The 64,941-nt window shown below is 29.0% G+C and overlaps 2 long non-coding RNA genes across 3 annotated transcripts; both read left to right on the forward strand.

Annotated features, from left to right (window-relative positions):
• The first annotated feature begins 23,877 nt into the window (after nt 1-23,877).
• LOC129969358 (uncharacterized) lies at nt 23,878-28,842 on the forward strand. The gene is made up of 2 exons (XR_008784498.1): nt 23,878-24,006; nt 28,261-28,842. It is a non-coding gene; the product is annotated as an uncharacterized LOC129969358 (long non-coding RNA).
• Nucleotides 28,843-38,941: 10,099 nt separating this feature from the next.
• Nucleotides 38,942-47,803, forward strand: LOC129969134 (uncharacterized). Of its 2 annotated transcripts, none has more exons than XR_008784467.1 (2): nt 38,942-39,148; nt 47,474-47,803. It is a non-coding gene; the product is annotated as an uncharacterized LOC129969134 (long non-coding RNA). The 2 variants fall into 2 exon arrangements; XR_008784466.1 differs by lacking the exon at nt 47,474-47,803 and adding an exon at nt 45,677-46,017.
• Nucleotides 47,804-64,941: the final 17,138 nt, after the last annotated feature.

Raw genomic sequence — 64,941 nt, forward strand, 5'->3', positions numbered from 1 at the left:
GCATTTAAATTTAAACATTGTTAATGAATCGATCTGCTCATAATGAATCTAAGAAAATTTTGTTGACCAACTCTTGAGATATTACATAAATTAAAAAAGATATTCTTTAGTGCCCATAAAGTTTAAACGCTGAGTGACTCTATTTTCAGTAATCAGATTATAAAAAAATGCTTTGTTTCAGTAAAAAATATTATTATATTAATTGAAGATTAATTCTTTCCACTTTAATTTAAAGCATAAATTCTACGGGTGCTAACAGAAAATGAGAGAGATACATATTACGTTATGACTGAAGGCCTTTATAATATTATGAATGAATTATATGATAATCAAAATTTGAAGTTTTAAAATATTTTGATGAAGAAGCTATTAAAGTTGGAATTGCATAAAATATTTAATTATTAACGAACATTAAGATTGGTGAACCGGCTGGTCGCCAAAGGCGGCTAGTATATATATATATATATATATATATATATATATATATATATATATATATATATATATATATATATATATATATATATATATATATATATATATATATATATATATATATATATATATATATATATATATATATATATATATATGTGCGTGTGTGTGTGTGTGTGTAATGATATTTTAAACTCTTAATTTAAACCAAATTAGTTTCCAAAGCTTTATCTTAATTTAGCCCAAAGTAAGAAATTCTCTTATTTCGTGATCTAATTCCACTTTCGGTTTAATTAATCCCTTTGTAAATTGATGCGCAATCAATACGTATCAAATGAAACTGATACTTTTGCCCTTGTCAAACGTCATTCCATCGGCGCGTGCCCGGAAATCCTATATTATATAAAACTAGTGATCATTTGTTTCGTCCCTTTTTGCTTTCTTTCTTACTTCTGCTTTTGTGCCGCGCTGCGCCTTCTTGTAAATAATCATGCCTGCCGAGAGAGAATAAAACGAAATTAAAGATACAAAGTCTCTTCACTACTTGTAACTTGCTGCTTCAAACAAAATCTGTTACATATTATTTAGCCGACAGGATTCGAATAATTTTACACACACACACACACACACACACACACACACACACACACACACACACACACACACACACACACACACACACACACACACACACACACACACACACACACACACACACACACACACACACACACACACATATATATATATGTGTGAATCGCTGAACTTGAAATATAAATAGGAAAAATGCAGTAGAATCTGTACAGCTGTAGATTTTTAGGTTTGGCAGAGAAATCTCAATTCCCAAATTTGCAAGACTAATAATTAATATTTAAGATTAGAAAGAGTTGGAAAAAGTATTCTCTTTGGAATAAAATAAATCAGAGTATCCCTATTTGGGATGCATAAATTATTGGAATCTAAAATGCATAAAAATAGTCTCTTAGACAACAATGATGAATGAAAACATCTGCAAACCGGTACATAGATGAATAGTTGCATTTTACATAAAGAGGAAAACCTCGAAATTTTTTTCATAGTACTTGATCACTATTCACCATCCAAAAATTCATTCATTATAATCTCTCTCTTAGTCCACGTGTTTAGTGAATCAAATTTTTGACGAAATCTTGGCTGTAAGCTCATTCACGACTGTAAACCTTTTCATGTGTTTATGTATAAATTAATTCAAAAGCGCAAGGGTTTGATGAATGAAAGTTGCTGTTGCTTTTATCATTAGACTTGCAAACCTATGTTAGATTGTAAATCAAATCCGTTAAGAGGACTGACGCCAATAAATGTCTGAATTCGTATATATCTGCATAAATCAAAAACACAAAGCACTTGAAGAGTGAATTTTAGTATACAATGTTTGCATTAAAATTACTGATCTGTGTCAAATTTTTAATGAAATTCAACAGAGCGTTTATTGGTAGATTTGTTTTCAGTTATGTGAACGCAATTATTCAAAATTGCAGCAAATTATGAAAATGATTTTTGGCAAATTATCTTAAAGCCTCAATTGTCCAATAAATGCCATAATTGACTATGAAAATTTAGGAACAATCAATTTGCAGGAAGAAGTTTTAAATTCATATTTGATATTCTTCACTATATTACAATGGAGAAACAAGATTCACTGAAATTTTACAGAACTTAATGGCCACGCGGCTTCCGCTCAGAAAGAACATTTTTGATAGCAGAATTATACTAACTTTTTCTTGTAAATATAGCATAAATAAATCCTTCCGTTTTTTCCCACGCGTTTTACAATATGTGTAGAGCGAGATGGAAGTATAAATACGTTTGATACTCAACAACTACAATGGTTAACATAAATGAGCCATAATGTGTAAATATATAGAAAAATTAAGACAAAAAACTCCATCTGGCAATTCATTATGTATTGTTATATTGGATTGGTAATAAGTGACTTGCGGTGAATAACTATGACATGCTTGATATAATCGTTGAAATAATCTGATTATTCTTCTGAACTAAATAAACTCCGTTCTTCAAAATGGCATCTATGCATGAGTTTAAACAATATGCCATCCATCTATTTCCTGTCATATTAAACTATAGAAAATTATATTTTGCCCTTTTTTTTTTGTCAACACAGTCAGAACAATTGTATTCGGAACATGGACCAATAATATTCAGTTGGGCGTTTTAAAAATATCGGAATTGATCATTGTACAACGGTCAGCTCGAATGTCAAATTAATAGCAATGAACTTTCCACATATTCCAGTTTCAATATAAATAATTCAAAAGAGAAAAGAATGTTTCTAATGAGGTTATCCATTTCCTCTCTTTTCAAATATTGATGTTTATGATTCCATTCAATGTAAAGAGTTCATTATATGAGTCACGAACTAATAAACAATTGATGGTGAAACGACGACGGAAGCTATTTTAAACGATGAGCGAATCATAACAAATAATAGGCGGAGGTGCACACAAAAAAAGATTTTATTGAACAAAGAAAGGATTTTATTTGAAGAATTTAAAAATCAGAAAATAATTTAATCCCTTAAGTGCTTTGTTTTCTCTGCTCCTTGTTGAAACTACCAATATTAGGAATATTTTGCTGAAATTTTTTCCTCCTAAAAGATTGTAAAACATTTAAAAGTCAAAAACAAATTTATTAAACAAATTAAATGAAAACAAAAAATTTTGCCCACTTTTACAACTGAGGTTAAACTAGTTATAAAAATTTAACTATCATTAGTTAGTAATATTTCAATGGCAGCCTTGAGAAAGAGCTGCTATTTAATGTACAGCATTCCCTAGAGGAAATCATATAATTAGGACATTTTAAATTCACATTCCCAACCAGTTTCCGTTACTTACAATCAAACATTAATTAATTGATTAACTTATAATTAAGTTGCGAAAACACTGAAATAATGTATTTCATCGGAAAAAGGCATCTAGAGCATTAAATTCTGGTACTTCAATAAATACATCAGGAAGCAAACAAAAAAAATCTATAACAAAATTCTATCTTAACAAACATGATGCTAATAACATGCCATTGAACAAGACAAATTTAATTAATAATGTGTGAGAATGGAACAGAAATTAATAGCCAATATCCACTTCAAAACTTATGAAAAATAATGGTCAACAAAATTTTGTATTTCGTGACGATCGGATGTATTTTTTATCGTGGTAGTGTCAATATTTCAAAAAAGGGTTATTGTTTTCATGATTAATCACATGGCGGGTGAAGTATATGTTAGAGAAGTAGGTAATTAACCCTTTGTCTTATTCTGTCCAGAATTTAACGAAAATTTCCCATTTTGCGACAGTGCTAAATTTTATTCTTTTTGCTTATTGCATTTTCGCGTTATCATGTTAGCAAGTAGAGTGACATAATTCGAGAAATTATTTTTATCTGTTTCTGGAAAGACTGAAATGTGGGTAATTTATCAAAATATTGAGGTCGAGTTTTTTTGATAATTAAATGCTTTCCCTTTAAATAATTCTCATATTAAAAAGAAAAAAAATATTAAAAGGAAATTCGAACCTCTATTTCATGACATCGTAGCATGATAATGTTTAGGTTTTTTTTTATTTGTCTGACTTTAAATATTTTTTAAAAAATTACTTTTTAATTACTATTATATTATTCTTTTGATAATATAATAGCAACGAAGTGTGCACATGCAAAACTCTTTTGATATCGTCAAGAAGGACGTGTAAATAAATGCAATACTAAAAAAATTTAAAATATTGATGATAAATTCTACAAAAAATTTGAAAGATTCATGGTAAAATAATTTGATAAATAAAGGAAATGCAACAATTTGGTGGCATGATATCTGTTAATATTTCAAAATATAAAGTATAATAAATCACGATTGTTTTAAATAGAATAAAGGAATATATATTGGTAAAATTCATGAGTTTATTTCCTAATACGTATAAAAATTTAATCAAAAAGTTGCTGATTAAGGAAACTATTTAAAAAATATCGAAACAAATTTTTAAAAACGCGGGCTTAAATATTAATGGTCGTAGTAATAAACATTGTGAAATATCGTTTTAAACATATAAGGAATCAAAATTAAAAAAACATGCAAATTTCAAACATTAATTGTTCTAGAAATATGCATAAAAGTTGTTGAACAAAGAATTTGAATTTTTTAAATACAAGGAACCAAAATAAAAAATAAATAATTTTAAATATTAATTGTCGTAGCAACATGACAGCAAATATGGTTTTATGTGACAGTATGCGCCAAAGATACCATGAAACGGCGTTAAAATTTAGATTAATCATTAAAAAATTAAAAATCTAATTAAAATTCAGAAAATTTCCCTATGGGCGCTTACTATCGAACAAGCAACAATGTGCCAATTTCATTGGTCTGGGTCCATTCGTCTTCCTAAGTCACCTAATGCAGTTGTTCAACCTATAAACATTATCACTTTAAAATATCTACACTCTAATTATTGAAAAGATAAACAGTTCTCAGACAGTAGCGATAAAATAAAAACAAACCAATGTTATCTTAGCTAGCGATGAGTCACATAAACTGTAACTTTCTTTATACTGCAAATGTCTTCAAAGTTAAATGACAAGGAAGTGCCAATACCTGGTTTGAATAGCAATAAGAATTAAGAAACATTTTCTTCCGCTGATAATTATATAAATACATCGAAAGGAAATAAAAAATGTGTCATATTTCAAATTAGCATTTTTTATGTCCTCGTTTAAACATGTGACTGAAAATTGACTACACTTGTCTTCCTTAAAGATTTAGAAATAAACAAGAACGAAACCGTTTGAAGAAAGAAACAAGACTTCATAGATGAGTATCAATTTTGTAAAAATTGTTTTGAGATTTGTTTGAGATAAAAGAATTTAATTCCTTCAAATGAGCCCCTATAATTTTAAATGAAATAATTCCGGATATCTCCTACCAGATCTTATCTGCCAATTCAAGATCTTCCATTCCTGCAGCCATATTATAAAAGTGTGGTTTTTATTGAACGTGTCAGGTGAGAGCATCTTTTGAAAATAATTTCATTAATTTATCTTTCTTATTTTACATGAGTGATTCAAATATATCAAATTTTGACATTTGTAATCTTGGTATAACTCATGACCATGTATAACCATGGTTATTTTGACCATGGTATAACTATGGTTATTTTGACATAGCCTAGATTTGTCTGTTTTAATTAATCTTGAATAATTAAATTTTTATACATAATAAAATTAATAATTTGATTTTTAATTTGACGTAAATGAATTTTTTAATATAATATTTTATTCGAATAAACAAGAATTTTTATTTAATTGTAATTCAAAAAATGAAATTTTTAAAGATGTTTCTGAACTATATTTGTTGCAATTCTTATTCCCTTTCATTAAGATTTGCTGGACTTTGTTGAACAATAAATCATTAAGTAAAAAGTTAAAATAAATTCATATGCAGGAAAATAATTTTCTTATTTATTTAAAGTTAAAATTTTTGCAGAACAATATTTCTTTTAAATTAAACTTTCTTTATTATCAATAATTCTTCATTTTATTAATATAGGGTGTCCTAAAATTCAAGCCAGATTCAAATTTTGGGCCATTTCTGGGAAAAAGTGTTGCCAACGAACAGCATGATAATTGGCAGTTTAGAGTTATAAAAAATGAAGTGTTACATGAAAGAACGATGCGTTTTTATTGTTGAAAAATATTGAAAAATAAGTTTGTCAGGTTTGGCAGCTACATTTCAGAAATTTCGTACAAAATGGCTGGTCCACATGCCATATAGCCTAAGAAACATTTCAATTATTCTACGAATCCATTCCTAGTAGTGTAATTTCTCATTTTGATTATCAGAATTGGCCACCCAGATCATGCCATTTAACAATATTTGACTTTCTTTTCTTTGGGGATTTATGTCAATAAAACTATTACCTCGAACGAGAAATAGAGCACTGTGTCAACGAAATTCATATTTTACAAATCCAACATTATTCCAAATTCAGCATTTATACAAAATTGCCAATTCGGAGGAGTAAAGAAAAGAAATCCAACAATGACAATTCACATTATCTGGGTGGTCAATTTTGATCACTAAAACAGGAATTTATATGACCAAGAAATGACTGATGCAACAATAGATTTGTTTCTCAGACTATAAGGCATTTGGAATCAGCCATATTTTGTACGAAAATTCCGAAATTTCACTACCAAATTTTCATTATTTTTAAAAAAATTACTCAGTAATGAAATCGCATCGTTCTTACGTGTGACATTCCAGTTTTAGTAACCCTGACCTGTAAACTATCATTCTTTTTTTTTTCGTTGATAACACTTTACAGCACAAATGGAACAAAATTCAATTCTTGCATCAATATTGGAACATCCTCTATTTTCAAATGTTGAGCTCTTCCACAGTGGAAAAAAATAACCTCTTTGAACATCTCAGAAATTTAATTTTTTCATTATTTATTTCTTTTCAAATCTTTTGATTTAAACAAATGTGCTTATTCTCTACGCATACGCAGCATGAACAATTTGGCACTATGCTAAAAAGTAAATACATCGATTTGTTTCCCTCTACGATGATGGACATGCAGCTTTCCTTTCAGTGTTCTCTCAAGATTGAAAGTTCTAAAAATCAAATTGCATTAAATCGTTATGGATTTAAATATCATGTGTAAATTAAATTGATGGTTATATTCATGTATTGAAAGAATTTAGGGGTTTCATTTTACGATATTACAAAATTTTGAATCATCGGATATTTTTCTCATTGCTTTTATTTCAGCAAGTTTTGTCATGCAAATTTCTCTCGAGTCAATTACTGTTGCTTCTTTATGTAATTACTTAATGCTGTAATGCCAGCAAGTATATTTTTTAAATTGTTGCCATGGTAGAGTGTCTTTTCATGTAAGCTACTGTCATGCCAATAAGTCTTTTTATTCAAGTTGCTGTCATATTTGAAAGTCTTTTCATGCAAGTTACTATAATGTTAATGAATGCAGCTACTTCAATCTGGTTTTTGTTTTTGTTGTTATTGTTGCTGCTGTCTCGTCTGCAGGCGTTGCTGTTATGCCAAAAAAAAAAAAAAAAATCATGCAGCAAGCAAGCACAAAATCTCATATTTCATCTGTTTGGATTGATGAGAGGGGGTATTAAAATTTTCCAGACTAGCTGTGTAACATTTTAACAAATAGTAACATTCATGCATTCAAAGGAGTCATCGACGTTCGTTAATCAGTGTGTCAAGAAAAAGTATGTATATCGGCTTGCTGGGCAGCTCGTGCATTTGTAGCCGAGTGTATTACCATTTTGTTATCCCAAAACACAAAGAGCGAAAGTAAAATTTCGAGTGAAATTTTGCAATCTGTTACAGAGACAATGTAACTGATGTTGATATTTTACGTCAATGCTGTCGTGCAAGATGTCTCGAATGGAACGTGCGGTTCAAGAGCAAAGAACTTCATTGGAAGGGAGAGATCTAATACAAATTACTAAAGTACTTCGAAAAGTGAACATTCAGGATAAATTTCATGGCAAGAACACTGAGAATGCTGCTATATGATAAGAGAGATTTCTTTGAAAATAATAGTGTATCCACTTATAAATAGATAATTTCTTGATAAAAGAGCTAGGTTCGAAATTTTTTGATACATCCTTGTGTTTTAACATTTTTAAGCAAATTAGAGAAAAGTGGAACCCCACTTCTTCGATTCTTTTTTTGGGGGGTAAAGCGTGGTGACGTTAGCAAATGAGATATTGATATTTCGCAAGCTGTTCTTAGGAAGTTTTACGGAGCAAAACTTAAGTGCGCTTATGTTCCTTTCTTAAAGTCAATTCTGATAAAGGGATGGGAAAATAAAAACATATCCTAGGCATCATTTACTTTCTAAGTCAATGAAGATCGAAAAAAATCTTACTGGGCCTCTGGTGCCACTTACTGTCGCAACATCGCTGCATCAAACCTTCCAGTGTTCCTTCTTTTGAAACAAGGTATTTTCTTAAGTCATTTTTACCACAAAGGCTGAAAAAACGATGTGAAAGTTGAATACTTTCAGAGTATTGCAATCCTTAAGTTTGCTAACTAACTATAATTGAAATGACAAATTGTGTATAAGAGATTTAATTGAAAATAGACACAGACAATATTCTCCTAGAATCAGATGGTCACCAAAAATGGTTAGTTTCAACATATCTCTACCAAAATTATTTTTTTTAATGTAGTGCACGTCTAATAGCATTTATTCTAAATTTCAAAATATGTCTTTAAATAATTTTCGTTAAATCTTTTAAGGGCTCAAAGCGAAAGTTCCTTTACTACATCAATAAGCTAAAAAAAGGTGATGGAGATATATCTTCAATTGTGGTAAAAATTCATAATCTCAATCTTAAACAATAAACATAAATGTGTGTGTGTTTGGATATTCGTACTCTATAATGTTAGAAGTTTTGACCTAGAGCCACCAAATCTGATACATATATAATACTTCGAGAGGTAGGAATGGATTATGGACGCAAAGTTTTTAAAATTTTCGTTAGAATTTTAATTAATTAAAAATTAAGTGAAATTTTAAAGTTTTTTCCCCGTAGATTCTAAAAACATTGAAGCATAATTTTTTTTATGTCATCTAAAAATTGAGAAAATTATCTTTTCGATGACACCAGTTTTTTGGTAAAATTTTTTTCAATTTTAGTTAATTTTAAAAATATTTCTAGCGTATTTAACAACAATATATTTTACTGCTGAAGTGAAAGTCAAATCGTTTGCATTGTTGCTGTTTATACTTCATCTTGTATTTTTTTTCTCTTATTGAAATACAATATACTCTAAATTCTTACTTACAAAGTAAGAATTTAGCTTATTTTTTCCCTGCTGCGTAGACTTCCGTAGAAGATATGTTTTTAACAAAATCTTTAGATTTTAAGATTTGACATCAGAATCAAGCAATGATGAATTTTTTTTATGTGAATCATTTTTAAATATTTCTGTTCTTTTCTTCAATATATTTGGATGTATAAAGATATAAACAGAAAACTAAGAAACTTCATAGCACATATAGTCATGTAGGTCTTCTAAAATAGCATGAGTTATATGTTAATCAAAATTTGAAATGAAAGAATTTTTTGTTGAGGAAGATATTAAAAAAAAAACTCTGTCCAAAATGATTAATTGAAATTTTTAGCAGCCATTAATCTCAGGGAACCAACTAGTCGTCGAAGACGGATAATGTGCAATAAAAGTAAAGAATCAGCATTAGTTTGATTTTTAAATGAATTATTTTTCCAATCCTACTTCACATTTCAAGCGCCATTTATTTGAAAGCTGGACTGTTTCTGTATCAAAAGACCAAGTTTCTCCATCAGCGTTTCAAAAGAATAGCCTCAAAAAATCCTTTCTTGTGATATTTGATCAAGTTGTTTTTTGGAACAAATTCAAAATTTTTGGCACAACTGAAGAAGAAACGCGGTGAAAGCCTAAATGATCTCTCAAAGTTACTCCAAAGGAACCAAATGATAAATTGATCATAATGTCTCTAATCATTAAAGGGTGATCACTACGAATTTATCCTCGGAAAGATTGGTATATTGACGATTGATCAAAGTGGCCAGTCTGCCAAAACGTTATTTATTGGATTGCATTTTATAACATAAAAACACTTCTGTTTTTGAAAAACAATCAGCTTTAAAGACTTTTTGCTTTCAACAAAAACTGCATAGTGAACATGAAATATAATACATATTTTTACTTCCGCCATTTCGGACTGGGGAAAGAAAAATAATTCACAGGAGAATAATCAACAAAGAGATATAAATAATTAATATTATTCATATTTCTTAACCCTTCCCTCTAACTCTAACCTCTTCTCGGTTCTCTTCTGTATAAGATCGATTTTTTTTTCTTTAAAAGTCATTGCAAACTTCGACAGCTTCGCTTTCGATCAACATTTTAATCTATCAAAAAATTATTCGCCTCGGGTTCGTCTGTAAATTTTGAGGAACCATTTTGATTTGATTTAAGCTCTCTTTTATTCGAAGATGTTTATTTCCCAGGGAATTAAATGTGTTTATTTACAGCTATCTTAAAAGCAGCTACGATTTGTATTTAATGAGCAGAGATACATAAATACATCGTTATATATACATCGTTAAAAAAATTGAAACTCAATACTTTAATGAATCCCGAACAATATTTTTTAATAGCAGCAACACATTTTAACTCATGATTCAATTACTTGGGGAAAAAAATGACACCAATTTAATTCCACTGAAGTAAACTCACATTCTTGCTAATTACTAAATATATCATCCATAGATATTTTCCTGTTTTAGAATGCTGAAAAGAGCGATTAACAGTCTCAAACCCAAAACTATTAATAGTCTCCAAAGTTGCTGAAAAAGAGTGGGACAGATGGCATGTATTAATTTTGAAAACAGTGTTATTATAAAGGAAATTAAAATATGGAACACTACTTTTTTAAAGTAATCAAATAGAGCATTTTAAGCAACAGAATTTTATTCAAAGATCTGATTTACATAAAATAAAGGTCGTTCAAATTTCAGGGAAAATACTCAGTAAATTTGTTTAAATGGCGTTCCTTTGAAACTTTTGCAAAATGTGGATAGAATATTAAGGAACAAAGCTTTTTTTTATTACGTCATTACATAAATTATCAGAGATTGTTACTCCACTTTTTTACATAGGAACCAATTATATATGGGTTAATATGCAGGTAAAAGTAATAGAAAAAATCTAAAAAGAACTGTGATACTAGCGCTTGAAGCAATGAATTGCTCTTTGCTCTGGTCATTGGCACGGAACCTATAAATTACTGGACACACACACACAAGCTTTCGTAATGCATTGGATAATTCAAATATAACTGGACAATAAAAAAAACATGACATTTATTACCATTTATGACCGATACTGAGATTCTGCGTTAGAAAGTTCTTAATCGTTTGTGGTCTACAGATCCACCCCTCACACAATACGTGACACAATTTTCGGAGGGAGACTCTAAGCCATAGAAATCGATAAAAAAAAATGTCACAAACTTCCGGATGTTTCCCGGTAAATATATGCTAAGAGAGAGCAATGTATTGATGCCACCGGAAGTCGAATAGTATTTCGCTTTGACAGCATTAAATGTTTTGTGTACATTTTTGTTTACAAACTCTTAATCTCGTTTGTTAGCGTGCATGCTCCATATATGCTTAGGGGCGGGATTTTTTATACATATAAAAGGTGGATCGGGAATATCGCTTGGAGTTAGTTGTTATCTGAAACTAGATCTGCTGCGGATTCTGTACTTTTGGTAAGTAGTTATTCAGATCCATTTATTACTCTTTTTTTTATTTAGACTTTCTTAGCCAATTAGATTAACTGTTTTATTTAGACTTTCTTAGCCAATTAGATTAATTGTTTGTTTTATTTAGACTTTCTTAGCCAATTAGATTAATTGACTCAAAAGTTTTTTTATTGCAGGAAAATTGAAAAAAAAAGTAGTTACTCATTTTATCAAAGTGCAGGCATTCTTTTTCAGTTTTTGATTGTGAAATAAGGATATATTATTATTATTCTGATTATTGACGATGACTTATCTAAGATATCTCCTTAAAATTTTCCTTCTATGAGAACGCCAACAAATTGTTGTATTTCCTATATTTATCAAATTATTTTACCATGAATATTTCAAATTTTTTGCAGAATTTACCATAAAGTTTTCAAAAAATACTTTTTTTTTCAGCTTTGGTGCGAAGCCCAGGAAAGAGGGGAAAACTTGTTGAAATTAATTATAATAACTTAATTAATATAATAAAAAATTAAAATTTAAAATTTTTGCCTATTATTTTCTATCGGAGCTACGCCCTGCATATTTTTTTGAATACCATCAGATCCTATTACGAAGATATTAGCATGATTTAAGCGATATTAAGTACTATCAGCATACAAAAGGTTAAAGTTATTTTTTCCGGAATAATATTCTATTGGAAATGAAAACTTATTTTTCACTCTGCTTTGATTTATGGCACATCGAAAATAACTTTCGATGTGCCATAATAACAGGTGTGCCATAATAAAGAATAACAGGTTATTCTTTTAAGCCATACTTAAACTTCATAAAGCAGATTTTTATTTTCTTGGAGGTAAACATTCAAAAGAGATTGCAAAATAAAATTTTGACATACTGTCAATTAATTATCGCCATGGAAATATTTACAAAATTTTTTCCTTTAAAATTTCCTTTTACGGTGAATGATAAAAGTTTCATGACTGAAGGTAAAGTTATGAATATGTCAGCATGATTTTTAATCTTTGCTTCACTTACTACAGAAATATGCTTAATGCCCATCTTTGAGTCAAAAGGAATGTATAATAAATGCCTTTTGTTTACAAAACGCGACCATTGTTTCCATTCTGAATTTTTAGAAGATATTGCAAAGTTTCATACAAAAATTTTCCACTAATTAATTCTAAAGTCTTTTAGGACAGATAGTAAATTTTTGACTGTAAAGTACATAGCATTACGAAAACAGATGCCAATGACTGATGTTTAATTCTAACTTACAACTGATTGTCGTAAAATGAAAGTTCTTAAAAATATATGTAAGTTAATTATTTAGTTACGAAAGATGGATTATTTATAAAACAAATTAATAGCATCGTGAATAAAGTGAAGTATACAGAAAAATATATGATTGAAGAATTACGTGAACTTTTCAGACATTGAAGGATAAGGATTAATCCGGAAGACATTCGAAATTGAAGCGCTTGCATAAAAAAAAACAAAAAAAAAAGCATTCGTAATAGTTAAGATAATACACGAATGCGTGCACCTCAAAATGCAGCTGACATAAGAACTGAGTATAACATTAACGTGACATTTCAAACGAAAAGAAAGACCATAAAAATGTAATTAAAATCCGATTTTGTGCGGCTATTAATAAGTTTTTTTATAGATATCTTTAAAAAGAAATTAGTGCGTGAAGTTTACAAAAACATATACAAATATGTCTTTTTTCAAATCGGTTCTATTTAAGAGATGAATAAAAATTTAATATCCATTGGTAAAATGTAGAGTTATGGCTCAGAAAAAAATAAGTCAACAGATGTTAATAAAAATTTGTTTGCAATTGTCAAATACGCATATGTAAGTGTCACGGTGGGACAGTGTATAAATTCAGCTAGTGTCGGCAATTTATGCTTCACAGAAAGAAATATGGACAAGTACATGTATCTTGACTAGGGCAGACAAATTATTTCTTGGAACTACATTTATTTTTATTTAGCATAGCAATTGTAAGCACATACCTGATTTATCAAGTATGGTGGTTTTATCATATCAAATAATAGCTTTACAGTTCAATTTGAAATTTTACCCAATTTGAAATTAATCAAACATTTGTGTGAAAACAATCAGGCGTAACAATATATACATATATATATTAAAAAAATGGTTGAACTAAAGAGTACCATTAAGGGCATAAGGAGGAGGAGTTATTAAATAATGTGTGAGAGAACTAATAAAAACCTAAGGAAGACCTACGGACCGTTAAATATAACTTAATTAAATATAACATGAAACAAATTTTTCATAAATTAAGTAAATACCGTACGGAAATATTTTCTGTTCCTCATTAGAGGCATTTTGTCTCAATTCTTTAAATTTTTTATTTCATTACCTCGATATTTTTTCTTTATGGTATTTATAAATAATACATGCAGATATATTGAACCAATTCGTCGATTTTCATTTTCTTTACAAAAGACTCTGAGTCACAAATTAAACCTTTATTTATTGCCATAACTCCATATGGACATCTTTGCCCTTTGTAAATTACTATGTCTTTTTTTAAGTTGATGAAAACTAGTATTTCGCATTGAAATGTTTCTACTATGAAAAGCAAGATCATTTTTTATCAAATAATGAAGTTCTTAATGGCACATCTCAAACAATTCTCACGTTTTCATCGAATGTTTTACTTGAAACAATTATAAAAATTCATAGGAGTTTTAATGATTGAGAGAACTAACAGTGGAAATTTGTGAGAAAGTTCAGTTATTTACTCATAAATGAATACAATAGAGAATCAACCATTAATTTAAGGTAATTATCCATATAAAATTATGATATTTTACGTGGTGTTGTAGTTATTTAAACATCCAATGCACAACAGTTTTTTCTATAAAACAGTAACTAGTTCAGAACAAAGTAGCGTTTGAATTTCTTTTCTATAAAGTTTTGCAAAAATAATATATCAAAGTAAATAAATAAAGGAGATTCCAATCTCTAATCCAAAGTACAGTAGCATGATAATGTTTTAGGCTTGATTCGTCAATCTTTATCCTATTTTTAAATTTGCTCTTAATGAGATAGTATCTATAGCAAGTACACAAAAATTTACTTAATACCATCGGAACGCTCAAGAGTATAAATCCTGCAGTAAAACAGTAAAAAGTATAAATAAATTTGAATATATTTTAAAAAATCTCTTGAGAAAAATGCTGCGGAAATAATCGAAGTTATTCCGTAGTAAACTAATATTTAAAAAAAACAAACTATTTTTTTTAAATTTAAAGTGAAGTAAAAAGGAATTGTGTGAAAAAACATTTTAGAATAACATTTTTATTCGCTAATATGAAACACAGCTTAGAGAAGATCATTACCATTGATCTTATTTCGCACTCAATTTAGAGATAATTGCAAGCTTATAAACATTATTATGTTGTAAAATGCACTAATGTTCGCCATTGTATAGTGTAAGGCAAAAGACTAAGACATTTATCATATAAATGTCCATATTCACATTATAATGTTCTAGTAAAAGCATACACTTGAAAACTCAAAGGGGAGATTCTAAGTAAGCATCCTATTGTGTTCCTTTACTTTTGTTTTGAAAACGCAATTGTCCGCATATTTATGAACTAATTTTTAAGAAATAAAATAATCCAATAAATGATTCATACAAAACTAGACAAATGCATTAGGATTTTAGAAATTAAGTTGGCAGTGGAAGGGTTATTTTCAAGATGCCAATCATTTTTAAAAGTTTTCATTTAAATAGAAAATGATTTTAAATAAAATAGTCCTCACTGTGACAGGTAAGTGTGTATGGAAAAAATAGTGATTTTTTAATGCAATTTAATAGAAAAAAACTGTCGGGCCTTTTCACGAGGCGGTAATGAACAATATAATCATGATCTTTTTCTGAGAAAATTCATTAGAAGCAAATAGAGTAGTAGAATATCCAACTAGGAATTTTCATAAAGAGAAAAAAATTCAAGAATATTATTTTGCATTTTTATTATATCTATTTTATAAAAAAATAAGTTTTATTTATCTCTTTTTAATCGTATTAAAATTGTATTCTTCACCCCTTTCGAATCATGTTTAAGTTTCGATAGTGATCGGAAATTATGAGTTAAATGTTTCAAGTTCATTAAGTTATTGACGTCTACAGAGATCCATTTTAAAATGAACTAACATCGCTTTATACCTTCGAACCTAATTTTTTTCGTGTCCTCCTCAAGTATTCAAGGTACAATCCCTAAATACCTCCAGGTATTCAACGATCACTCTAGGATGATAGTCCATGGTCAATTTATTTAGGTAAACATTACTTTTACAATTCAAAGTTTCTTTGTTCGAGTCTAATTTTTTGGTGATAAAATATTTATATGCACCCTGTATTTATCATCTTCAATTCTGCATCATGTAATTTTAATATGCACAAGGTGAAATATCGTCGAAACATTTTCCTATGCCCAGTCTTTATATTTACTTCGTGTCAGTTTTTCACCCCGAAATATTCTGCTTCATCAGAAAGGATGTGTTTCCCTAGACTTTTCTTTTTGTTCTGAATGACGTGTTTCACGCTTCGTAATATAGAAAACGAAATCGAGTATGCTTTTTGGTAATTTTCCTTTTCACCAGTTGATCCAAAATTTGAAACAGATTGACAATTTTGGTGACAAGGAAGAATACTAAGTTTAATATATCTAAGTCGTTGTGTTCTTCGATCTATTTGCGATAGCCAGATTTGTGACTTCTGATTACAATAATTTCTTTGGGAGGCGGGGAGAGGTGCACTAATACATGGATGAGAAGTTGCCAGATAATATAAGAAAATTCTTACTTTTCTTGAGTGTATAACACTGGTAGAGCAGTCATGTTTGTCGAATCCCGATGATATATATCTTCACAAAAGGACGGTTTACTATTCGCGGCAGCCATCTTTCAAATCCACCAGATGGCCTAGAGCATAAGTTCTTAATAGAGAAAGTACCACTCAACTTTGGTAATGGAGCCTACCACAGATAATAGAGGGTCCAAATTTTAATTTGATGGAATAATATTTAATTTTGTGGAATAATAATTTCGAAATTTAACGCCCATAGCTCCAAATTTAGTTCAAATTTTAATTAATTAAATTCTCGAAAAATCATCCCGATGTGCACAGAGGATTATCTCAGATTTCAGTTCTATATTAAACAATCGGTCATGTCTATGACTTTCTGAGATAAATTTAGTAAATTTAATAATTTCAAAAGACTTAGTTGGAAATGCAGTTCTAATTTTGCAGTAAAAAAAAAAGAAAAATTAAGTCACATGTTTTTGCAATTTAATGAATGACTTATTTTTTTTCTTCCAGTTCCTGTGGAAAGCAGCTGTGATAATGAAGTTCTACGTGCTTTATTTCGCTGTGCTGTCCGTATTGTGTCTAGTTGCCACAACAGTGGATGCCCAAAGGCCTCAAAGACAACCACCAAGAACTTTGGATCAGATTATTTGTCAGACAGGATGCCGCATTCTTTCTCAGTCCCATAGAGATGGTTGTTGTAGCAGGTATCATTATAACAGGTGTTGTTGAAAAAAACGTGGACATTCATTGAACATAAGCATCCTTATATGTTGGATATCTGTGAAAGCATTTGATTGCGAATTTCTTCTGTAGGAGTAGCAAACATGATGTAAATAAATTGTGATATTTATTTAAAGTGTATTAGGACTTATTTAGCTTCATTTAACAGTTTGTTTGTTAATGATTAAAGTTACCACACACCTCTGATCAATCGACACAGTTGATAATTTTTGTGTGTTCCTCCTGTACGGAAAGAACCTTCCAACTTTACTCTGAATTTCTTTTAGATATTCCTGGTGATTCGAAATTTGTGTTTTTCTTATTTTACAACTTCGTGCGGTACAAACGGTAAACAGTTTGTGTAAAAAGGGAATGATCCATTAACTTTAAATCTGAAAACTTTGATAAATATCAGTTCTGGGAACCATATTTCTGATCCTTTAAAAAAAATCCGTGGCATGCTCTTCACCACAGTCTTTAAAGGTATAGCCAATGATGTCATTCACTGTGAAGACAACAGTGATTCCAGGAACAATAGACATCAAAATTTGTCTCTCGAGGACGTTCTTTTCTTATTTTCATATATATACAAGTTTTAAAAGCTACATTTATTATCAATGTTCAATACTATACACCCACATTATACCCAAATTTTATTCATAGTAAGTAGGCAAACGTTGCAAAATAAATACAGTCACTTAATTAATAATCTTCCAAACATTTTAATTATTCCTGCCTTTAAGAACAACTGAATGTACATTCTGAAAGATGGTGATCTCTTTTTTTTTTCTCCTATTCTCAAGCTTAACAATTTCATCTGGCTGATGGGAGCCAGATGATTTAACTTGGACCAATAAGAATGTCTGATAGATTTTTGATTGGTGAAAAAGTCACATGAGTACAATTCAGAATCGGCTCCCTGTCACATAGATCTATCACAATTTTGGGGATAATTTGGCATTATGATTTGGGATTATGAATGTCCAGGCGATAGTAAGAAGAAATTGGGTTCTGGAATACAATATGTTGCCATACTTTGACGATTTTATCACTATGCCAATGAAGATTGCAATGTGTATCAGTTGTCAAATTCAATACAAATTACAAATGGTCTGTCATTGGATGCATTCTGCCTTGCCATGGTAATAAACAATGTCTGTCATATTGCTAAGAATACTAATTACAAGACCAGTTTTCACTTTCCCTGGTGGAAATGTTTTAATGTCTACAAGCAAATACAAAAATATACTGACCGCAAAAGTATGTAACGGAAATTTTTGTTTTAATCAGCATTCACAAAATAACAATTATATGTCTGCTTTTATCAGTAGTAAAAGAAAATTAGAATTAAATATCTCGCCTTTACCAAAATGGCTCATATTGTTGTAAATTCGTTATTGATTTGCCAATTATTGAATCAACTAAAGCATTCATCATCTTTAAACGGAATAAAAAGTAAAAACTCCACCATATACTTCATATTTTTATGATTTCAAGAGATATTCATGCCAAATCCGAAGCCATTTTGTTGTGATTGTATAATAAATTTACAAGAAAAAAAGAAGAAATGACGAACGATCAAATTGAAACAGAAACTCGCTCAGCTTAAAAAGTTAAATTTAATCACACAATAATAAATAATGATATAAATGTGAAGTGACTGGACTTTCAGGTCTTCGCCCCAGTTATAGATTCTCTGTCCTGTTTTGGAAACTTGTTCCAATTTTAGTAAGATTTTCGAATCTCTGAATTTTTTTACTTATCAAAAATATATATAAAAAGTAAAAAAAACTTGATTTAAATTATTAAAAAATTAGTTTTTTAAAAATTACTTTACCCAAATGTTATTATACATAGAAAAGGGTAATCTTAATTTATTCAATGAATCTTAACGGAAAACTAATAAAATATATTATCCATGTTCCTTTATCTCTCTTATTTTTGTTAAATAGTGATTTTGCCATTGCATCTTTTTTTACTTGTTTGTTTGCATATATCTTTGAATTTTATTCAATGCTAGCCGCCTTTGGCGACCAGCTTATTTACCCAGATTATTGACTTTTTAGGCTATTAAATGATTAATGGAATGCAGTTTTTAAAATTTCACCTTGTTATTTGACAAGGAATTAAAGTCAATTTGAAAATATGACTTTAAATTAATCTGTCTATAACAAATCACTGTGGATGAAAATTAGAGTGCACCTACTTGGAAATAAAAACGGAAGTGAAAGTTTTATTTCGGCTTAGATCCAAAGAAATCTACTTTTAATCTTAATTTTAATATTGGCAAAAGTATAAAAATTAAATGTTTTGATGCATGAGTTTGTATTTAAAAATTAGAAGCATTACTACTGACTGTGTATTAAATTTTAAAAAATTATTAGAAATAAAGAAACAAATTTTACTGAAATGAAATTAATATCGTTAAAAAGATAATTTTTTGAGTTTTAAGATAATGCGAAAACTACTTTTATGAGATAAAAAGTTTCGTTTTGGGGATGGACAGGTAGACAAACAGATTTCCTTGGACTGTTTCGCCCAAAAATATCTCGAGCCGAAAAATTCTACAAATAAATGAAATCTACAAATTTGTGTCAAATTTCAACTCTTTAGCCCAAAGCATTTCTGATTTATTGTATTCATAGACAGATAAAATTTTTCAAATTCAAGGAGGTTTAAACCGTGGTGATTGCAAAAAAGTTATGATTTTGTTCTAGTCATCTCGTGCGACCAATTGGTTTGACGGCAATATTGATTATGTTTGATTTGGGATAAGTTTTTTACAAGTAACTTCATGTCCATAATTCCGCCGTATTGTTTGTCAGTACGGTCACATTATTTAAAATGTCTTATTGAAGTTCTGCTTATTGCTCGTGGACATTTCCATTGGGAACAGTTCCATAATATCATACCGCTATTAAAAATATAAATATCAAATTCATTTATCTTCTAAATTTAAAACTACACAGATATTAAAAAAAACCAACTTTCTCCTTTGACTTTCAACAATTATAGAAATTTAGCTATTAAATATTTGATGAAGTAATGAAAAGTCTTTGAATTTCAAGGCAGCAATGGAAAATATTCTCAAAATTAAGTAAAAAAAATTTCTTTTAATTGCCAACATTTAGCAAAATTTTGCAATTTTATTAAAATTGATGTCGTCAAAAAGACAATTTTTTAGATTTTAAGATGATGTGAAATTCATTTTTTGCTGCTACATCTTTGAAAGATATCGCTGAAAAATGCCACAATTCCACTCAATTTTTAATTAATTAATATTTGAAAAAAAAATCGTTACCAGGTATACATTTTCATATATATATATATATATTATTAGAAACTAGCCGCCTTAGACGACCAGTCGGTTCGCCAATCTTAATGTTCGTTTAAATTTTAATAATTGAATAGCTTGAACCGGAGTTTAACCCCCTTCTTCGCCAAGTTGCGATAACGCGCCAAAGCTGGCTATCTTTATTATGCACTTAAATTGAACATCTGCTCCTTTGCTTTTGAACATTTCACAAGGCCGTTGTTGACGATTTTTAAAAATTGCTCCAAGCAAGGGGTTAAACTCCGGTCGTACCATTAAATATTTTACGCAATTCCAACTTTAATAGATTCTTCAGCAAAATATTTTAAAACTTCAAATTTTTATAGTCATATAATTCACTCATAATATTACAAAGGCCTTCAGTCATAACGTGATATGTATCTCTGTAATTTTCTGTTACCCCTCGTAGAATTTATGCTTTAAATGAAAGTGTAAATGATTAATATGCAATTAATATAATAATATTTTTTACTGAAACAAAGCATTTTTTTTTAATAATATGATTACTGATAATAGAGTCACTGAGAGTTTAAACTTTATGGGCACTAAAGAATACCTTTCTTAATTTATGTAATATCTCAAGAATTTGTCAACAAAATTTTCTCAGATTCATCGTGAACAGATCTATTAATTAACAATGTTTAATTTTAAATGCATCAAACACTAAGAAAATAAAATGAATCGTTTGAAATAATCGGTCGAAAACAGATTTAAAAAAACTACTTAAAAAACGATGTACTTAAAACTATAAGCATATACAAAAAAATATATAACTAACATAAATACAATTTAATTACAAAAGCATGCAACTAACCTAAAAATAATTTAAATCATCCGTTGAAAATGGTTGTCATGGCAACAATCAGAACACAATGCGCAGACGTGAATTTTCTTCGCCACTTACGGTAACGCAAATGCGTGAATTTTTCTACGCCAGTTGGGGTAACGGTATGCAGATTAGACATTTTTAATTTCCTTTATTCTGTGTTATTTTAATTCAAAAGTACTTCAGAATGAATCTGAAACATGGATTAATTAACAATGTTCCATTTTAAATGCATAAAACATTAAGAAAATAAACAGAATCGTTTGAAATAATCCTCCGAAAAATGTTAACCCTAGCCTCATTACTGTTGGGAGAAAAAAAAACTAAAGCCTTACTCATTTGGCGGTGGGGAAAATGGAAGATTTTTTTTTTTTGGCGAAAAAGTTGGCGGTGGGGAAAATGGAAGATTTTTTTGGCGGGAAAGTTATTTTTTAATTAATAATTAAAATTCTAATTAAAATTTCAAAAAAAGGGACCCCAGGTGCACATTCCCGACCTCTAAGGTATACATGTACCAAATTTGATAGCTGTATGTCAAATGACCTGGCCTGTAGAGCGCCAACACACACACACACACGCACACACACACACACACACACACACGTTGAGCTTTATTATAAGTATAGATTGAGATAGAAATATATGAAAATAACATGTGCAATGTGATCATAGCTTTTGAAAAAGATTGACCACATGGTATGAACTTGTTTAACAAATCTCATAAACTGATTTTTCAATAAATTTTGAAACTGCAGAGAAAATTTGTGAACACTCTGTATATATCATAAAGAATGTTTGACTTTAAAATCCAATTATCCGAAGTTCAGCAATAACGATCCCTGATTATCCGAATTGATTTTGAAAGAAAAAAAAATGAAACGCTTCTCTGTACAAATCTAAAGACGATGAAAAAGTTATTTCTGTTTACATTAAGTACAAGCGTAGAAACACAAGGAATATTCAACAGAATCAGACCTCGAACAAGTGTACTTCGAAGCCGAAGTTCCGAAACTAAAGCACTACCTCTACGATGAAATAAGAGACACATAATTCAAACTTATATTATGTTGTTTCAATCTAATGGTAGAGCTATTAATTAGCTACTTCTAAGCGGTGGCAATAGGTAAAAAAATTGATATCAAATTATTCGTTAAGTATGAATAATCTTACTATTTTTAACAGTTAAGAAATTGTAAGGAAATAGAAACTTCAGTCCTTCACCATTTCCATTTGTTTCCGTTGAGTTGGATGGCCTACTATGAGACTTTTTTCTTTCCTTGTCGGCTCTAATCCAAATTTCCCATCGTATCGTGATGGCAGTAGTAACAAATAGTCTTTTAAATGAAATCAATCGAATAGGGAAAAAGTCAAATTGCGGAAATAGTAAGGGGTTCCAATCATTGACATTGCTGGGCCTTTTCTAACCAAATAAAATATTTAGATCGTATTTTATATGCACAATATTAATAATTATGTATGTAAGCCCTTATATTTAAGTTAATTTGTGATTTCCTTTTTCTATCTAAATATTACAATATTTACAGTTTTCTATGATTTACTTCTACTACATTTAATTTCATGCATAGAAATTATTATTTTCTTTTTACGCCTGATGTCTTTTATTACTTAATTCCTCAGATCTTAGTAATTCATTTAAATTTCCGTAAATCAAAATCAGCAGAGTCATATTTAATTCGGTTAAATGGATTTCTATTGATATTGTAAATAAGGTTAGATTTCGATAAAAGTTTTGAAAAAAAATGACATTATTAGTCTATCAACTCCGGTTTGCATTTGACTGGCGCAGTGAAAATTTCCACACTGTTCTAGGAATTCATCAATGATCGACCCTAGGTCACTCGAGCCATTGACATAAAGTTTTTTTTTTCTTCATCTAAATAGGTGAATGACTACGGACATCAATAAAGACACACGCTTCACAAAACAAAGAAGGCTTATTTATTAAAACATTTGCTTTCTCTACAAGGCTGAAATCAGTGGCTAAACCGCAAGCCACTCATTTAAATAAAAAAAGAATGGACAATTTAGATCTCGTTGGCTTTAAACTATAAACAATGCATTTTTTTGTCACTTTTTGTGTGCAACATTTATAAGCAATTGTTAATCGCCTGTAGTGGGTAAATCCAACCTTCTTATATCGTGTGACACAGTTTTAGAAAATAAGCCCCAAGCTACGAAAAAAATAAGCCGATAAATCTAACTTCCGTATATTTATCGGTAAATTAATACACAGAGAAGGCAACTTGTTGTATGCATGGCAAGTAGTTATTTCAATTTAGACACGCGTGAAAGTTCTTTGTTTTTGTTTTGAGGTTTGCTCTTCTTTTGTTTTCGTCTTTTTTTTAATTGTGCAGCCCTTATTCTGATTCGTTTAAAGGTGATTTAGGTTGGGGTGGGAACTTGATATATTTATAAAAGTCGAAGCGGGAATACAGTCTTCAGCTCGTTTGTTTTCTGGGATTCAATATCTCTATTGGATTTGTCGAACCAGGTAAGAATACCTTTTATTAGTTTTATTCACTTAAGATTTAAAAGCGATTATCCAAATCTAGTATATTTTAGGATTCTCTAATATCTTTAGGATACAAATATCTTTTAGGATTGATTCATTATCTTCATGTCAAATCCTTTTTTCCAATTATATAGCAGTATATAAAATTTAATTATATCATAAAACAATATGTTTCATATTGTTCCAGTGATCGTATATGCTTAAAGATACTTCTAAAAATGTATTAAAATTTTTAAAAAACGTAAGAATTAAAATTTATAGTATTTAAAATCTAAAAATTAAAGGTGTAAAAATGGTTTTAGGCAATATTATATACCGGAATTAATGATAAATTTTAAAATTTCGATTAATTTTTAGTTCAGAATCTAAAAACCTAGATTTATCTAAAAAGTAACAGCTTGGTGAATTTGATAGTTAAAAATGAAACGATCTTTTCTGTGGAGAGTTTTTGCATGATTTTTTTAATCGTGTATGTTGAAATTATCAAATAATATGTCAGTATATAAAAATTGTTATTTTATGAATGATTTTCTCTGATTTTATAAATAAGGAAAATACTATGTTATTTCCATGAAAGTAAATAAATATCAGATGTGATTAATCTTACCTCTATAATTCAATTATTTTATCTTCAGAAAAGAATAATATCAGCATTAAAATGCACATATTTCAGCACACTTTAAATTAGGATAAAACGACTTACCTGTCTGCGAGATTAACAGTTTTCAATTTAATTTCAACAAATAACAAAAACAAGATGCATTATACTAATAAATTTTCATGCCACATTTGATTTTCCCTATGGTTTTTTGGAAAGAAAAACCTTTAACGCTATTATTAACTTTTAATAATAATTAACTTTAATAACTTTTTGTAATAATATTTAATGCAATGAAATAATAACATATCTCAAACGCTTCCAGTGCAAGTTTCAAATACTCGTATTAGAGCTGCTTATCACAAATAACAAAAACGATTAAATCCGTTCAAAATTTTAAGTTTTTTAAATGAATTTAATCTAAAATGGTTTTGGATTAAATTATAATAACTATACACCGATATTTTATATATTAAGATCACCAATGAATTTACTTCATGTTCTCACACATATTCTTAGAGAACAAAAAGGAATATTTTGCAGAGAAAAATGAAAATTTTAGAAAATGCAGATCTTTTACAATGAAAAATATTTCAATCAGGCTGATGGCCATTTATGATTTTGTTCTGGCCATAAGTTAGGTTTGGTTCGGTTTGTTATATTAACGTCCCATTTCAAGCAACAGTAGGGCTATTTTGGGACAGACCTCGTAATTTTGAACTACGGTCAGATGACGAGGACGACGCCTGGGCTGGCACCCCCCTCTCCACACCACACCAGCGGGAGGACGTTTGGTCATTACGGATTTAACGTGCAACAGACCCCCTTACACGACGGTTCTTCGGCGGAATTGGGTCACAAACCTGAAACCCTCCGGTTCCGAAGCCGAGACCGTAGCACAAGGCACCATGGCCCTCTGGCCATAAGTTACATTTCCTGCTAGTTGATGTACCTAGCATTGGTAGGAAAAAAAATAATTTTCAGTATATTTTTTTAATCAAATAAGCAATATTTAAATGCAAAAATTTCTTTTATAAAAATAATAACAAAATCCTCTTATCTTTTTCAATTTCATTTTAATTAAAATAATAATATGAGTTACGTTCAAAGTTTTTTAAAAATAGTAAGTCCTTAAAGTTAAATGACCGTGCTGCCAGATTAATGAAGTGCAACGTTAAAGTTCATTAAAAAAAATAACGGTTTTTAATAACAAAATCTATACTTACCGCATAAAATATTACACAATTACTGAAATTTACAAAAAAAATATACTAATTATTAATAAATTTAACAAAGAAGATAAAAGTCCTGGTTTTTGAACCCAGTCAAGATAGTTGAAATCCCTTACAAAGTCTTCTTTCCTTTATAAAGTTTTCCTAACAATTCTTAAAAAGATGTTATGCCCGAAAGTAATCGGCGTTGCACTTTTTTATTTGATTTTATAGAATAATGAGGCAAATCGAGTACGCTCTGTAGAAATATTCATCATTTCCTAGACCTTTTTATAACTGGCAGAGGCCTTTTAAAATAATTTACCTACGAAGATTACTAAGACCACCAACTAAATTTCGCCCATCCTTTTTCCATCATTTTTAATTCGCAGTGTTTTTAGACTGACAGACAGATAGATAAACCTAATTTCAACAATAGTTTCCTGATCGACTAACACTGATTCAAAATTGAAAGTTCCATCTCTAAAAGCGCCCACATTTTATTAGAATTCGGCTTTTTACTTCAAGTTAATTCAAGTAAACTAAGCTCAATATACAGGAGGATTTATAAGAATTCTAACCAATATTTAAAACGTGTTTCACGGAGAAATTTATACGAAGGAAAGTCTTAGGATTATGTCGGAAAGAGTTTATTTCTCCTAAATTAACTGGACCGCAAGAATCTTTTATTATTTATTTCAGAAGGAAAACGAAATTAGAATGGAACTGTATAATAATACAGGGATGGAAAATCTGCATTTAGTGTGAGAGGCAACTGATGAAAAGCTCCGAGCATCGATGAATTTGTATAACGAAAAGAATGGATGCTTATTCATTATAAATTGTCTGCAATAAAGATTAGATGAAACTGATTTATTCACAATTAACGCTATCTGTGGTCGAGCATTTATGAGTTGAGAGTATCATCCATTATTTTATGCATACATTATTTATTAATCTATTAACATAATTAAGTCTTAGACTGGTATAATGTCTGAAAATTTCGATATGTATATTGAAAAAAGACTACGGTCAAAAAACTATACAGAGTAAATTTTGGGACCCAGAACTAATAAATATGGCATGAAAATTCTTTGGCTCTCATTTTCTCACTAAAATCGGTTTTTCAAAACTTTAGTTCGATTTTTAACTAAAAATTCAGCGAGATTTTAATGTTTTTCCTCATTGATTTTCGAGCATATTATTGTACAAATATCATTTTTATTTCAATTTGAAACTAAGAAAAGAAATCTTTTCTATAATACCGATTTTATTTCTGTGAAATCTTTAATTATAATTTTTATAAATTTAAAAAATATTTATATCAATATTTTACAAAACTTTATTATTATTATTTTAATTACGGGGTTTTTGCCCATTCGTTTTGTTATATTAAATCGATTTGTGGGATGTACATTATCGCAGCTTTGTAATTAGAGTAACTTCTTAAAAATCAAATAAACAAATTAGTTCAAAAAATATCATAATTCGATATTTCAGATTACAAGTTCGAATATGTTTTATTAAATTATTTATTTTTTGCTTAGAATATTTGTATTCGCTAATTTATTTGCTACGAGTATCATACATGGACATTTAAACCTATTTGTGTCAATTTAAAACAGATTTTATATGCTTGATTTGCTTTTAATCATAGTTAAAAATCCATTCAAAATGAGCAATAGAGGAAGAATCAAAATGCTTTTCAATAAATATTAAAACAGTATGATGTTTCTTATAAAGTCTGCGGAAGTAATATCTCATCGATTTCCTCATATTTTGATACAATATAGTAGGGTTTGCGCTTTTGCAGTAAAGAAAAGCGAATATGTCTTTTAACATCTTCCTTAAGTCTTGTTTAAACAACGTTTGATACAGATTTATAATTTTGATGCCGAGAGCACAAATCAATTTTCGTGTGTTTATGTAGCTGCATTTTTGAGTATCTCTCTCACTTACTTGAAGGAAACAGACTGACAGATGGTCAATTCATTGAAGGATTTGATACAAAATTTTATGTATATCTACATTTCTGTTGAAAAAACAATATGCTACATTTAACTCTTCTAGCTCTTTGCGAACATATTCACATGTGCATGGATGGACAGACTTTATGTTAATGGATATCTTCCGAAATTTGAAAGAGACATATAATTTGGAGATGATAATCATACTCTAAATTTCATCCATATATCTCATTAAGTTTTTAAATCATTTCATAGACAGAATAATATGATAATAAAAATTTTCTTCTTCTCCAGGAAGAGAAAAAGAAAATTGAAGAGAAAAAAAAATTCATAAAAATCTCAAAATCTATTTTTTTTTTTTTTAACAATTTCAAAACTTTTTCTTTGTATACTTCTTACACGATAAAGTAAAGCTGTGTTGTAATTTAACCAATATATATTTTTTCCTTATCTCTAGAGTAACCAAAGAAGAACAGAAACAATGAGATTCCACTTCATGTTTCTGGCTGTATTGTGTATAATGGCTATCTGCTGGTCACCTGTAGACAGTCAGCGTCCACTGTTGAATCGGTTATCCCAAGCAGCCAACACGGTTGATCGTGCTATTTGTCAAGGATGTCCTTTGCTGTCTCGGTCTCATCGGGAGGGCTGCTGCAACGCGCACAAAATCGCAAGATGCTGCTCAACAACATAGAGCTCCATGTACAGCTTATTCATTCTTCGGAACTCAAGGTGGATGAAATATCAAAATGACTTCATTTATGATTTGATATGATAAGGAATGACTCCATTCACGACAAGAATGATGTGAAACATCTTTGTCAATAAGGATAGTTTACCATTGCCTGCAACGTGACCATTTCGTTTTCCGATGTTTGGATGCATTGTATTTATTCATTATACTATAACCAAAAATTTTATTCCATATCTTACAGTGATGTAAAAAGTTTTTTTTTGTTTTTGTTTATCCTTTTGTTGTGGTTTTACGCTAAGGTTTTGGTGAAAAAGGAGATGTGCAAATAAAATATATATTTTTTTATTTGTTGTCTGTCTTAAAATTCCATTTATTAATGTGATACTGTATATCCATATTAAAGACGTGGTTGTCGAGGTTGTTGTGGTGGTCAAGAACCAGTTGTCGTACAAATCAATATATTTTTTGTGATCATTATGCAAAAAAAAAATGACTTATCAAAATGTACTTACTGTTGTTAACGATATTAATTAAGATAATGTTCATGCTTCTTTCATGATATCAAAAGCTAATGTCAAAATTGCATAATAACACAACAAAGTTTTGTGATTTTAAGTAAAGGAGATTGAAAGATAATTTTATCTTAGAGTTCTCAGGATGAAGAAATAAGCACGCACGAACGAACTCCTTATGTAAAACCGTTATATCTCCATTCCACTATCATCTATAAACCGGGTATTAAAATTGCAATGAACTAAGAATAAAAATGGAATAGTGCTATAAATATAGATGGATGGAATATAATATAGGAAATTTTAAATCCCAATTACCTTAAAATTCAAAGAAAGAACTGTTTAATCATGCAATTTAGAAATTAATTTGATAATGAAGACTTTTAATAATAAATTTCCACTTACTACATGAAAGAAAACCATTTAAAATTTAGATTATTTAGAAATAAAGTCTTAAGAAATCTAATTAAAAATGAAGATTCTGAAAGCTGCTAGTCTTTTAAAGTAGTTAAATTTATTACATTAACATTAAACATCGACATAACAAAAACATATAATGAACTAGATAAATATTTAGATAGCTAATTAATTTATATAACTTTCTTATACGACTCCCAAAACACACGTTATTTAGTTAACAGATTTGGCAATATTTACAGGCTAACTTTGGTTTAATCATTATTTCAACTGATTATTATTGTTATTTAAACACGAATTTCAGTTTTTATGAAAAATATTATCAAACAATGACAGAAGACAAATTCAACGGGCAAATGAATCAATTGAACAAAGTTTCGAAAAACGTTCAAGAGAAAGATTAGATTAATTCAAGATGCTCAACATATTTGGATATATATGGACAGACACAGTGTTGAAGAGAATTGTCTTGGGAAAATAACAGGGTAAGATTCAAGATTAATGTCCGGTTTCTTGCCAAGCTTAAAACCATACTAAATTTTCAAAAATTCGCCAAAAGTCTTGTAGCAATGATGGATTAATGCAAGACTCCTGTGTGCATATCACATATGTGATAATTATGGTGTAATTCTAATTTTTTTATTTTAAATATTTCTAATCTTGATGCAAATTTCACTAAACAAAACAAATTACAAATTCATGGAATTCCAATTTTACTCAAATTCATAGAATTCTATATTACCACGCATTGTATGGACAAGGGAAATATAAATAACACTATTCCATATAAAAGAAATATAGAATGAATGAATGAAAAAAAAATGTATACATATTTTTGACCGAGAAGAAGGATCTTGAAAAATAAGTAAAATTCCGAACTGCAATTGCTCCGATTTAGCACGTTCCAAATATAATGGATGCGAAGTCCAATGTCTGGAAAAGAATCGATAATATGAATGAAAAATAAATATTGGGTTAAAATATGTAAAACAGAATAATTTACAGACCAAACACAGTTGAGAATTGACATTTTTTTTTCTTTGTCATTTCAAAAAACAGCTCCGATTTCATTCCACGACGAAGAAAGAACAATAAGAAGATTTGGATTGTGAATTACAATCACACCTCCAATCGTAAGTGGTCTGGGAGAGATAAAAATACCCATATCCGTCAAGTGAATGTTTTCCACCTCACGACACAATTGGAGGAGGAAAAGCTGCATGGACAGCGCATGATCAAAAATTTCAGAACTAAAGTTAAACCGTAGGTTGATTGGCGGATGAGATTTTATGGAGAAGAAGTCAAGTTTGTGCAAATTCTACCTATTGTTCATTGAATGTAAAATTTAATGGCTTTGGGTCTTCAATTAATTTTCCCGCACAATATTCATTGCAACCAGCTGAAGTGTTTTCCTTTTGACTCTCCAGTATAATTTCACACTATGACAGGTTTCGTGTTTTGTTTCTTTCTATGAAGTGAAATGTATCACTTTGTGTCTCTTCCCTTCGACATATTGATTTAAATTTTAATATGAAAACGTTTGGTGTAAAGGTCACAAATCAAATTTCATTTTTCTAATGTTTGCGTCACCAATATTTTGTCTAAAATTCTATAAATATCTACATCTCTAATTATAAAAGCAAATTTGATTCATTTAATTTGCTGCGAGTGTGTGCGCATATGTGCGCGTATGTGTGTGTGTATTTTGAATTATCATTTTTAAATGCATTCGGATGAACAGACAAACAAAACTTTCTATTTGGTATCCTATTGAAAATTCGACAGAAAATTACAATATCCTTGAAAATACTACGTGTCAAATTTCATTCTTCTAGCTCATTTCGTTATAGTGCTCTCTTATTCCAATTTAAGATACATGTAATTCCAAGCATATACTTTCTGAATTCGAAAAAACATTGAGGTTAGTAAAAATCTCGAAATTTAATATCTTGGCTTGTTTTTGCGGACATAATGAGATAAAAAATTGAATACAGAGAAGCTTCTTTTTTTATCCTTACTGCACACCAATATAAATTAAATTTCCAAAAATACGATTTAACTGATCTAAAAATAAATAAAGTAAGACAAAGCTACAAATTTTAATCTAAAAATGACTGAAAATTTTATTTTTACAATGATAGTTTTAATATTTTAATAAATAAACAGTAAATAACTTAATAAAGAAAATTTTGATAGTTATAATTAATTTTTATTAATTTTAAATAATAATTGCAATAGATATGTAATAAATAAATATAAAGCTTGAAATTTAGTAGCACAATTATTATTTAATATATTTTAAAGCTTTAAAAGAGGCAATAAATTTTCATATTGATTCTTTCGATGAACTGCAATAAAGATATCGACTGAATTAAAATAACCAAGAAATTATTCCCAAACCATTACTGAAATTACGAAGTGTAAACTATTGAACAAGAATAATTTAAAAAAAATTTTTTTAGCTGCAACTTCCGATAAATTTACAATATAGACGATATTTTGACATTATTTTTACAAAAATTAAAGTTGCAAGAGAAAAGATTGAATTACTGCAGAATTCGAATTAAAACACACGAATTAGACACGTTGCATTGCACTATGTCTTTCTAAGGAGCACACTTGTCAAACGTGCACTTTTTATAAGTCGAGTATTTTCAAATTCTTAAATTCTCATTCCTTTAGAAATTTTTCATTCGTTTAATTGCAAAAGATTAAAATCAAAAGACAAAAGTAATTATTGCTAATATTGTAAAAGGAAAGAAATTTTATACCAAATATATTATTTCCTCAAATGTTTTCAATCTGCATCCTACATTTTCTAATATAAACTTCCTTTAAATCAGTATCCTTCTCTTTCTTATCTGACCTTTTTTGAGGAAGGAGATATCATATAAATGCAAGAAATATCCATTTACATTTAAAGAAACACGTGAAGCAATTCTGTTCAGATTCACCCAAATGTGCATAAGAACGCACACATTTCAGTTTTCCGTAGTTTGTAAATAGCATAAACATATATATAACGTAGGCAATCAACAAAACTTTTTTGCTTTTTTTATTTTCTCATATATTAAATACTCAATGGTAAAGCTTTATAATTTATCAAAAATACCGCTTTGTGAGTTTTATGTATCTCCCCATTTTAGATCTGTTTGACTTCGAAAAAGCCTTTTTAAATGGATGAATTTTAATATTCGAAATAATCTATGGAAATATACAGCTTAGATAGAGAAATCCACACATTTTTTTTTCTGGAATCATAATTATATGAAAAATTGTAGTTATATATCTTGGATCAAATGCATAAAAGGATTGATTGCCTTCCTCTTTATCTATATATCGTATATGAATAAATAACTCAGACGCATTTCAAGTTACACGGGCTGAATTTTAGTTTATACTATTTGTACTATTTATCTATTTCTTGTACGTATGTCCTAAAACGCAACATACCCGACAAATAAAGCTATTATACAGTCTTGACATTAAAATTGTTGATCTGTATCAAATTTTGAGGCCAATGAGAGAACAATAAGATGCCCAAAATACAAATTCAGTTGCAATCATTATACTATGAAGTCTTACTCAATATCCTTATTAAGAAAATAGGAATACAAAAGAAGAAAGCACTCCCACATTTTGGAATTTTGCTCTCTAACATTCTTTTTCTAAATTAGAATTTCTTAAATCTTACATCCCTAGAATAGGACTTCCAAAAGCAGTTGATACCACTGTCAGCGAAATTTTCGATTTCAATCAAAAAATATTATTTTTCAACTAAAGAAACTAAAGGAAATATTGTCAAGAGTCAATGACATCAATGCAGAAAAGTAGGAAAAGTCAAATAGTGTTTTAAACGCTATACAAAAATAGTTAATTTATGAATAAACTTTTGGACTTGGCTACTGGAAACAAAAATAAATAAATAAATAAAATAAAATAAAATTGAAAGGTTTTGCTTCATAGACATTGAATTTTTAACATTCTCACGTTTGCTCGTTTGTTTAAAGTTATTTTATTTTATTTTTCTTAACCTAAAAAATATGTGTATATACATTTTGTTAAACGCAGAATTAAAAAAAGAGACAAATTCATCAAATTATTCTCAAGACATTCAGATAAAAGACATCAGATCGAATTAATATTAAAAAATCCGTAAATAAAATACATCATCATCTCTTTCACTGATAACTAAAATTCAATCTTATACATTAATATTTATCGTCTTTTAAAGTTTTAGATATAATTTTACAAATCATTACTTTTTATATTTTTTTATAATATAAATATAGGCAGCATCTCACTAACCCCTCTGTTTGACTTTTTTTTCTCTCAACAGATCAAAATGTTATAAAGTGAGAACTAAAAATTATTTTCTTAAAACTCAAACACGATATTCTCCATTCAGATCAATAAAAATCAGGCTTTTCTGTTGATGATTTGTCTATTCAGTTATTGTTTGGTAAATGAAGCTAAGGATACAAACTAGCATTGCCAAGGCAGGGTCGGTCCAGAGTATTCGTAGCTCTGTGATAAATTATTATGGCTCCCTTTCCTTGCATGTATTGCATACTGATACATATGCTTAAACCTCAACAGGTTCAAAATAATCAAATATTTTTTTCGATGTAATGTATTCCATTTTCGTGACACTGTCCTTTCTATTGTATTCCGGCCGGCAATCATATAATGGGCTCAAATTTTCAAATTTATGATTAGAAATTGGTACCCTTACACGATCAGCATCGTGTGCCGCGGCACAAGCTATACACTCATGAAGCCGGCCCAAGCTATACCCTCATGAAGCCGGCCAAAACACGCTATCTTAGTGCTATTCAATAGCACAATTTTAAAACAAACAAGAAATTTCCTTTCCATGAGTTGAGCGTGGCACTTGTAACAATGAGTGTGTATGCTATTCTATTTATTATTATTATTATCTTATTTTAAAAATGAATATCAATATTAAAATCTGCTATTTTTCATCAAAAAATTTTTCAATGCCAATTTTATAAATAGTATAACAAAACTCTTGTATCCTTTTTTTTTTGGAGTAATTAAATATAACAATATTTTTGCATTGATTACTGAAAATGATAATACAGAATTTAAGATAACATTCTGACTCCAAATATTATGTACAAGGAAGTATTGTTATTACATTAATATACAACCTGTTTACACTTCGTATTGAATTGCGATAATTCAATAGAAGATTAAATTTGGATCAACGCAAAGAGATTTGGGAAAGTAAGGAGCGATTGTATGCATGAACATTTCATTCAGGAATAACTAGTGTTTAAGAAATGTGCAACTTCACAAGTGAAGAATTAGTACAAATTCAATACAGGCTCATAATTTTCATATAAGGACCATGCGCCAAAGTTCATCTATAAAACTAGTTACATTTTTGAGTTATTTTGTTATCATATACCAGCATCTATATATCTTTATTTTTATATTTCAAATTCACCATTTTGGAATCAACATATTTTGCCCGATTGCAATAATTTCTTTTTGTACATTCAAGTATTAGAAAGTTCAAAGGTTAGGTCAGTAGTAGCATATACAAGTTTTTTTAAGACAGTGCGTATAAATTTCAGAGAGAAATAACTTTCTCAAAGGAGAAGTGGAATCGTACAGCAACGCAGGATCTGAAATGATATCGTAAAGTACTCACACGAAATGAATATGCATGAAAGACATCATGCATATTATTTATAAACTAGTTTACAATATCTTCCTGAGGTCATTAATGATACTGAATGAAAAAAAAATTATGAAAAATTCCCTATGTCATCTTAGGCAGCCACGGAAATAATGGTAAGTCAGGATAAGCCTAAAGATCTTTTCAACCTATCATAACTCGCTTGCTTTAAATTTTACTAACATTATCAGATCAATCTTGTCCAAACACCACGTGCTGAAATTCTTGACTAAATGACAATTAACTACCCAAAAATCCACTCAAGAATTCTTGGAATATTTAGTATAACCATCTGTCAATTATAATTCTCAAATAATGGGTTTACTGGGAAAAAACTATTTCAGAATTTTTCCAGCACCATAGTCATTTTCATATGACTACAATTCATCTCAGAGGAGTCTGTCTCTTCTAAAAGATAGTCTGTGCTTGAAAATATATGTTAGCGTATGCATGAAACACTGCATATATTTGTATATTTTGTCTCTGCGTTTCATAAATAACCTGAAGATCAGCAAAATTAAATTTACATGCTTAGATCCAAAAAAAAAAAAAAAAAATCGAAGACTACATGAGGAGATCAATGATAAACAAAAATTAGAGTCTCCGTATTCTGTATATTTTTTAGCATTTATCTTTTTATTTTATATCTCTATTTTTAGATTCAATACTTGCAGGAAAAATCTTGTAATAAAATATTTTAAAATTTCAAAATTTGGAAAAAATATAACAAAAAACTTTTACACTGTTATTTAATGCATTGTGCTGAATAAGGAATAAAGCATTGTCACTAATTTTAAGTCACTGCTCCCAAAATTTGAACTATAATTTAGAAGGGATCTGCGATTACTTTAGAAGTTAAATTTTATTTGTCAATAAAACTAAATTTTAAAAATTCTTAAAAATATGCTTTTAACAGAAATCTACCTGACGATTTGAATTTCATGTCAATAATAAAATATATCACAAAATAAAATTTAAATTATTTTTTAAAAATTTATAAAAATAGACTAAAAAACTGTATAACAAAATTAGTTCATTGAAAAGATTTTTTTTTTTAATTTAAGTCGAATAAAAAATTATTTCTATGTTTATTATTTTCGGACTTTATGGTGACAGGACCAAAATTTCGCTTGAATTTTAATTAGGAAAATTCTAATTAGTATTTGGAAAAATCTCTCCACGGTGCACATTCACACCTTATGCGAAATTTTGTTAGTTTTAGGTTTAACGGTCAGCGCCTATACACACATGCATCTTTAATAGAGATAGTGATATAAGAATTTTCATTCTTCCATATATACCTTTTCTCATATACTTCCACAACAGGTTCATTTTCCTTTTAACGCCGTAGTACATAAAATAAAATGCATATGGAAAACTACGGATGTATAAGCTACAAGATTGCATTTAGAACGTCTTCTTGTACAAATTTTATAAAGGGCATAAAGATTAATACAATATTTCTTACATTTAATACATTTTGACCTTGACTTATCATGTTCACATACACATACATGGACATACAATCACACAAAAAGTTTATTTTTTGATAGATTTAAACAAAAATCAAGTACAAATCTACAATTTGTGGGTAAAGATCGTATACTAAAGTTTTTCCATCCAGCCATCCGTTTTTGTATTGCTTTCACATATGAAAAGTAAATAGATTTATTGACATTTCTTTGACGAATTTGGTCTGAAATCTGATATAAAGCTACAATTCAAATGATCGTTAATATGCCGAATTTTTTATATCGACATTGCGTCTCTAAAGTGTTCACTTGGGTTCAACTTGTTAGATGAATAGCCAAGTTTCTAGTTTAAATCACTGAAATCAGTCTAGAAATCTGTTATTAGCGTTCAGACTTTTATACTAAATTTTATTCTGCACTTTTATCTTAAGTTATCTTCTACTATTGTTATTATGTTCATAGAAAAACGTAAATCCAGAAGTGGAATTTTCAAACTCAGAAAAATCTCCTCTTCTATTACTTTCCACATTATATTAATTGTATTAAGATTTTGATTGTTCATTATTAATTTCAATAACCCAAACTCAGAGAATTCAATTTAGGATAGTCTTGGTGACTTAACAAACTACATTTATTGTTAGTTAGTATTAGATTAATACTCGTTTCTTGTTTCATTTACCCCATTAATTATTATTTTATAATAGATGTAAATGTCGCTTGTTTCTTGATTGAATTCTGCTGCATGAGGGTTATATGGGTAAAAAGATTATTTCGATTTTTAAATTTTATTTTCAGAAAAATTGAATTTTACATTTTTTCTCACCAATACTTATTTTTAATCTTCCACTATGGGCTAACTAAAAATCTTTTAAGCAATCCTTTTAGGACGGGATTTTTTTAAAAGATTCTTTGAGCCAAAATTTAAAATTCTCTTCGTATTTTTTATAAAAACAAGAATTTTTTTTCGAGGTGCTCACTTAAATTTATCCCAATTTCATCGAATAATGTAGTATCTTTTCAAATTTCAGCAGATAATTATTCGAATTCATCATCGTACTCTACAGTCAGACATAATTCTAAGAAAATGACGATCAGAAAATCATTTTTTTTTTCTTTAAATGAGTATTATTATTTTATTTATAATTGAAAGTAAGATACTTAATAATTTTTTAATAGATAAGCTTTTCAATAGCTTAATAAGGTAAAGAACATACCTTAGAAGAATTCCCTGAAATCCATTTCCTTTTTAGACACGTTTTCAGAATTCCTTTTTTTTTTTTTTTTCCTGGAGATTTCAAATTTTTACGTTTTTTCTTTGATTTTAACAATCACTCTTGTTATGCTTGTATATATAAAGATTACAGGTCTTTATAATATTCTTTAATAATAGAAAATAAATATTTTTAACCGCAAAAAGCATACACATAGCCTTCGATTCATTGTTCATTTACAAATGATAGGTCAGACGATAATTTAAAGTTTGAATTAATGAAAATGTTTTAAATCAAACGATTGCTTTTATATTCCATTAAAGCTTGAATTAATGAAAATGTTTTAAACCAAACGATTGCTTTTATATTCCATTAAAGTTTGAATTAATGAAAATGTTTTAAACCAAACGATTGCTTTTATATTCCATTAAAGTTGATAAAAAATCTATACAAACATTCTTAACAAATCCTAGGCGACTTATTTATATCTTGATCATATTTATATTGAATGGTTGCAATAAATAATACATTTAATTTTTATGTAAATTTAGAAGCTATAAATGTCAGTACAAGAAATTATTATCATCAAGTGCTACTTGAGAGTTTTTGTGTAGAATAAATATAAGAAATTTATGCTTTTATGGGATAAGAAAAAGTGAAAAACGGTTCGTTTTAATAGTAAACTTCTGGATAAAAAACGATGTAAGATATCTAAAGAAACCAAATCATTTCTACACCAATCGGAACAAACCAATCGAAACCAGAATAAAATATTTCATATCAATTGGCAACAACAAAGGAAGTTTGAATGACTGGAAATTAATGAGGTTTTGGGTTCGGTTATTGACATTGCTATGCTTGCTTCTATTTTGATAAAAAAAAAAGCAGCATAAAATTAACAAAAATTAATTAAGTTTAAATTCAATTTGAGTTCCAAAGAACAAGAAAAGAGGAACTTCCCACAAGAGAAGTCACAGATCATGCGCACTCGTGCAATTTTTCCTATCTTGCTGTGAGCACTATCATATTATTTCCTGCAAGCAAACAGCCCACTTAAGAAAAGTAGGTTCCACCAAAAAAGATGCTCTGTTTTCAGAAAAAGACACATAATACAAATAAAAAAACATGGACAGGGATTGCTTTCTTCCTTTATGAGTTGTGGGTCACTCAACTCGAATATTATTGCAACACAGCGGGCCACACAGGTAGGGCTACTGGACACTTGTTTTTGTTTGTGATTTCGCCTCCTATATATATGCATATAAAAGCAGGCGACGCGGATATAGGAAAAGTTTTGATTCCTAAGAGCCAACTCGAACAGATCTGAGAAAGGTAAGAACAATTCTTACGTTCTGCTCGAATTCAAAACTTGTTGTTTAGATAAAAAAATTTCTCAGTTGAGAGTGGTTAAAACAATACTAATTGGATAGTAAAATAAATTTAATGATTGTAACATTCTCCGATTTATTAGATAGTTGACAGAAATCAGGTATTAATATTATAAGAATAGAATAACTATTTTTGTAAACCTTAAAGTTGAGATAAGTAACTAAAAATTCATTTTATTTTTAATCAATCTTTGAAAAGTTTATCCATAATTAAATCAATGAATAAGAACAACATTCGAGTTAAAAGCTTTTAATTATTTGATAAATATCTCTTTCCAGTAATGCTTTTTTCAAAAAATCAGGAAAATATTAAAGACTTTATTAAATGATACTTATATTTAACGAATAACGCATTTTTGAAATAACAGAAAGTAATATTTTTAACTTTTTGAAATGCTCTGAATATTATAAAAGCTCTTAACCAATAATTTTCAAACAATAATGTATTAATTTATTTGATGAGTTTAACAGTGAAGAAATTATCAAGAACTAAAAACTGGTTGAAACCATTGCGCTTTTCTTTTTATTATCGAAAGAATCGAATTCTGCTCACGTTTTTCATGAAATATGTGAAGATTATTTTTTTTTTCAAAAGAAAACTGGTACTTCATTTCTATTGCTGTAAGCTTATTCTATTATATATTGCATCTCGTTATTATTCTTTTTCAGTTTTTGTTTTGTTTTATCCCCTTGAAATATGGTTTGTTGCTATACATTTTTGATATTATATATTCATTAAAAATAATCGAATATTATAATTCTGAATTGTAATATAAAGAATATTTATCGAGAAATAAAAATAACTCATTTTCTCCAAGATAAATCAATGAATGTTTCTCTCTTTAATTACACATAGTAAAAAGTGTGCTGTTAAATATGTTATTGTAAACAATTTTATTAGATGCTTTAGCTTTTCATTCATACTAACAAAGTGATGCTGCACGATTTGCTTATTAATTAATGGCTTTCATTACATTAATAATTTTTCAGTTCGAAATGTCTTAAAGCAATCGTTAATTTACTGATTATTTTACGTTAAGATATTTTCTGATGTAATAAATGACAATCTAGTTTCTATCATGCAATAAGAATGATGATAGGAAATGAAGATATAAATCTAATTACATTACCCCCTAAAAAATAATAAATAGAACATAATCTATCAGGTGGTACTCCGATGATCAAATATGTATTTATAATGATAAACGATGGTTAGGACAGTGAAGCTTTGAAAAAATTTCATTGCAATTAGTTCACAAAGTTTCATAACTAAATTTATTGCTGTTTTGTAAGTTTTTATAATTCTTCATAAGTAAAAATTTTGCCTTATGTCTGTTATAACTAATTATTAAACTCTTATATTATAGTTAAATATTGAATACTTATGAATAATTTGTATTGCCTCATACGGATATAAGAGGCTCAGTCAATTAATTTGTGTAGAATAAACTTGACTGTTGAAATATTTAATACAAAATACAATCGGGCACTGTACAAATTTTCTGCATTTTTTGTAGATATACCATTTTAAGATTATTTATCAAGAATTGATTACACAATACAAGGTAAACCTTTTAAAACACTTCAATGCATAAACGTCTTTAAAAAGTTTACGACATTTATCCATGCTCTCCAACTTATTCTTTCCAGAAGAGAATGCTGTTACGAAATATTTGCGATTGTTTTTAAATACCTACGTTGATTTTGAAAAGCTCTTATTTTTGCTTAAAGTTGTTAGTTTTTTTTATTTATTTATTTTTTAAAAACGTTTACAGACTTGAGCGGTCTGTACAATGGGTAATTAAATATTGATGCATACCAGAAACAATTCTGAAGTTCGATATTCTACATTAACTAAGACCATATTATCGTTAAAAAATGTGGTTTAGTTATTAAAAAAATCATTTTTCTTTTAGCAAATGTAATTCATTATTAAACCCTTTTCAATTTGATGCTTCTTTTAAGATCCTTTCTAAAAGGTGAATTTTTCTGCCATTGCATTTTTTTTTTTTTTTTTTTTTTTTTGCTGACATTATTCAGAGATTTATTTTTGAAAACTTTTTAATGCTTGAATATCAATTAAATGTATTAATTAATTAATGTAATTAAATATATTCATTTAATAAAGTTAATTAAATGTATTAATTAATGTTTTAAATATTATTAATTAAACATATAATCCTAATTTTATATCAAAAAAAATTTTTTTTTAATTTTTATTTTTGTCCATTCTTGTTACTTCATGTTTTAATGGACTTTAGGTAGCTTCTCTATGAAATAACTAATTATTCCATAAAAAATAAATAGATTTAATGAAAGAACATACTCCATGCAGTTCGTATGAATTAAAGTATTACTCTTGAAATAATGAATAATTTTTTGCAACGATACATTTACTATTTTCTTCGTTATAAGTGTACAATCTATTTTGCAGTTCCAATTATTCAACATTCATAGAATTCTTGGGCCTTATTAAAAAACACCCGAACCTAGTGCTACCTCACTACATCATTATTGTTATAATTTATACCATTTAAAGAATTTTGTGAAAACATAAATAAATGATAATTTGATGGTGCAAGGTCCAAACCTTATGCTGGTTATAATATTTCTCAATTTAACTTCTATAGCTTTTAAGAATCGGTGAAATTCTGAGTTAGAATGGAGATGTCATTGATAAATATGATTTTTAAATGATTTTTAAATTCAGGACAATTTTATTCCTTTGTATACTTTCTCTAGTTTTTAACAATCCATATCAATAGAAACAAAAACACTCACATTTAATAAAAGTAAACTAAATTTTATCTTGAAATTCCATCAAAGTCATCGCATAATCTGTATTTGACTTCAACTTTAGATTTAATTTGCGTTTACATTCAAATTTCTTCTGTGTCTCTTCAATTAATGGCATAGTAAACAATCAATTTTTCAATGCTTTTAATCATTCGTTTTAAAAATGGATCAGTGCGTTTGGAAAACTGCAGATTTTGAATTACTTTAAATTAAGGCAGAACTCAAATACTGAGTATTTTAAAAATAATAGTGTTGCCAAATGCTTGTTAATGATTAAAAAAGAACCTGGAGCCTTTCGCTAATCATATGAACCAGAATCGATTATAGTAATGACTTGGTCGTCATTGACTTGAATTCCTCACCTTAAAACGAAAATCAACAGAATTAAATATTGTAAATTAAAAATATATTGACAAATAAAAAAAAGACAATGACAAATCTTGTAAATATTATTATAGTTGAAAAATATTGTAAATATTATTATAGTTGAAAAATATTGTAAAAATTAATTCTGTACAATTTTATTAATTTTTATAATCATCAGTGGTGAATATGCATGCAATCAGGAAAAATAAATATATTAAAATCCAAGGGCAAGCATTATTATTTTTTTTATTTACAAAAACCATTTAGAAAAGAAATCTTATCATTTTCATGAAATTGAAATACAGATTAAGCCACATGCATTTCTTACTTACTAAATGTTTATAATGCTGATAGGTGTTTTTATGTACAAGCCACCATTTTGTTGATGCAATACACCCAATGAATGACAAATTTTGGCAAAAAAAATCCCTATTTTCGCATAGATGTATTAAAATAAACTGTATCACCTGCTGATAATTTATATGTCTTTTAAACACTGGTTTGATTTATTTTTGGTGCTTCTTATAACTCCAATTACTGTTACATCTTTTGAAAGATTCGTGAACTTCGACAGCATTCAAGCAATGAATTCGATTATCTTCTAACTTTATTAGAATTTATATCTACAAATATTTTAAAAGAAAAATGACTATAATGTATGTCAGCTATCGCTTGTTTTAATTAAATGAATATTTAATCATATATTATTTCAATAGCTATTTATCAGATTAAATCGTTGCTATAATCTATTAACTATAAAGCCTTGTTTATCTTTGGTTATTGATAATAGTTATTAGATCATTTAATTCAGATCACTGGATTATCAACTCACTAATAAGTTGATGGTATTGATAATTACATGATTTAAACAAGGTAATATCTCAACTGCCGCTGTTACTCTATTATTAAAAAAAACCATTTAATAAGGATTTCACTATATTACCAAGTATTCATATAAAGAATTTGAAATAAAATTATCTTATAAAACTGTCAAATAACATGCTGCCTGCTTAATAATATACTTGCGTTCAAGATTGCTAATAACATATTTAATTTATTGTGATTGACATATATTACTATGAAAGAGTTGTTAAATATTTTAATCTGAAAATGGCAAAGTATTTCCGTATTAATAATTTCTGACTGAAACATATATTGTTAAAAAGCATTAAAGGAGTTATTTATTTTATGCAAGTTAAGTGAAAGCTTTTTTTACTTTTTGTGATACAATAAATACTTCCTGATTATACATGAAATGATGCAAATAACTATTTGGAAATGATTTCGTTGATTTGTGCACCTTGATTTAAGGCAGTTTCTATGAACAGGCTTTTGGAAATGAATAATTACCAACAAATGGAGTGTAATCATCACAAAAGCATCACAATGCACGAACACTAGTAGGAGTTATAGTAAGAATTTTTATGGAAAAAAAACACCCTAAGTATATACAAGAGGTCCACACTAATCGTGAACCAATAGTTAATTTCTATTCAATAGAAATAAGCATATTATGTCAGTTAAAAAAATACTCTGAATAATCTAAAGAATAGCATTTTATCTTATTTCAGTCAATAGATGTTATATTGAATCTAAGATTCGTCTTAATTTTTATAGAGTCCTCTGTTCTTATTAATTATTGTCAATGATATAATCTTGGATCGTTAACATTTTAAACAAAAAAGTTTCATTTTTTTATGTCTAAAATGGGCAGAGTTACGAATTTTTGAATTTCATTACTTTAGTCAATCAAATATCGCTTCGAATAATCACCAAGTGGTGGATCTTTCTCAAAGCCACCATTGAAATGATCTAAATAGCCTTATAATTCGGTAATGAGTCACTATTAAAGAATACACATTGTATACGATTCTGTCATTTAACTGAAAATCTTTCCAAAGAAGATAATTTTTATCCTTATTTCAGGTGTCTGAAAACTTTTTGTGCAATATTATTGTTTATTTTATTTCCATCATCTTATTTCTTGAGAGTTATGCTGCATTTTCCAGTTCCATCAACTATTAGTCCAGTTATAATAATTTGTGCCACTAAGTTTCTTGCTGTCCATATCAATTAAATTTTAAGAGACAGGATATGTAAGTAGCTCTGTGACATTTCTGTTTGATAAAGCAGAAGTTAATTTTTTAAAAAATTACGAGATTACTTATATTAGAAAAGAGGATTAATAATAATTTAAACAAAATCTATGAATTGCTAAATAAATTATTCCATGGATTTTGCTACTAAAATACCTAAGTTATTATATAACGGCCTTGTTTAAAGTTCAGAATAATTTAGTGATTGAAATTTGAAAACTCTACAGTCTTTCTATGCTCAAGCTAAATCTTCCTAATGTTTCTATTCTAACATACTAACTTGCTGAGAGTTGTAACGGTACATGCCATTAAAAAAATAATTGGTGGCATTGTCTGGACTGTTGCGTAGAAAAATACCAAACAAATATGCTTTTATTTTGGAGAATTTGTTTAACCTGAGAACTGATCGCTAAATACAGTTCAGTATTTCCATTGTGGATATTATTGATGTTACATGTTCGTGCGAACAAATTTTCTCATTTGCGTTTCTTGTTTGCTGTACTTCACATGTTTCAATGCATCAAATATTTATTGCAAATAATTATCCATTATGCATCCATAACAATCTTGTAAACAAATGTTAAGTGTTTTAGTCAACGTTTTAAAAAATCAGTAGATATTTATAAAAATGTCAAAATACATCAGAAAACTGTTGCTCTGCTTTGCAAATTTATTAATATTTTACTATTTGATTCCCACTATTGATTCACTATACACTATTTGATTTGCTAGAAGTTTAAATGCTTTTAATAGTCTACGAATGCATAAAAGTATTTTTTGTAATTAAAAACGATTCGTATTTGCTTAAAAATACTGTTTTATAAAGAGAAATTCGTATATGCTCAAAAGTGCTGCTTTATGAAGAACAATTCTTATATGCTTAAAAGTGCTGCTTTATGAAAAACAATTCTTATATGCTTAAAGTTGCTGCTTTCTGAAAAATAATCTGCTTATGCTCAAAAGACTACTTCACGGTGAAGAATCTATGAATGCTTAGAACAGTGTATATGTTCTAAAAAGTGCTTGCTTAAGATGAAATAATACAGATCTCGAGAAACTACACTAAAATATTGAAATAATAAAAACAGAAAACTGATTATCTGAAAGCGCTAAAACAAGGATGAGGAATGAAAAAGTTTTCTTCTTTCATTTTTAAGAAACCGTTGCTCATTTTTATAGAAAATGCATCACCGGCATATTCTTTGTATTTTCAGCATTATGAAGGCAATCTATCTTCTTATACTGGTATTGCTAGTAGTCTGTACTGAATTGAGCATTGTGAGTGGACAGCAAGAGTCAACAAGAGACAGATTGGATAGAGTAACATGTCAAAGAACTTGCAATAGGTTCGCCTCAAGATCACGAAGACGTGGCTGTTGTCAACTGTATAACAGCTGCTGTTCTGGTTGATGTAGCTTTCATGCGCAGCTGGATGAAAATTTCGAAATTTATTGAAATCAATGCAATGTTACTTTGAGGTTTTGGTTTCTCACGAATGTACATAACAACACTTCAGCATTTGATATTATTGTAAATAAACAAATTTTCTTTCATTGTTTTAGAGTGTTTTATTTAAATTTTAGTGGCTTTTACTTAGGGTACAAACACGTCAAAATAAACCAAGTAGTTCTTATGATGCTGCAATTAAAATTTTCATAAAATTCTTCCACATATAATCCAATATACAATTAAAAATGAAGAAAAAACTTTTTTAAATACAAAAATGATTTGATATGGAATGAAAACATAAGCTGCTAATACAGAATAAGCACTACTCAAAATATCCTGGAAACTGTGCTAGTGTTCGACTTTTGCCGACTTTTTGAAATGGAAACAGGAGGGACTGTCATTTCCTGCTGCGTAATATTTTAGAAGACGAAATCAGCTATGAGGCAAGATGTTTTAAGTTTTATTCTTAATTTTCAAGCAATGTTTCAATTGAAAACGGTATTTACGCTGTGATTTTTCAATTAATATGATTCACAAGAATATTTGAATGTATCTTTGTTTATTGCAATATTGTAATAATAAATGTTTATTAGTTCATGTTTACACCTTGATTTTATATATCACCTGCTAAACTGTCATTGCTTTGTTAATAATGATTGTATATACTGCTTTAAGATTAATAACCTACTAATGAATAATATTAGACTGAAATTAAAGCTGCTGTGATAAAGAATCCATAAACAAATTATTTTGATTAACCATGAAATCTTCTCTGAAAAATTTTATCTTGATTTGATTTATTTACTGCTATAATTGCTACTGTTGCTATCTCTATTGCTGTATAAAGTTGGCTTATGACTAATACCGTGCTAAAATCTAAAATGTAATAGTACACCAAAAGTTCCATTAATGAAGAATCTACTGCTTTGAACGACAGTATGGAACTGACTGAAAGACCAGTTCTCGTCATTCTCTACATTTTCAACATTTTGAGAACATCTTACCGTCTCATTTTTACCCTGTGGGGAATTACATGGAAATCAGCAAGAATTTATCTTGGTTTGATTAATATGCTTCAGAAACTGCTTCTGTTTCTCTATGACTGTATAATATTGGCTTATGACTAATACCATGCTAAAACTTAACTTGAAAATATTACAATGAAACTTCTAATAATAAAGGATCTGTAATTATATATTATTTTGATTAGTGAAGAATGCAGCTTTTGACAATAGTTATGGAACAGAATGTAAGAACAGGCGTTAACCCTCTGCCTATTTTCAAAGAATTGAAAACGGATCATCTTTTCAATTTGGTCTTTTATGAAATCTTACTGAAATCAGCAAGAAATATTTTGGCCTAATTTTTAACCGCTGCAACTGCTGCTGCTATATATACGCCTGTATAGGTTGGCTTATGACTAATGACATGCTGGATAATTACTAACAGAACGAAAGTTCCAATAATAAAGTATTGATAACGATATTATTTTGATTCAGCTTTCGACAATAATTATGGGATTGAATGCAAGAACAATTCATACTATTTCTCTGTATTTTCAGCACGATGCGAACACTCTACCTTCTCATTCTGGTCCTCTGTGTAGTATGTGTCGAATTCAACACAGTCTATGGTCAAAGTATATCTGTGAGACTTGATCAAATAAGGTGCAGCAGAAGATGCAGCAGATTATCAAAGTCTCGGGCCGCAGGCTGTTGCGATCTATACAAAGTCTGCTGCAACAGCAGTTAATTGTCTTCAATACAACAGAATAAAATTGTTCATTAAGTACAAATTTAACGGAATGTCATATTGCAGTTTGCTATGTCAAGAATGTATATAAACTTCCCATTTTCTTTTGTGATGTAAATAAACTGAATTTTTTGGATTTATTTTGCTTAGATGCGTTTTCTTAAGTTGATCTGAGTGGATATGGTATCAACGAGAATGTTCTTTGGTAACAGTTCTATATTTTATTTAAATGGTTCTATTTCTGGGACATGGATGTAACTTCACAATACAATCACGCCATTTTTTCAATTTGAAACATTTTCATTTTATTTTGTTTGGTGCATTTTTTACATGTATAAATTAAAGTTATTAGCTTTTTTAACCGGAAAAATAAAATTAATGAAGCTTTGATAAAGTGAGTCAGATTGTTTATTATTCTCTTGATGATCAAGCATGATCGAAAGGTATCAATACGCATAAAAAATATAGCAGCGAGTAGATATCTTTTTATTTTGGTTGAAAATTATTGCAGAAATTAAAGTTAACCGATTGTTCTTTATATAATACAGAGACAATGAAATCTGAAAGTTATTGCAACCACTGGCACCGCACCTACTGTTTCAGAGCAAAAGATGCTTACTAAATGCCTAAAGAATTACTAGCCACTGTACCTGTAGTCCCACCTGCATTTATATGATGGACATTCCGATATGTTCTATATATGTGTAAAAAAAAAAAGGAAAAGATAATTTTATGATGTACAGTTTTTCAGTTTTTGTATTCAAGCATTAAGATGTTTTAGAATCTGCAACCCTAATATTAATTAATAGTAAATATTTCAGATAAACAATAACTCTTAACTCATCGTTTGTCACACAAACATAAAGCTTACTTAAGAGTTCCTCCTCCAGAACTCGGCAATATCATTTATTTAGTCATGGGAAAATATGATGTTTCTAAGATGTTATTAGCAACTTTTACAGATTAAATTTCAACTTAAAAGAATATATGTTTTACAAGGAGACAACCTAAAAAGTTATATCTTGAATACTTAATATTTCTTTGATTTAATACTGGTGTAGTAAATCACGCAAATTTCTTAATACTAATAGCTTCTTCTTTAAATAGAATTCCAGTAATTTCGAAATTCAGAAAAGTTCAACTAAATATTTTTCATGGAGCAAGATGCAACGTGTATTCAATGGAAGACTAACGCGCTTGAAGACAATTATTTATATATTTTTGAAAATATTTCCATTGTGCTTATTCATTTATTGTAGGAGTATTTTTGATTTCGTGCCGATTTAGTATTCTTCATTCACATTCATACAGTTTCAGAAGTCACTATATTTAAATCTTTTCTAATCAAATATTCACAAACCAGTATTTCAATTTTGAGCCCTGATGCTTTCAAAGTAATGGTTAATAGGGGGTAAATGCCTCAATGGCAGCTACTACGAAGATAAAAAGAGATTTAAAAAATCTGTTGTTTATAAAGTTACAGGAAATGTCCATTGACATATTTAAAAAAATAAGACCTTGAAGCCGAAGCTAAAAAATATATATTAATATCCAATAAAATATTGAGATAATTATTGAATGAAATAAAATCTTTTTCCTTGAGCTGAAGCTAAAAAGCCTTAATGAAACAGGGAAGAATATGCCAAATAAGATATTCAAAGTTAGAAATTTCTGAAATATGAGACAGAATTAAGACAAACAGTACTTAAAGAAAAATTAATGTGTTAGTATATTAAAATATACTAAAAAATAAAAGCAAAAATAAAAATTTACGAAGAAAAAAATTTAATTTTGGCATTGGCAAGATCACGCAAGTATAAGATGGGATCAAAAAGTAAAATAGAATGGACATTTAAATACAAAAAAAGACATTATTATAAATTGTTAATTAATTGAAAAAGTTAATACAACATTTTTAATATTAAAGTTAAATTAATATTAAAACATTTATTAAAATTATAGAAATAGTTGTACGGAAATTAAATTTAAGTCATTAATAAGCTAAATTTTTAAATTTTAAGATGCTGTAAAAATAATTTTGGAAGCGACGATATTTTCAAAGATTGTGGTAAAAAAATTATCAAATCATTCTCTCCTCATTTCACCCTCTTTCTATATGTTAAAAAACATATGTCAAAAACTTTGTTTGATTCCGTCAAGAGATATGGAAAATATAAAGTTCAAACAAACAAACGGACATTTCAATTTTATATGCGTCGATTAATGACGAACCATAGCATTTGCCAGCCATCGACTCCAAGTCATGATGCCGCATCCGAAGTAATGGGGATCGAATGTTATTGAGAATTGAAGGTAAAATTTATTGAAGTTAGGATATCTCAGTTTTACAAACATTTGCTAGCCAAGTTTGAACGCATCTCAAAATCGGCATACTAAATTTTTTCCTACTTTTTTTCTTTTATGAAATGAAATATATCTGATTATCCAGTATTACTGATAGATACCTAGGAGAAGATTTGAAGTTCATCAATGAGGACGAGATATCTCTCAAAGAGGAAAAAAAAACAGGAATGAAGAGATGCTAAATGTCAGGAGGAGGACATTATAGTTGTTCGTTCTTTATTTTTTTTGTTGTTTGTTTGTTTGTTTTTAATACTGCATTTATAAAATGTGTGTGTCTTTAAAAATGAAGTCCCCCCTTCTTTTTTTTTTTTGCGGTTTGCATAAATTTTAATGTTATTTATTGACCCGTGATAATATTTAGGTTTGGCACTTTTATTGTAGAAGATGGTGTTGTTCATTACACATCATCCGCAATTAATTGTTTAGGTTTTGAAGTTCTGAAACACTCTCACTGCAGCTAGTCAATTCTTTGGATACGTCAAAGGTTCATCATACGCTTTTCTACAGGATGTCGCTTTTCTACAGGACTATACTTACAATATATGATGCCTTTATTATTAGCTGCCATACAAAGACTTTCTTCTTTCGCTGAATGTCAAGCTTATGGACTAGTGCAGAGGATTTAGAAATTGTGTTTTCATTCAAACTATAACTTTGTGGATGAACAAACCGATTATAAAATGCGGATAAATTTTTATTTGCTCTCATACCATAGTCCAGTTTACATATTTATAGATTATTCAGAATTAAATAGCCGTATATTAGTATTAATTATTCAGATTTTTGTAAGAAAGGTTTTTTTGCATTAATTTTACAACAAGCATTTCACTCTGCATGTTATATAACTATTTCAGTCTGAATGTATAGAAATGGAGTACAATGTGCTATATTACAGAATTCATTTTACAATTTATCTATTGTTACAGTGAAAACCCAAAATCAGCCAAAACGCTAATTAACAAGGGGAAATGTGTTTTAACTGACAGGGCTTGGGGGAACCCGAATTAACTAGGGAAAACGCGTTTTAACTGACAGTACTAGGGAGAACCCATTTTATTCGTATTTTGACTGATTTTCAGACCAAATAATTTAATACAAAATGATTGTATTAAACTATACTTATTAATACAGTGTTTAAGGAATGAACCTGTCATTGAAGAAAAAATACTTGAATATTGTTTAATACAGTACCGTTATTACAAATTACTTATTTCGACATGGCAAACTGCTGTGACACTTAGAATTGCAAAGAGTACCATTTTTCATACAGAAACATAAATTTGAAGAATAATCCTTTTTACAAGAACAGTGGGCGAACCCTTGTCCAATTTCTACAGTTCCTTTTCTTGTTGCTGTTTTCAGCGAAATGTCTTGATTCTGTAAAGAAAATTTGTGGCTATATATCGAATTGAGATCTGAAAATCAGTGCATATATTAAATTTTTGTATCAAATACTTTACCCTGATTAGCTGCTTAAATACTTTAAAGTTAATAGAAGTAATAACCATATGTTTATTGAATAAATATTGAACTAATTAAGTTTAAATATCATTTCTTACTTCGAATACAGTTTGTTCAGAACTCTATGTTTCGCCCCAATTTTTAACAGACCATCTTAATTTTTTTATTTCAACATTTGGAATGGGAACAACGACTTTACCTCCTATATCAGGTGTGTTGCATCGGAAATCTTTTTCATTCGTTTGACTTGCTTTATTAAAGTTTCTTTGCCTTCCTCTCTAATTAAAAAATGCTAGTCGATTTACTAGCAAGCATATGCTCCCTGATTGTGCTTATTCAGTTTCTTGCTCTTCTGCATTCATGCCCTCTAAAGTTTTCTGAAGTTCATCCTCGTCTTCGATATTTTAAAAATATCTGAGGCAAGGTTGTGGTTGTCATTCCAACTCTTGGTTCAATCCCAAACATAGATTTGTATGGTGAATGTTTTATTCTTGAATATAGAGCCCTGTTTTTCGTGAATTGAACAAAAAGAAGACCATTGAACCATTTTATATTTTGATTATCCTTCATCCATGAAGCCAACATATATTCTATGTCTTGGTTGTCCCTCTCAACCGAACCCTGCGACTGCCTGTGCCAAAATTTCCCATGAACACGATCAGATTGCAGTATATAAGGAGCCCTTAATAAAAAAAAGATATCAAGTGCTTGCAAAACAACCTCTTCCGTTCTTTTCCTGTGAAGTGGTCGCAGTAACACAAACTTCGTTAAACGTTCCTGATAAACCATAATAAATCTAAATTGCTTATCTGCCTGAGATTGAATGTCAATCAAATTCGCTTGGCAGCGTCTATTCATTTCTGAGTAAATAATAGGTTTAGAAACCAAACCTTTCCTTTTATTTATTTATTTTTTAATTTTTTTTCTGTTGACATGTTTTATACATTGATAAAAAAAATGTATAATCTCAGTAATTATATTAGCAAATTTTCTGGAATTTTCAATTTTAAGTCTGTCTCTATCCTCAAGTCTTCTAACCACATGTGCATATTTGATAGCATCAAAGATTTCTTCAACTCGTAAATAATATTTTATGGGCTCATTTGAGGAAACCAACTTTTTTACTCCACTAATTTCACGAATGTCAAACCTGCGTTATTGAATTGAAGTCTTTGAATGGCAGATTTTGCTTCTTCAACCTCAGATAAGAAAGTGTTGTATTTATTATGTGATATAACTTTAAAGTTATTCTGTTTTTCTTTCTTTTATGAAAAAAAAAACTGTAATTATCCAAAATTTTTGTATTGTAATTCAAAACTGTAATTATCCAAATTCCAATTATTTTTCCAATTCTTGGCATAAAAAGAATTAACATTTTCTTCACTGCAAAAAAATCAATAGCACAAACACGTTTCAGCATGAATAAAACTAGATGACTGTACTTCTTTTGAAAATTTCACAAGCAAGAAATTTAAATTCGCATGGTTTTGACTGGACAATAACTGAAATAACTAGAAAAAAAGGTCTTTCCCGAAAGTTGTCAGTTAAAATGTGTTTTCCCTAGTCAATTCGGGTTTTCTCTAGTGCTGTCAGTTAAAACGCGTTTTCTCTAGATAATTCAGGTTCATCCTAGTGCTGTCAGTTAAAACGCCTTTTCTCTAGTTAATTCGCGTTTTGACAGATTTCGGGTTTTTACTGTAACATATACAAGAATTGCTCATTTAAAGTTAGAAGATTTTTACTGAAACTCGGATGTTTACCTCGGTTTGTTTAGGTTCTGTTTGGACAGATGGCACCATCTATTGGACTCTAATAGTTAATTATAAAAATTTTGCTTGTGTGTGTGTAAAATCGTGTTTTTTCAGGAAAGACGCTTATATAGATAAACTTAAAAAGCAAAACCTTATCTAAATATAAAAGTTGAACCAAATCGTTAAGAGCCATTTCCGAGATACACGAAATAAATATATATACAAGAATTACTCGTTTAAAAGAATAAGACAGTAGGAAAATCCTCTTCGGTGATATTAGTTTTATTTCTGTACCTTTTTTTTCTGAGTTTGATAAATTAAAAAAAAAAATTCAGTAAATATATTTTACTGCAATGCCTTTCTTTGTTTCATTAATTATGTTTATACACACACATATGTTGCGAAGATATTAAATACATTTTTTGAATGTGCACCTTATATTACATCACTATAGAATGAACAATAACTGTTATGTAAGCAATTTAGCATTACGAAATTTCAATATATGCTCGAAAAACTTAAAAATTCTTGAATAGTAAAAATAAACCTTTCGATTCCTCCTTGATTTTTCTAATATTAATTAATAAAAGTAAGTGTAAACAAATAAAATTGGGGGAACTTTAAAGTTTTATACCTATTTTACCCTTCGCTTTGCATTATAGACTGTGCAAATCGATAGTTTTTGTTACAATCGTAATCAGAGGCCAAAGCAAGGAGAAAAGATGAAAAAAAAACCCTATCCCGTCCCTCCTTAGTGACAAGAACTTTACACATGACCATTTCGTGCTTCGTAGTATAGTGAATAAAACCTATCACGCATTTTGAAAGTTTTTTTTCCATTCAATTAAAATTAGACACTGAATTACAATTCGAGTAAAAAGATCTCATATTAAATTTCATATATGAGAGTCGTTTCGTTTTTGAGTTGCCGCTTTTACATCACTAGCATGGGATCAAAATTTGATGCAGATCTACACTTTAGACGCTAAACTTATATACCAAATTTTATCCATCTAACTTTTTGGTAATCATCATGTTCATTTGCAACAGACGTATACTTCCGAAGTGTTTTCGTTCAAAATTTAACAGAAAATCTACAAATTTACTACGAAGACCACTCGTCAAATTTTATCTAACTGGCTGACCCTACGCCTCATTTTTTGAGTTATCGTATTCACAGACAAACGTATTTCTGAAAATGTTTTTAGGATTTAAGGAGGTTTGAAACGTAGAATTCATAATGGCGATGCCGAATTTTTCGTTGATTACAGTATTTTCTTTTGAGAAGGAGAAAATCATTTCAATTAATTAATTCTTCTCTTAAATGTGCTGGTTAATGTTGGAGAGTTGGAAGCTACAACTTTTTTTGTATACAGGAGGTTTCTAAAATGATATGACAATTTTTAAGAAGAGTTCGAGAATACCGATACAAATCATTTTTTCAAGAAAATGTGCTGTTCTTTCAGGAAAACTTTCACTAAGAAATTAGACTGGGTTTATAGAAAACAAACTTCCGGATTTATAAGGCCTGATTTCATATAAAACCTCTTTTCAAATTTTCAAATCAATGTTTTTTTTTTTTTTTTTTTTTTTTTTTTTTGCTGCATCTATGGTCTTATTAGTTGTTTGACTTTTTTTCTTTGTTTAGAGCTGGTTCTTTCCAGGTTGCAGTTCCGGTTCCAGAGCTATTTATGGTTCTTTTATTCTGAGGATAATATTTCAATAACTAGCGCGAGTTCTTTCCCTGGAACGTTTTCACATGTTCCATAATAAAGGTCTTATCTCCTTCCTCCGTGCAAAACTGTTAACCTAGGATAAGTCTGCGAATTCTCTGCATATCATTGGTGAGCGATAGTTAAGAAACAAAGATCTTTGTCGTGAATGTAGCATTTTTAATGAATCTATGATACCGATATGTATTTTGGACATCTTTTTGCCGGTCCTTTTGTAGTCACAAGATAGCATACCGAATTTCTTTTATTTAAGTCACTGCGTTTATGAGTTATTGTGCTTTCATGCATGCGAAAGCATAGGCCGACAAATGGTCAACAGTCGATGGATTTGTTCAAAATTCGATAAGTTTCTATATTTTAGTTGCCAAACCTGTGTACCAAACTACCTACCTCTTTGCATTATGTAATTATATAGCTCATTTGTACTCGAAATCTGTTAGAGTACAAATGAGCGCAACAAGAACAGACAAGCTTAAATTAAACAGACAGACTTTTGAGGAATGGATTTCGTTCAAAATTTAAAAGAAATCTTCAAATTTCGTCGTTATTCTATATACGAAACTCTTGCCGATTCACACGAAGTGTTTTTGAATTATCATGTTCACTATCAGACAAAACAAACTAACTGACAGAAAAACAAATCTGATGGGGGAAAAAAATTGTGAAGCGGGAGGTCTGAAACGTGTAGATCCATTGAAACCTCGAAGTCAAATTCCTTTATGGTTACGATATTTCCTCTATAATTCGTACACAAGAAAGTAAAAAAAGGGAAGGTGTTGCATTTTGAAATTTACGAAATTTTGCAACTGCAACTATTCTATTCATATTTTCCCGCCATTCTTAGACTTGTAACTTAAATTGCTCGCATTTAAATTTCATTCCGTTTACCGGAATGGTATGATAAATAGAAACTTTTAAAGTTTTTTTGGGATCACATTGCATTACCTTCATAAAATATTCCTTGTTGCAGTCTCCTTATGCGTTTGTAGCCCCATTTACCGTTGCAAAAAATGACTTGTTTGTACATAATCTGCTTCTGAAGTTTAGCCAATAATTTTAGAAAAAGAACTTGTAGAATCGTCTTCCATGAGAAATTTATGGTAAATGAATCTATTTCCAAACAATCTTACATTGTAGCCTTTAATTTTTAAATTCACACGTTTCGTCTTCATTCAGGCTAAAGACATATATCCACGCTTCAAATGTTCATATATATCATAATGACCTTTGGAGACTATTAGTTCGGCATAAATAATATATTTATTTTCAATTAAATCTTTTCAGGACAATCGACATGATTCCTTCAAAAAAATTCAATGTTAAATTATTTCAAACGTTAAAAATGTTTTATTTCAAAAGCCTGACACCTGTTCTATTTATCGTGCGCTTTTACCTTTTACATGGGGTCAAATCTCATTGTATTATAGCGCAGTTAAAGACTTCAGAGCCCTGAGTAATCTATTTAAAATTGCACGTGGTCTTTTGTAGCAATATAGTTTCACTTTTTTATTTTTCATGAAAATTGAGCGGATAATAAAAAGAAACTTCTTCTTTTGTTTTCTATGATGGAAAAAATCACATGATCAAACACTTGATGGAACAATGAATATGGAATGAATTTCATTGTAACAATGAAATGTATTAAAATTTTTGAAAAAACATTTTTTTAAAGTCCTCCAAAAAATATTTTTAAAAAACAGTAGAAAGATGGGAAAAATTTACTCTTCTAAATTTGGTATTATAAATTAAACATTTTTTTTATTTTAACAAATGATGAAAGTCAGTATTATGCAATTTTATTTTCGGGAGTTATCGAGGGGGATGCAAAAGTTTAATTTAATTTTTAATTATTGAACTTTATAATTAAAATTTCAAAAACTCTCATTAGATTTCGTTAAGTTAAAAAACTGTCCTTTAGATCTCCAACACACAGATGCATTATCTTTAATTATTAATAGAGATATAATACATATGTAATGTTCATTTGAATTAATCATTTTTTCAAGGAACTTATAGTTATTGGAACTTATATTAAGGTTTTAAAATTTTGTGTAAATTTGAATGTTAGTCACGAAACACATTTTCGCATTGAACTAAAATTTTAAAGTGAACATGTCTTAATACTTGTTAATATTCTAACTAATAAATTTAACTTATTCTAACTACTTATTCAAGTATTATTTTTGACAAAAATTTTCATTGATAAAATAAAGATTCAAAACTTAGTAATTTCTTCAAAATTTTAATCATGAGTGCTCAATCGTATTAACCATTAAAGCTCACGAAAAAAAATTATGTGATGGAATTAACCTATTACGTGAAAATTCAACAGTAGAATTTTACTTTTATTCTTAAATCTATAATACCGCATATGCGGCACATTTTTAAACACTGGTTTGTATAATTAAAATTTCAATCAATCAATTGGATCAATGATTTTATCCAAATGATTGAAAATTACTTCGGTTTCAGTTAACTTTTTATATGAAATTTTAGATCGCAATTTCTTTTAATTATTTTAAACTTCACAGCAATTGTAATTAAAATTTAATTTTGTTATAAACAAGTGTAAAAGTAACAAAATATGCAGATGATTGAAAAGGCTACATTTCCACTTGGAAAGATCGCAAGCCTTTTTATCATTTTTAAATCTTGAATTTGGATCAACCCAAAAAGAAAGATAAAATATTTCAAAGAATAAACCAAAAAAAAAAAAAAAAAAATACAAAGAAATAGTTGAAACTTTGACATTTTCTATTGTAAATTGAGGATTCTAGTCTCTTCTTTATTTTTTTTTTATTTAAATTATTTTTAACAACTGTCAGAAACATGATGAAGTGGAACTAATATAGATTTATCTGTGGCAAATACAATGCATTTTATTGAAATTTCATGTTCAGAGTAAGCTTTAAAGATATCTGGAAAAATAAAGATACACTTTTAATAAATGTAGTAACTACTTCTGGGTTGATTAAATTGTTAAAAATATTAATTTGGAACTTCTAGTCTGATTAATTCAGCATGAGTTCGGTTTGGATTTTTCAGAACAATAAAATCGGCCTGGTTTACATTTAACATTGTTTTCGTCCTTTGGTTTATCAATCTGACCACCAATTCTATTAGTGTCGACTGATGTGCAATCATTTAACAAAATATCCAAAAGCATCTCAAATTTTTTAAGTAACATTGACAAATTTGTTGCTAAAACTCTTCTGTTGGATAAGAAAGTCAAATTCTGTAGATCTATCCTGATCACATCTGACACGATGAGCGGAACAATTACAGTTTTAGTAGACAGCTTAAATAAAAGGGCCTCTTTACTCAAAAAAAAAATCATATAAAGAATGATGAGATCATCCAAAATGACTATGTATGAGCTTTTATCTTTGTGTTTACTTACACTAATGATTTACTATCAAGCTAATTCCCGAATTACTAAATTTCTTCCCTAAGTTGCAATAATCTCTGGATAGTACTTCTTCCCAACCTTTAAAAGAAGATTTGAAAGAATGTATGCCATTAGAATACAAATAAAAGATTATATATCTTACTGTACTAAGTATAATTGATCGTACATAATAAGCTGCTAATCATGATCAGTCTGCACGTAATCGTAATCACCGGTTCCAATCTGGCTCTCGTTTTCCATTGAATTCAAGATGATAAAGAGCTGAAGTTCCGTGTGGAACAGCTTTTGAGACAGAATAAGCTCAGAAATAGATGAGCCTGGTGGAGCCTTATTCTGTGACATTAACTGATGCCTGATTGTAAGAATTTATCAGTAATTATGAACTTTAAGTGTTGATAATTTGGGCAATTGTTTATACATGCAAGTTAGATATAACATCGAAAACATAGGATATTTTTGGCCATATTCTCGATTATACACTACGCCTCCTTCTGCAATGTTTCGTTTGTGGTTCATTTTCTAATCAAATAACATGCTACGGATTCTGATTGCAAGGTTTCCCAACTCATTCGAATTTCCTTATTACTTTCATTGTCTCTTTCAATAAAGAAAGAGTACTGAAGTAGTCACATACCACTTCTAAACAAAGTACAGCGATTGTGCGGATATCGTCTTCCCTGCGGTTAACTAAGAAACATGCTTTGTCCCTTGGAATGCCAAGCGGGGTAAACAAACGTCGGGGACATAATGTAATTTTACCATCCCCAATCATCGTCAGTGGTCTAATAAATATTGATGATGCTCCGTCATGGCATTATTTTTCATTCCTTCATGATATTTATTTCAAAAAATGATATAAACGCACTAATGTTTTGTTCCGATGATGTCTCATAACACCGGTGAACGGATCATCAATACCTCCATCTCAATCAATGCGCCATTGACCTGAAGAGAGGAATAGATGAACACCTTTCAACGTATAGATCTTTCTAATAGTCATCAACTAAATAGATTCCTCTTTCGCCCATCAATCCTTTAGTAATACAAGTCATCTTTCTAGTTCTTGAGGAGGAAGGTAAAGTATTTTTCTTATCTTTACAAAAAAAAAAAAAAAAAAAAAAATGTCCAGGTGTCTTCGAGAGCTGTACTATTTGAAGTCTCAAGATTCCTTGACTTTTAACAATTAAAAAGTTAAGGAATGTTGAAAAAGATATTCTTACTATTTGCATACATGAAGTGGATTGTACACAAGAGTTCAATATAGTAAATTTGCAGCAAATACTGAGTTGGAAATAGATTTATTGATGCACTTATTAAGTAAGACTGTAGGCCACATTTACCCCAGTGTATTACCGCATTGAAAATGCAGGTATATAGCTTTTAAAATATTATTAAAACATTAGAATGCACTTTTTGGTTGTCCATTCACTATCGAGCATTTATTGTTAAGAAATACATTGAAATATAATCATTTTGAGGTCAACTGTTTATTGCAACTTCAAAATGGTTATCAGACTGATGATCTGAAAATTGATAAGATTAAATATTATATCCAGAAGCTGTCTAGAAAGTTCTTCAATCAAATCAAAAGTCATTTTAACCCAATCATCGCCATTCAAATATTGATCGCCCATAATGAAAGCAAATATGTATGCAATCTTTTCTCGAGTACTCTTTAATCTTATTCCACGTGACCAAATTAGAAATATTGTAAAAATCCCGAGATTTTTTCACAAGATCCTATTTTTCACATAGATTCAGGAAATATGTAAAGGTATTGGTATTTAAACTGATATTTAAGTCAAGAGAACAATTAAAAAACTGAATCGAGTGAAAGGGTTGATTTCTTGATATTACTTTTTGACATATTCTTTCTCCAATTTGGAAACTGACAAATAGATCTTTTCTTTCTTTAGAATATTTTAGTTATTTTTAAAGGTGTACTCGACGCCTCTTCGCTTGATTCAGTTTCGGATTACCTTGTGAGAGTTATATCTAGGGATTGCAATACCGGTATACTGGGATACCGAATACCGGTATTTTGAGCCATTTGTACAATTTTGTAATACCGGTATTCATAAGTTTAAATACCGGTTTTTCGGTATTTACTAGAAATTTTTAAAATTGTCTCCACTATATGTTCAGGTATCGCGAACATAGCAAAATAGTATATGTTTTTGTTTTTATGTCTCCATAACGGGGGAAATTAATTAGATAATTAATGGCTTAATTAATTGCTTAAATCTAAATTAGCGAAACATGGATTATCCCTGGAAGAAAATATTGTATCCATAACGACTGATGGAGCAACAATTATGAAAAAAGTTGGAAAGTTGATTGGTGCAAATCAGCAGTTGTGCTATGCACATGGAATTCAATTAGGAGTAATAGATCTGTTATACCAAAAAAATAAAGAACAGAAGAATCCATATATTGTGGATATAGAAATTTCGGATTCCAACTTTGAAAACAGTAAAAGTAAGAGTGATATTGACATTGAAGATAATGACAATGTAATTGTTGAAGAAGATATTGCTAATGAGGATGAAATATAAACCTATCAACAATTGCTTCCTATAATTTATAAAGTTCGAAAAATTGTTAAAATATTTAAACGTTCCCCTATAAAAAGGATATATTACTAAAATATATACTAACTGAAAATAAAACAGAATATATGTTAATATTAGATTCTAAAACACGTTAGAACAGTTTACTCCTAATGATGGAACGATTTTTGAAACTGAGAAATCCAATCCAAAAAGCAATAATCGACTTAAACTTGTAAATTAAATTTTCAGATAGTGAATTCGACTTAATATCTAGAACTGTATCAGCTCTACTTCCAATAAAACTGACTATTGAGGCATTATCTCGGAGAGATTTTAATTTATTAACAGCTAAAGCAACAATAAATTTCATGTTCAGTCACTGAAAGAACAGCACACATCACTATCTGAAGAATTATATATTACATTGAAAAATCTCACAGAAGAAAGACATACCGAAATAGAAAATGTTTTATGGTATTTACATAATTATAATGATTTTAAAAATGAAAATGAAAAAGAAGAAAAGAAAACCAATTCAAATCTGATTAAGTTTATAATAAATTTTCTTAAAATTTTTTACCCACACACCTATTCGGAAGAATTCGGTTCAATTATCGAAGATTATGATGCCACTACTGTCGATAGTGAAAAGGAATTTTCTCTTGAACAAAAATTAGAATTAGTGATAAATAAAATTTCAACGAACCAAAATACAATACAGAAATCAGCTATATTTAAAACCATCCGACGGGAAATCGGTATATTTGAAGATGAGGGATTTAGAGGCAAATACTTGGAAAAAGTATATCACGCATTGCTAACAGTACCACCAACTAGCGTAGATGCCGAAAGAGCGTTTTCGACAGCTAATAAGTTTTACACAAAATTACTTTTCAGGCTTAATGACAGTACAATGGATGCATTATGTTTTTTAAGATCACATTTCAAAAATTTGTAATAGTACCACAGACTGAATAGTGATATTTACACTTTTTTTGTGATTTAAATAAATAAGATGTTTCTTTACTTTTTTGTGATTATATACTGTTATAATTTATAAATTACAAATTATTTTTTGTGATATTTACACTCTCAAACAAAACTGGCAAATAAAACGAAGAAATACCTGTGTTTTCTTTCTTTTTCTAAAATTTCTAATACCGGTATTAAAACCGGTATCAAGATTTAAAAAATACCGAATACCGGTATTGAAATTTTGGTCCGGTATTGCAATCCCTAGTTATATCCTACTACCCATACTTGTCCTAGAAGCATCATTAAGTTTAAGATAATATTCCACTTTTGAAAAATCGCCTTTTGGATGCAGATACTTACACATTTTTTCGACACATATAAGCAAACAGATTATCGTTCATAATATTTATAGATTTACTTTTTCATTTCAGATAATCATGCCTGGTATTATGATCTTATCCTTCATGATGGCAATACTCTTATCAAACAGCATGGCGCAAGACACAATCACTGACCGCATCGATCAGTCCTTGTGCAAAATCACCTGCAGGATCTTTTGGAAAGCACATAAGGAGGGATGCTGCACACTCTACAATGCTTGCTGTCCCAAAGCAGTGAACAGCCTCCACGCCCTCATGACAAAGAACTATGCACCGCCCATACCGCCTTACCACCAATGACTCTTTCCTCCCCCCAACAAAACATGTTCCTCATTTATAAGTTCCTGCGTACCTGATGTTCTAATGCACCATAGTCATTTGTAAATAAAAGAATACCAGTCATTGTAAAATCTACATTTTAATTTGTTTCCTTTTTTTTTCCCCCTACTGGAAGAATGATGTGAATTTTCAATCTGAAATTTTCATCTTTCAATTTCACCATCTTAAGGTGTTTGAGTAAGACTAGTACTGATAATATAGTCATTTAGTTAATTTATTTAAATTAGCATTAATTTAAATTTGTATCAAAAACGGTTAAGGGAGGAAGAACTTCAAAAAGATCCTCTTCAAAAAAAAAAAAAAAAAACTTAAAAATGATTTTTTTTTTTTTTTTTTTTTTTTTTTGTCTTTTAAAATGTTTATTCTTATTTGGGTTCTGTAAGTTTATCCATTGTGTGTGTATGTTTAGTTACTGGATTGAATAACTGTGTACCATTGAATCTGCTAGAAATTTTAATCTTCTTTAATAAAATGCGATAAATTTTCTCAAAGTATATATGATTCTTGGAAGAATCAAAAGAGATTGCAATAACCTAGCTGCAGCGAAATAATATTTGTACTAGCTGCATACTGTTATTCCATCAAAATTCTTTTCTGTTTAAATTCTTATTCTACCCTACCTCATTTGTTTTTAAAGCCTAAAATGCATGACTTTTTATCTATTTATTTATTTACAAAAAGAACATGAGTTTTGAGTAACTACCTATAATTTAGGTAAATTATTTAAAAAAATTTAATTATCTTTTTTATTAAAAAAATTAAATATGCCAATTGGATGCATTAGGAATTAAACAATATTATCTCAGTGATGCAAATCACATTATAGCAATTCTGTAATAAAAATTTAAGTCCCTTTTCACCAATATATATTGTACAACGCAAAAAAAAAATAATAATAATTTGATAATATTTTTAATGGTAGAACTATTCACACAACGGCCGTATTAGTATTTTTTCAAGTAACAGTTCAAATCTAATTCCAGTGCCTCTTTTGCCATATATTGGTCTCTACAAATTTTATCAAAAAGCATTTAAAAAGAATTTCCAAACACTCATTGATGCCGTTTAGAACAGTCATGTGAATCTTATAAATCGAAATAACAATGTGTAGTCAAATGACTATACTACGCATTGTAGGGTTAATAATGATTTCAAACCTTCTAATCGTTTGAATTTTGGGCAGCACGGGAGATTTTTTTATACTTTTAATTTTTGAATTTAATAGAAATGAACAAGTTCTCTTGGTGGTAAAAAAAAAAAAAAAGAGGAAAACATTTATTTATCATTTTAATTCATTACTTTATTTATTGCTTGTTTGATTTAAAATATAAAAGGCAATATATTTGATAAGAAAAATTGTTAAAATCGACACGAAAGTCTAACATTAAAAACCACGTCTTTTTCATATTTCTCAACATTGTTACAAATATCACAATTTTAATTTGCTATATTACCCATATTACTATCAGGCATCTTATAAAATATAAGAGCGAAATGGTTTGTATTTTTACCTTCGATATAATATGTTGATTGGAAGAGAAGACAAGAATACCCCATTTGGTAGATTAAAGCTTTGATTATTATTTATGAATCATTATAATGAATGGTTAACAAATGAAGTGTGTTTGCTGTAAACATCTCTCACAAAAACAGCAATTCCTTGGCATGCAGCGCATCTAACTAATGTATTTCAAGTTCATTTTGGCCTCACCTAACCCTCCATAAATAGTTTATTTATCTGTTTGTTCGAATGTAAGTGATAACGACAATTTTAACACCTAAAAAGCTAGGTGTATAAAGTTTGTGAACTTATTTAATATCATTTGTATATGCATATCAAACTTTGAATCAAATCTCTTGAGAAGCTAGCATCTGTCAAATTGTACTTTCGCTTGCATATAAACACGGTAACTTAAAAACGAAATGATTAAATAAATATGTGATAATATTGCTACAAATAGTCTTCTGTATCGATTTCGGTTTCACCATTCGAAAAAAGCCATCCAAAATGCCTATTCAACTTTCTTTATTACAGTACAAAATATTTAGGTGTAGACTTCAAAATAAAATTCTGTGGACTCGTAGTGTTCACGGCCTAACCCGAAAGCCCGCAATTTTTAAATTCTTAATGTGCTTAAGAGGGAGGATATTTCTTTCATTAGAGAGTCTGCGAGAAGATTTTGAACAGACCACACCCGCTGGTTTACAATAAGAATATTAAAGGCTTTCGAAGCAATGATACATCATATTAATGTGGAAATGCAATTCTTCCCCATAAATTCTCATAGAAAAATTATCTCATACATTCTCATAG

Source organism: Argiope bruennichi, chromosome 5 (assembly GCF_947563725.1).
Source record: "Argiope bruennichi chromosome 5, qqArgBrue1.1, whole genome shotgun sequence".
Lineage (NCBI taxonomy): Eukaryota > Metazoa > Arthropoda > Arachnida > Araneae > Araneidae > Argiope > Argiope bruennichi.